The 65,822-nt window shown below is 39.3% G+C and overlaps 1 protein-coding gene and 1 non-coding gene across 2 annotated transcripts; both read right to left on the reverse strand.

The window, feature by feature from the left end:
- Window positions 1-6,122: 6,122 nt before the first annotated feature.
- Window positions 6,123-38,782, reverse strand: DSG3 (desmoglein 3). The gene is made up of 16 exons (XM_005901042.3): window positions 38,633-38,782; window positions 29,318-29,353; window positions 28,685-28,813; window positions 26,896-27,051; window positions 25,905-26,049; window positions 25,114-25,280; window positions 24,002-24,130; window positions 23,513-23,698; window positions 20,909-21,180; window positions 19,984-20,123; window positions 17,964-18,191; window positions 16,449-16,706; window positions 13,212-13,351; window positions 12,843-12,906; window positions 10,347-10,594; window positions 6,123-8,747 (listed from the first exon to the last, which is right to left on the reverse strand). Exons 1-16 carry the CDS (start codon window positions 38,678-38,680, stop codon window positions 8,127-8,129), a joined length of 2,967 nt encoding a protein of 988 aa, XP_005901104.3. The 5' UTR covers window positions 38,681-38,782; the 3' UTR covers window positions 6,123-8,126.
- On the reverse strand, window positions 17,072-17,142 carry TRNAG-GCC (transfer RNA glycine (anticodon GCC)). Its single transcript has one exon. It is a non-coding gene; the product is annotated as a tRNA-Gly (tRNA).
- Window positions 38,783-65,822: the final 27,040 nt, after the last annotated feature.

Raw genomic sequence — 65,822 nt, forward strand, 5'->3', positions numbered from 1 at the left:
GAACATTTTATTTACTTTTATTTCTAGAGAGGATGCATTAGGTCATTTGGTCAGAATATGAAACCTGAGTCTTGGATTTGCCCTGGGTGGTCCTAATGTATGCGTAGACGCCCACATATGTGATTTGGCAGGTAAATGTCCCTGCAGGAAACACTGCATCTCCTGACCTATGACCTAATGATAGTGAAATTTTATTTTGTTTTCTAAGTCAGCAGATGTTTAAGTATGTAAGATACATACTTCAAGGAGGAGAACAAAGCATTTTCTGTGATTTATACTTTGCCGTGAATTAATTTATCAAACAATTAAAAACTATTAACTAGTTATGATCACATTTTAAAGGAAATAGGAAGTAATTATGAAAACCTTTATTGTTGTATCTGACTCTTTGTGACCCCTGAACTGCAGCATGCCAGGGTTCCCTGTCCTTCATTATCTCCCATATTATATTCTGGAAATAAGGTAATAAAGTATGCAAAGGTAAAGACAATTTAACTTCCTTCTATTTTATGTTGAGTCAACTGGCTTTTGTAAATGAAATTCCTTTTCACCTGGCACCATAAATCCTGTTAAACTGTAAAGTGAGGTAATTTTCTTCATATGGTAATTACTATTCTAACATGTCTCCTACTGGAGGTTGGGTCAGTAGCAGCATTCTTTTTATGCTGATTGCTGATTTTCAAGTATAACTACTTTTTTTTCCACCTAAAGCTACCTGGCTGCCCTGTTCTACTTAGTGGAAATGGCATAGAACTCTTAACGGGAAAAAAATGCCCTCCATTCTATCCTTTTCTAAGGAAGCCCAGCTGAAAAATTCCAGTGATCTGGTGATTTTCATCAGTTTGGCTACAAGATCACAATTTGATATGAATGAATTCATCTCTATTTGCTTGTGTATTCAGAGGAATTTCTAGTACCATGTAGGGTAGACAGGACAGGCTCTGTGGTTAAGGCGAAAGATTAGTGAAAAAGAAATAGTGCACTCACAATTTGGAGTCACAAGAAGAGAATTGGCTTAGTTAGTTCCTAACTCTACCTTTGATCAACAGATTATTTTTCAGCCTGTTTGAGCATCTGTAAAACAGAATTTTGGATCAGATAATCAGAAGTTTTGAGTTTGTATGGTTTCAGTGGTTTTGGATGTCACCCTCATAACTTTCTGAGTTTAGTTCATTTTGAAGATTGAAAAAAAATTCTTTTATGTCAGATCTTCATGAGTACCTCTATTAATATGTCCTAAGGGTATCCTGTTTGTGTGTGTGTGTGTGTTTGTGTATGTGTGATACAGGGGATCTGTTTCCCAGACTAGTGATTGAACCCAGGCCCCCTGCATTGGGAATGTGGAGTCTTAGCCACTGGACCTAAGTACATTCTTATTACTTCTTGACAGAAACTTCATGAAGTAGGGACTGTTACTATCTCCATAAGAATAGTCCAGAGGGGAAAAAAAAAAGAAAGAATAGTCCAGAGATGCGTGAAAAGTCGAAGTAACTTGCCAAAGACACACAACTAGTAAGTGATGAAGCTGGGATTTAAACTCAAGTAGTTTGTCTCCAAAACCTGAACTCTTAACCATTAACTTATACACACAATTGAAAAGAAAACAAAAACGTGTTATCTTTTGTTAGTTATAACAAAACTTATAATAAGTTTTAACTTATAACTTCCTAATAAGGTTTGATTTTTCACCACTAGCAGATTTTCTCTGCTTAACAACTCATAGTTTCCTAACCAAAATATTCAACATCTCCCGACTTGTTCTTTCAGTGGAGACATCCTTCCCTAACCAAGGTCGGCAAAGTGGTAATACGTGCATTGGCTTGTTCTGGAAGCCCTGGGAGAGCCTTTGATTCCTAGAATAGAAGGTCTTATGTCATCCTGACAGCATATGCCTTTGTTGTTAGTTTGCAATTTGAAAGAATATTCAAAGACCAACACAAAGAGGGCCCATGAAAGTGTGTACAGAAAGAGTGGCTAGTTAGAAAATCAGCTTAGATTTCAACCACTAGCAGCCATAAATATCTTCTGAGGAAGAATCCATAGCAGTTTATAACAACTGAGAGGAAAGGGAAAATATGGAAAAACATTGTCAAAAGATGTTGGACTAAGGGTTTATTATATATTAAAATTTTTTGACATACAAAAAGTTGTACATAATATATACAACTTGATAAGTTTGAGATAAGTATAAACCCATGAAACCATTATCATAATCTATACCGTAAACTTATGTATCACCTTCAAAAGTCTCCTCCTACACTCTTTATTACTGTTACTTTGTGCATGTGACAAGAACACTTAATGTAAGACTTACCCTCTTAATAAAATTTTAAGTATATAATACAGAGTTGTTAAGTATAAGCTTTATGCTACACATTAGTCTATAGAACTTATTTATCTGGTACAACCGAAACTTTGTACCCATTGACTAATAGCTTCAGTTCCTATTACACCTGTTTTTACTGATCAAAAGTTGTGGGTGTCCGCCCTGGATACGCATAATTAAGATTAGTTAAAAAAAGATAAAAGTTAGGTCAAACAAGGCCTCTTCATTGTGTCTGACTGAAAGAAATTTAGGTGGAAAATCTAGGTGATTCTTTTCTTTTTAATTAGGGATCTAGAGGGCAGATTCCTTGTATGGAGAAACTTTGTGTCTGCAGCACCACTAAACATTAGTATTTGGTCCATGGGTCTAAGAATGAAAAGACACTGCTTCAGCTATACCAGGCTACGTGGCTACTGGTGGCAAATACGTGTGCTTGTGCTGCATGTGTGTATGTGTGTGTGTGTGTGTGTGTGTTTCTCCTGGTAGTTAGGACCATAACAATCAGTACTAGTGAGTAGGACATGGAAGGCGTGACTAAGTTAATCTCACATTTTGTGTTTAAATACCCAATTTTGGTTTAGTAACAATGCCTCCTTGCAGGAGCAGAAACCATATCATTATGCCATTTACATAAATCCAGGATTACCTGATTCTGTACTGCTTTATAATTAAGAAAGTTCTTTGCAACCCTCTTTTGATTATGAAAAACTTTAAGTATTTCCTCTACCTTCTACAGAAATGAGGACATACTTTTTTGGTATCAATATTTTGCTTTTATCATAATTTGATGCTATGTTTTTATATAAAATTTATTGTTTGCTAACTTAATAGTGACAAATTCAGCCCACAGAAAATATTAGGGATGTCCTGAGGCATAAAATTAAAAATAAGGTGGTCCCATATCCTTCATGGGAATAAAGGTATAAATAGAATTGGCTTTAAGTAGTAAATATTTGCTGTAGTTGTTAAAAATGTGTTTTTTCCCACAAATCATGGAAACACTGAGGTATAAGGACTCATTTAAAGTTATTATTTTAAAAAAACAAGACAAAAGCCAAGTTCACAGATACAGAGAACAGACTGGTGATTGCCAGAAGTGAAGTGGTTGGGAGATGGGCAAAATGTGTGGAATCAAAAGGTACAGACTTCTGCTGCTGCTGCTGCTAAGTCGCTTCATTCGTGTCCGACTCAGTGTGACCCCAGAGATGGCAGTCCACCAGTCTTCCCCGTCCCTGGGATTCTCCAGGCAAGAACACTGGAGTGGGTTGCCATTTCCTTCTCCAGTGCATGAAAGTGAAAAGTGAAAGTGAAGTTGCTCAGTCGTGCCCTACTCTTCTCGACCCCATGGACTGCAGCCTACCAGGCTCCTCTGTCCATGGATTTTCCAGGCAAGAGTACTGGAATGGGGTGCCATTGCCTTCTCTGACAGACTTCTAGCTATAAAATAAATAACTTCTGGGGATGTAAGGTACAGCAGAGTCATATAGTTAGCAGTATTGAACTGCGTATTTAAAAGCTGCTAAAAGAGTAAACCTTAAAAGTCCTTATCACAGGAAAAAGATTTTTTTGTATGGTAAAGGATGTTAACTAGACCTATTATAAATTTGCAATATACATAAATATCAAAAAGTTTAACATATAAAGTTATTTTTATATCTAGATGCATGTCACATTGCCTCTTCTATTAAAGTGTGTTATCAAAGTAATTTTTAAGGAGTTTACTGGGAAAGAGGTTCCATGACCTCCAGGTAGCTTGTTTCTGTTATTAAATGTGGAGGAAAGCTGCTTACTGTGACCTGAAAAATAAACTCACATAGTCTTCAAAATAGTGGCAAATCAAGTATGTGCATTCTTTCATCTGTCCCTACCTTTTTATTTCTCTACCTGTATCTTTCAGTCATAATATATATATATGCCAGCATTGTACTGCTTCTTTAATCCTTAGAATTATATTTGGATTTATGATCTTTTTATTTTATAATTTTCATTGTTTTCTTTCCAGTTTTTCATGTTCTACTTAAATTCTTAGATCTGAAAATAAACAGATTATTCTGAGAAACTAATAAGTATTAATATTGCTGAATGATATAGATCAACTTTTACATTTGTGTCACTTATTCTATGATCTTAAGGAAGTTACTTTGATTCTCTGAGTTTCAGTTTTTGTGGCTATAATCTCAAAATTACCATAAGAGATAAACTAGAATGTAACTCTCTTGGCTGTCTGGTAGACCTCAAAAGTATCATTCTTCCTTTTTTGGTAATTGTATCCGTTTACACTTTAGACCATCAACTATGCCTGCATTGTACTTAGATTTTTTTGTTTGTTTGTTTTGCATTTGTTTAAAAAAAAAAAAAGGCAATGTATAAAAGAAAAAAAAGCAAAGACACCAACTTGTGTAATGGCCTGTGTCTTGTCTTGGAGGGGATCATGGTGATCTCTGGATCAGGCAAAGCAGAAGGAATCTCAGTATTCTTTGTGGAAGATGTGTTGTTTCTGGCACCTGGAATTTAAATGATTACCTTCTTTTCTCATCAAATATCCCCCTTATGTAAAAAAAAAAATCTCAAGACTATGTTGTTGAGCGAGCGTTAAATCATGTGATCTCTGATTCACGATTACTCTTATAAACTCAGTAAAGGAGTTGAGAAAATACTGGATTGCCAATAACAGGAAGGAAAGATCCTTAACTTTTACTTAATTGCTAGTTGTTTCTTAATCACCAGTTACATCGAAGCTAGTCAGTTGAATGTATTCATTTACACCTTACTTGACTTTTGAAAATTAGATAAGAGAAACTGATCTTGCTGTTTTTATTCCTTCACCTTCCTGTGAATAAGAGGAACTGGTGATATTTTTGGAATTTACCTGCATGGTTTTCATTTTCCTGGGGTTGATCTAGGACATCTGAGTTAAGCCATCCACCTTTCTTCACACAACATTCACTCGAATCCAGTTTCTGCTCACCTTATCCCAGGTCCAAGTTGAATTTAAGTTGTGTTTAAGAATGAGGAGGGTCAGCGAAACCAAGATGTGAGGCTCTGAAGGGACTTGTTTTGTGGTATCCCTTTAAAGGAAGACATAAAAATAACAGACTTTTATTGTCGTTGTTCAGTTACTAAGTTGTTTGTGACTCTTTTGTGACCCCATGGACTGTAGCCCCCCAGGTTCCTCTGTCCATGGGATTTTCCAGCTGAGAATACTGGAGTGGGTTGCCATTTCCTTTTCCAGGGGATCTTCCTAACTCGGGGATCAAACCCGTGTCTCCTGCTTGGCAGGCAGATTCTTTGCCACTGAGCCACCTCAGACATTTACTGGCAGACAGACTCACTGCAGGGGCTAATGGCTGTCACCAAAGTCATGGTACATTTTTGTCATCATGTTAGGCTATAAACCTTACCTTCTCCTTCTCCACCTTTTCTCTCTTGAGTCTTCATAGGGTGTCAACATTTTTGCCTGAGAGACCACTCCAAATTACCCAATAGATCATAAATGAGTTAAATCATCCAGTTAATAAAAATCTGCCCTGACCTCATCCAACATCTATTTCCACCTGAAGAAGAGATCCCAAGTCCCCATGTACTTCCTGTTGGGGAGGATTCAGAAAAAGTGTCAGCTTTAAAAAAAAAAGAGGAAAAATACTGATAAAAATACACATGCAATCACTTTCTTACATCATATTTCTTAATAGTTATTAACTGCAGAGAATAGTTCAGTTTTTGCTAAATGGTTAAGGAAGTACTCATAAATTTGTTGCCAAACAGTTTTATTATAACAATGTTACCACTCTATAAGTTTTAATATATACTGTTTAAAATTTATAATACATCAAGTAAAAAGATAGTGTTTAAAGAGTTTTTCTGCTTAAAACATTTTTTATTTTTAGTGAAAAAATACAGATACATTTTTGCTTTGAATTTAATTTTACATGGCAGATTAAAATTATAGGTCCTCTTAGATAAGAGTGATCTACTTTTCTTTCAAAACTCCTTTAATTTCACTTTCCCCCTTATTTGACTTTACTACTGTGGCATAGTTTCCTCTGCAGTTTGGCAGTGCAGCAAAATTCCCATTTCATGAGTTGGATTTTAAGAGGAAATATTAGAATACCTTGAGGATCCTGAAAACACTTCTGAACTTGGAACAAGGGTTATTCTGATTATTAGTTTAATTCTCATGCATAAACAGAGTCACAAGTCAGCTCTGTGTGTTCTAGACCCCAGAGCAAGCTTCTGTTGAGAATAGGCCCCGGAGGTAACAGCAAGGCGACTTCCTCAGGACCTGCAAGGCTGCTCCAGAGGGTCTGGTTCCTCTCACCTCAAGGTGGCCTCTGCAGACCTTGTTGCTACAGCAGCCTTGTCTTGGAAGAAGTGATTGCCTGTACTTCTTGGGCTTTCTGTTAGTCATGACACCAGGGAGAGAGAAGAATGCTAGATGTAAGGACATTTTAGGGGGTCTCCTCCCCGCCGAGAATCCTTAGGACTGCACCCTTCTGTGTTAAAACACAAACACTTTATACTTTGCCTTTCATCTGAAAACAAATATTGATTTGAATTTGGCAAAAACCAGAAAAGATTATTTTATATACAATTAGAGACAATAGAGCCAAACAATGACCTCGTAAAGTCTCAGCTAAGACAATAATGTTAATAAGAGGTAGGGTGCTCTCTATGGGCTAAAGGATGAGGACCTTGAATGATTAGAAATGACTTGAAGAACTACATTGTCATCAGGGTAACACATGTGAAATGACATATTCTAAGCTGTCACTAACCTAACATGGTTATACTCAAGGATTAAACTGTGGTAGCAGCTTCATTTAAAAGGAGTGAGGCTTAATAAAATTGTTACTCATAATCTCTTTCTATATCCCTTTTTGACCTGAAACACGGTATATAATACACATTCACAAATTTCACTATGTGTTACTCTAGTCAGAGGCCTCTTTTGCTTGTGAGAAAAGCCATATTTTGTATTCCTAGGAATCTGTAGACATTGTTAACATGATAAATATCACTACACGTCATATGTAAGTTACATCTACCTACTAACATTTAAAAAATAAAGAGTAATTTTCAAAGACTATTAACACAGGATTGCTGTTATTGAGAAGTGTAGGGAGGGAGTTAACGTAAAATATTTTCTTTAGGTAGATCCTTTCAAGGTGATTTAAAAAAACACAAAAATATTTACACCATACTGAACTTTCCTAAATTTCCTATGATACTTCTATTTCAAAACTGTCTTATTGTGAGCGTATGAGGAATATAGATGCAGCAAGTTTAATGTGTAAACCAATACCCTTAGCTTGAGCAAAAGATGTCCCTAGGGTCTCCCAACACCAAGAAGATGGAAGAAGTTCAAATGCAACTATTTTTCTTTTTCCCAAGCAGCTCAAAATGCTTTAGCGAAGACTTTATGATTCTTACATCATTACTAATGATGTAAGCAAAGGTGAAAAATTCAAGAACTGGGGGTCTTGACTCCAAGTCCTTAATCCACAAAACACACTGCATTTGAAGTTTAAAAATTATTAGGAAATTTTCCCACTGAATATGATCTTAAGATATTTGGAAAACATTTAAGATCTACTAGGACTTGAATTTGAGAAGTAAGAGTGACCACACATCCAGTGTGGGGGTATAAACTAGACAATTTAGACTGTAATCATGACCAGTTTATGAAAGAGTAGCAAATAAGTGCCAAATCAGACCAATACTATGAGATTTGCTGTGCTATTTTGAATAATTTGGTTCAAGTATCCGTATTTGGCCAGTATGTAATTCCAGTTCACTCTGCTTATATCAGACGGGAAGAAGGATCTTCTGTAAAGATCTTACTGTCTGATCCTCGTAGCTCTGTAGGACCATGTAGGTTGCCAGTGATACTAGGAGTAGGACAAATCACTCTTTCCGTCACTATCACATTTTGCGTGAGAAGTGGATCAAAAACGGCAGCGGGAGGTTGCACAAGGGAACCAGAAGAAGCCGAGTAAGTCTCCGTTACCAGATAGCTACCATGCTGCAAAGGGTCAGTGATGGAAACGGCGGGCTGCAGGACAGAACTGGAAGCAGACAGCGCAGATGCCCCCTGGCTGCCTGACAAAGTCTGGTACCTAACAGACTCTGACTGCTGGACTTGTACGTGTTGGCCACAGGCGTCAACCCTAGAACTGCTGTCTTTGGTAGGCGGCTGAGAGCTTTTGGTTTCGTCATCCATCCCGAGGCTTATCTCGGCCAGCTTTTTAAATTTGGGGCCGAGGGAGTCCAAGAAACTCTCGTCAAAATCATCGGCAATAAAACTGCAACAACCCAGGGAGCCGACGGGAGAACTGGGGGCCTCGATTCCTTCATTATCATAGATCAGCAAGCAGTCATTTGCTTCCTGGCTGTCGTCTTCATCTGCACAGGCAAATGCTTTCTAAAGGTGGAGAGAAGAGGAGAAAATGAACTGTAAGAGACATTCAGGGGAAGGATGTAATACCTTTCGTAGAACTCAACGTTTGATCGTGACTGTGTGATTGAGGTAATCCACTGAAGTCATGTACAGATGTGAGAGTTGGACCGTAAGGAAGGCTGAGTGCCAAAGAATTGATGGTTTTGAATTGCAGTGCTGGAGAAGAGTCTTGAGAGTCCCTTGCACAGCAAGGAGATCAAACCAGTCAATCCTAAAGGAAATCAACCCTGGATATTCACTGGAAGGGCTGATGCTGAAGCTGAAGCTCTTTGGCCACATGATGCAAAGAACCAACTCACTGGAAAAAACCCTGATGCTGGGAAAGATTGAGGGCAGGAGAAGGGGGGCAACAGAGGATGAGATGGTTGGATGGCATCACTGACTCAATGGACATGAGTTTGAGCAAAATCAGGGAGATAGTGATGGACAGGGAAGCCTGGCGTGCTGCAATTCATGGGGTCCCAAAGAGTTGGATATGACTTATCGACTGAATGGCAACAGCAACAAAAGAAGTAAGGGCATACTCCATATCAGCAGTCTTGTTACAGAAGTTATCTGTGTTTGGAGAATGATGCAATTGACATTCCTTCAAACTTGAGTCTGTTGTAGGCTCATATTTGAACTCTTGAGTTTTAAGACTTGCATTGACACGGACTTAGCCATACAGAGCAAATGTGTGTGGAGCCTGGAGGTTATTTGCTGGGCCATCTGTGAAAGTCCCTGTGTGTGTTTGGGTTACTGCAGGTCATTGTGTGGGGCAGGGTGCAGGCTTCCTCATCATCTGAGGCAGCTCTCACCAGCCAGGGGCCTTGGCCAAGACACTGTAACCCTTGTGAGAGTCTGACCCATAACTGGGAGTCTGATCCTTCCTGTCAGTCTGTCCTCAAACACTGTGTCAGCCTTCATCTGCTTGACCACGAGGACAAATGCCATCACTTACAGCTCTGATAGCAGAGTTGTAGGTGAGATCCATTCTAGTGATGCACCAACCAGGAGGCAAGCTACCTGCCTACCAGCGTCCTCTCTGTCCTTCACCCCTGTCCCTTTGTAGATTCTCTGCTTCCTGACACCTCGCCTCATCTTGGACCACGTCCCTTGTTTCCCCTTTTATGTTTGGGTCATTAAAGTTTCTTCAGCATTTTTGGACATGGACTCCTTGACAATGTGAAGAATACTATAACCTTCTCAGAAAAATGTATGCCGATGTATTCTGACATACTTCATGGTACAGGAAATGAGAAATAACTGCTTTGTATGTCTAAAGAGGATGCCGCTGATCTGAAAAGCAGAGGGTTTTGCTTTCTGTTGTTATCTCAGTGGGAGGAATGAGCTGCCATATTCTCTCATTTTGTGTCTACCCATCCCTTCTTTCTTTTGACCAGTAGCTGGATTTTGGCAGCCACCTTAGGTTATCCTTGTTACTTTAACAAGGAGCCTTTACTTCTCTTTTCTTGTCTTATACCAGCTGCAAAAGAACCAAACTGTAAAACCGAAGTTCAGTCAAGTAGAAAGATCTCTAATGTAAACAGGATAACAAAGCCACAGAGTTTTCCACCAGATTACCTGAGAAAAGTAGGAGTCCAGGAATTTCATGTTTATTGCCCCTTCCCCAAAGTCCTTGTTGGTTCCTCCCGTGGAATGCCTTGTTCTCATCGTCCCGGACTGTCCCACGGAAAAGTTGCTCAGACCAGCGGTTGCTCCGAACCCCGCGGCACCCCCAGATCCTGCAGCTGCTCCAAGATTGGTGGTCAGTTCCATTCCCGAAGCTCCTTCTACCACCGTCCCTCCAGCATATGTATTTGTACAGACTTCTAAAAACAGGGATAAAGTGCTGTAACATTTCATGCTGTGATTTGTTTTGTTTTGGTTTTTACTGATCTTTGATATCCAAGAGCACCTGCCAAGTAAAGCCAGCATGTGGGAGAAAATACAATTTTATGACTCAAGGTGAGAAGAACACCCCACAGTCTGTAATGTGAGAGTAACAGAGGAGGTGAGGGAGTAACAGAGGGCATTGTTTTCAGAGAGGTATTGTTTCTGAAACCATACCAATTAAAAAAATAAAATAGATTTTCAGTGACAACAGCCAGAAATGGAAAAGTATAAATGAAATATTCAGCGCACAGCCATGGAAAGCTTCTAATGTGATGCTTGTTTTCAGGGAAAAAGAAGTTGTAATTTAGCTGTCATATTGGCTCAATATGGAAACCAAAGAGGAAACATACATAATGTAATCATGCAAATTAGCCAATGCTAATTAGGTGTCTTAGTGCCTAATGAAAATTTAATGAGCTGTGACTGTTCTGCCTGTTGCCTTTACACTGCATTTTCATGGAAAGCTCTTTTTCCTAGAGAATTCAAAATATTGTTTTTGTGATGTAATGGGAGAAGCAAATAAGGATTAAGATAGCTGATAAAGACAGATAGTTACATTTTGGGGGCAATCTTATGTAGATTTTTCAGGCTGGACATTTAAAAACAATCTATTGCTAAGCATGGAATTAAGAAAAATTTGAATATTAGGCATTAAATCTTATTGTTCTATAGGCTTCCCAGGTAGCGCTAGTGATAAAGAATGTGCCTGCCAATGCAGGAGACATAGGGGATTTGGGTTTGACTGAAGCAACTTAGCATGCTTCTTGTTCTAGTTTACACCTTAGTGTGGCACTGAGATAAGATGAATGAAATAGTCGTTTGGTAAACTAAAGAAATAAATAATTTCACTTATATGACAACACAAGCGATCCTTGTCCCATTATGATTAAATATTGTTGTTTAGTTGCTCAGTTCGGTTCAGTTCAGTCGCTCAGTCGTGTCCGACTCTTTGCGACCCCATGAATCACAGCACCCCAGGCCTCCCTGTCCATCACCAACTCCCGGAGCTCACCCAGACTCATGTCCATCGAGTCAGTGATGCCATCCAGCCATCTCATCCTCTGTCGTCCCCTTCTCCTCCTGCCCCCAATCCCTCCCAGCATCACAGTCTTTTCCAATGAGTCAACTCTTCGCATGAGGTGGCCAAAGTACTGGAGTTTCAGCTTTAGCATCATTCCTTCCAAAGAAATCCCAGGGCTGATCTCCTTCAGAATGGACTGGTTGGATCTCCTTGCAGTCCCAGGGACTCTGAAGAGTCTTCTCCAACACCACAGTTCAAAGGCATCAATTCTTCAGCGCTCAGCCTTCTTCACAGTCCAACTCTCACATCCATATATGACCACAGGAGAAACCATAGCCTTGACTAGACGAACCTTTGTTGGCAAAGTAATGTCTCTGCTTTTGAACATGCTATCTAGGTTGGTCATAACTTTCCTTCCAAGGAGTAAGCGTCTTTTAATTTCATGGCTGCAGTTTGCTCAGTCGTGTCCAATTCTTTTTCGATCCCATGGACTGTAGCCCACCAGGCTCCTCTGTCCATAGGATTTTCCAGGCAAGAATACTGAGTGGGTTGCCATTTCCTGCTCCAGGGGATCTTCCTGACCCAGGGATTGAACCCCCATCTCCTGCACTGGCAAGCAGATTCTTTACCACTGAGCCACTGGGGAAACCCATGATTAAATACAAGAATTGGTTATTGAATTGAAATCAGGTTCCTGTTCTGGGGAAGAAAGAAGGGCAACAAGATCTAGGATGGGCCCACACGACACTTTAACTGCAAATATTACCAGTGTTAACAGGCAGAGTTGGATGGTGGGTACATAGTGTGTTTTATATTCTCCTTTACATTTTTCTATATATGTAAAATCCTTAACTTATTAAAAAATTAGTAATCAACTATCAGAGAGCTATACTTCAGTTTACCGAAGTTTGGAGAAATATAACAAATCTTCTGCTAGTAAAAATGGTGACATCAGTAGACAAATGAACTTATTGAAGTCAGAACTAGGTCACAAAATTGACTGCTATACTAACAGTAAACCGATTCATTGAAACCCTGTTTCACTGGTAATATCTCAGTGTGTGCACAAATTATTAAGGAGAGAATTTAGAACATTTCTTAGTTTTTAATATTTCTTATTTAACCCATTGTTCCTTTCAAAAATAAATTCAATGTTCACTTACCAGAATTTTCCATGAAATCAACTCCATTGGCAGTTATAGGTGGCACACAGATATTTGTGATTTCCTACAAGCAATATGCAAAAAATATATTTAAAAATTAACCAGATTTCAGCAATATAAGTGAAATACACTCCCTTTTAAATGGAGACATTACAAGAATTCCAAATTCTTGCAGGAGTAACTGCTTTTATGATGTGACATCTGAAGAGCTAAGATCCTAAAAGGCTCCATTCATTTCAGCACTCTCATAGGTCCTTGATGATCAGGAGTCTTATTTTTTATACCCCATTATCCCCTTTTCTATCTAGTATGTAAATTGAAGTTTGCTCTGTATGAGTGAAATACATGTTTTACAAAGTGGATCTTCACCTTGTCTTCAGGTTGGGCTCCTTCAATTCCCCACGGGTGAATTGTTCCTTCTGAACCATCCGGCACCGGGACAAATCCACCGGTCACTCCCCCAATAGGACCTGCCCCACAGTCACAGGTCAGCAGCAGGAGGAGAGCCACTAGTATGAAGGAAAACAAAATATCAGGATATTTGAATCACTTGGAAATGACTTGACAGGGCAATTGTTGGAAACATTACAAAGAAATGCAGTATCTTTAATGCTTATGGAAAATCTAATAGCAAAATTAATTTCTACAAGGTAAAATTGGATAAACTAAGCATACTCAAATTTCACATAATTATGAAACTGAAGGAGACAGATCAGATTATTCTTGTGACCTGTATATTTTCTTAAAAGAGGCACTGTTTGATGAATGATAAAAGTGGTCATTCATTTCCTCAACTATTTTCTATAATATATTTTTTTTATTATTGCTTTTATTTGTACACATTGAAGCTCAGTATATGATGTGGGGTGAATACACACCTGAATAGTCAAGATTTTAGGTGGGCATTATAATGATATGGTAATCTGGTCTCTAAACACCTCTTTATGAAATAGCAATTAACCTACAAACTCCCTCTGCAAGTGATGATCTAATATCATTACACTCTTAATGGTGACTTAGGCATCCTTAGCTTGGAGGGGCCTTCCTGCCTGGGTAATTATCATTCTTTCTGTGCAGATAGGTCACATCTTGGCAATAAAGATTAGCATCATTTAGAGTCGGACACGACTGAAGCAACACAGCAGCAGCAGCAGCAGCAGCAGGCTAATAGGCCAAGAGAGAAATGAAACACTTCCCAGGCTGGGTGGTCGATGACCCCACCTCCACCTCTGCCCTGCGTGCTGGATGTTTGTGTCCGACTGAGTTTGTGTGTGATTCTTGCGATCCCATGGACTGTAGCCTGCTAGGCTCCTCTGTCCATGGGATTCTCCAGGCGAGTATACTGGAGTGGTTTGCCATTTCCTTCTCTAGAGGATCTTCCCGACCCAAGAATCTAACCTGGGTCTCCCGCATTGCAGGCAGATTCTTTACTGACTGAGCTATGAGGGAAGTCCTGCCCTGAAGAAGGAAAGCACTAAATCCTAGTTTGAATTCTTTTACTTACTGGCAGCTTAGTGAGGGGTTTAAGAGTATATAGGCTCTGGAGTCAGTCTTCTAGGGTTTGAATTTTGGCTTCACCATTCACCAGCTGGACAAATTACATCATCTTTTCTTGCCTCCATTAACTATCCGAAGAATGGGGGGATATATATCATTGTAAGGATTATGAGTTAATGGAGATAAAGGATGGTATTGAGTGCCATGAGGACTCCCCGTATTGTTTGAATGAGCTACATCAATTATACAAATTAGGTCAGTTACATATATATAAATGTAAATATATGATGAAAAAATTGGGCCAAGTATATAAAATAAGTTGGACAAAGCACATTTTCTCAGAATTTAACAAACTGTTCATATAAGTGATACCTCCAAAGGCTTTATTGCCATCCTCAATTCTATGACTTAATTAAATGTATGGGAAGGGTTGACTATTTTAAGTGGGCAAATTCATTTTGAAAAGTGATGAATATATATATGTATGGTCAGTATTTTTAGATGAGTATAACAGTCTTTTAGAAGTCTTGTTGATCATTGTATGTACAGTATGTATTCGATTTTTATATACACATCCAGAGAAAGTTTTTCAAAGCATTGACTGTGTTTCCACAGAAACATGTGTATGTTCTGTCCACAAAATTCAAGATATGATCTTTTGCAAATGGTAGGATCACATGAAGCAAATATGACTGTGGGAATATCACAGTATATTTCCTCTGACTGCCATCCTGAGCCACAATCCCAACTGCATAGTAGTCTAGAGGATATATCTGTACCTCAAAATTCAACATTTCAAAATCAGATTTATGATTGCCACCCTACTTACCTGCACTTTGTCTGATATTTTCAATTTCATTTAATGGTTTCAGTAGCAACTGAATTCAGTGGTTCATCTGGACTTCTCATCCATTCATTCTCTCCATTAGTCTCCAGATCTTCTCCATTTACTCCAACTGTGCCTCCCATACCTATTCATTCCTTTCCAGTCTTATGCTGTGGCTCAAAACCTGGCCTTCATCTTCCCATGTGAGCTATAATATTATAATAACCTCCTAACTGTTCTTCCCTTTTTAATTTGCAGTACACACTGCTGTCAGTGTTATCTATCTAAAATACAAGTAAGATCATGTCGGTCTTTTATTCAGATATTCTCAGCAACTCTCCCTCTTGGAATGGAACTTGTCTTATATCCCTGGGTATGGTCCAGTGTCTCCTAGTTTATAGTCTATGGGAACTTGAATAGAATTTGTTGTATCCTACTATTGTGTGAAAATTGTATAAATCTTAATTATGTTGAATTGGTTCATAGTACTTTTCAGGTCTACTCTATCCTTCTACATTTCTGTACATTCTGTTAGTTTTTGAGAGTTTGATATTGCAACTCTAAAAATCTTCATTTACCTACTTAAAAAATAATTGTCATATGTAGTGGAACTATAACTATACAAATAACTTTGTATTCTCTAACTCTCTCCTGTAAATGTGTTATCATACTTTCATAATTTAAAAATATAAAAAAGAAAGAGAAAAAAATACATGTATGTAAAGTCCCTTAATGTATTCAGTAAACTTCATCATATTAAGTTTGAGCCTTAAACGAGTGTATTTTCAGGTGCAAAGCTATTTTGAGGAAATTCTGGATTAAGCAACAACTTCTCAGAGTGCGATATATTTATGTGCATTGTAAAGCTCAAAGCTTATGCTATCTTAGAATTTTTCCTAAATTTTTTTGGTCAGGACTCTATTGTATTTTAGAATTTCATGAGACTTGTAGAGGGAAAAGACATTTTAGAAAGTACTGCAATCCTGGATAAAGTCATTATTTTGACCATGAACATTCCAGGCAGTGTGTAGACTGTCCATGCTTTCTTTTCGCCTTTCTTTGATTCTCTGGTGCTGGTTTCTATATGTCTAACATACACGACCTGCTCTGTTGTATTATAAATATAGATTGTTGGCAAGTCATATGTTAACTTTAAACACTTCTGGGTCTTCCTGAAGATGTCAGCGCACCCCCCCCCCCCCTCACCCTGTGAGCTCTGCCTCTAAAACAGCTGCAGAGATGCTTTGTCCCTGCACATGCTACCGTACCCCTGGCATACTCACACAGTAGCAGCAAAAGGCCGAGGAATAGCAGACCGATGGCGGCAGCCCCCATCCTCCCAGACCTCTCTCCAATTATGGGATTAGTGATGCTGGTTGGATACACATTTAGACAGATGTCCCTGTAGTCACATTGGCAGACTTCCAGGGTCAAGCTCTCTGGTTCCTCGCACCGCCTCCCCTCACTGTCCGTGACCATGACGGAGATTCTGTACACTCCGGGAGAGACTGGCTGTGGGGCTGTGAGGAGTGCGGATGTAGCTGTAGGGGAACCATCAAACACATCAGCAGTAGGACAAGGTGTCTCTGGCTCTTAAAACTACTTGTTGTTTTGGGTGAATAGGGCGACAATTGACACATCACTGTCACAAATAAGTAGGGTGAGACTGGAGCAGTTATGAGGGTTGTTGGGGTTCAGTTGGGTATACATTATTTCAGAAAAGAGCAAGCAATAGATGAGGTCATTTACAAAGGACTTGAAGTGGCCCGATAGTTACTTTTGTTGTTTTTTAGTCACTAAGTCATGTCCCACTCTTTTGCAACAGAGGAGCCTGGCGGCCTACAGTTCATGGGATTTCCCAAGCAAGAATACTGGAGTAGGTTACCATTTACTTCTCCAGGGGATCTTCCCGACCCAGGGATTGAACCTGTGTCTCCTGCTTGGCAGGCAGGTTCTTTACCACTGAGCCACCTGGGAAGCCCTGCTGGTCACTATGAAATCTAAAAAGAGAGAAGATTCTTATTATGTCTAATGGCTTTTTCTATGAGACTCCTGGAAAACATAGGAAATGTGAAATTAGCATTATAAAAGTTAGGAGAAAAGTAAGGATGGATTAACTTGCCCATTGGCTTATGAGTTTGAGAATTTCAGCCTACCATGCTTTCAAGATTCCTAACTAGTGACAGACTAGACAACCTTGAGCAGGTTGACCCCTCCAGTCTGCTGACAGGCTGGCCAGTTAGGAAAAGTTTATGTATTTAGAAATCTAAACAGCTCAGCAGTAAAATAGGTGCCTGACTGTAATCTTTTCATTATTTATTTATTTTGGTATACTGAGGAGATACAGATAAAAAATTGAAAATATAAAAATATCCAATAGAGTCCACATGAGAAAAACAGAAAATTTTAAATAGTGCTAATATAGTGTTCCTTTTCTGAAGACAGAGGAAATTCATAAGGATAGGACATCATCTTCATTGCAAAGAATTTTTAAAATTGGACATGAGTTTGAGTGAACTCCGGGAGTTGGTGTTGGACAGGGAGGCCTGGTGTGCTGCAATTCATGGGGTCGCAAAGAGTTGGACACAACTGAGCGACTGAACTGAACTGAATATCTTATATTGTTCCTTTTCTGAAGACAGAGGAAATTCATGAGGATAGGACATCATCTTCATTGCAAAGAATTTTAAAAATTACTCTTGGAACGGACTTGCTCCCAAATGGACTCCCTCTTAACCTTCTGGAAATATAAAGAAGCAGCAGTTTTCATTTGTAGAAGCAGCTTTACAATTACTCACCATCTCTTCCTGAGATACTCCATACAACTGGAAGTTTTAGGCTTTGGTCTTCCACTGAAAATTCATAGGGGCCAGCATATTTATCCCTTTCCAGTGGTGAAGCTCTGACAACCACGTAAGGTGACGAACTACAGACTGCTTCCTTTTCCAGGGCAATTGTTGGACACTTTTCATTAAAATCAGGTACTAGGACAAATATGGTGCCTGTTGAAGTTTTACCGGTGTTTTCTGTAAGAATAACATTTTAGAGTTAGAGAACTATACAGAGCAAGTTGTGCAAAATAAAGAAACATAAATAAGCCCTTAAAATGTCTCTCACATGCATGGACTTCTCTGGTGGCACAGCGGATAAGAATCCACCTGCCAGCGCAGGGGACATGGGTTTGATCACTGGTCCAGGAAGACACCACATGCCGTGGAGTAAAAGCCCGTGCACCTCAACTGCGAAGCCTGTGCCCTAGTGCCTGTGAGTTGCAACTGCTGAGCCCACACGCTACAACTACTGAAGCTGAGAGCCTGTGCTCCGCAACGAGGGAAGCCGCCACAATGAAAATCCCGTGCACCACGACTGGAGAGTGGCCCCTGCTTGCTGCAACTAGAGAAAGCCTGAACACAGCAAAGAAGCCCCAGTGCAACCAGGGAATAAATAAATAAATATTAGAAAAAAACGATCTCACATGCACCAGATTAGTGTACGTACTCATGAAATTGTGTCTGTTATTCCTACAAATAAAAAGATGTCACCCAATTTCTGTACCTGGTTAAAAGGAAATCTAATTATCAGCTTGCCTGCTGTCTTTAATTAGTTTAATTAGCTTGTTGTTGTTCAGTCACTAAGTCATGTCTGACTCTTTACAGTCCCATGGACTGGAGCCTGCCAGTCTCCTCTGTCTATGGGATTCTCCAGGCAAGAATACTGGAGTGGGTCATTTCCTTCTCCAGGGGATCTTCCTGACCCACAGATGGAATCCTGCATTAGCAGGTGGATTCTTTACCTCTGAGCCACCTTAATTAGTAGCATCAGCTATTCAATGTGATTGGAACCAAGACCTTTAAGGTGATAAATTCACTGATTATGAATGAAATCAACATAAAAATAATAGTTTTCTTAAATATATTCTAGTGCATGAACCCAGACTGTGTGGAAGATTTCTGCTTTAAAAGCTTGAACCAAAGTATTTGGAATAAACTATGATTTATTTTTATTACCCAAGATATAAGATCTCTCAGTGGTGGGATTAAGAATTACTTCTGTTGTTTCCCTTAGTGCTTTTTTCTGTTTTTCCAGATAATATGATTTTTTATTTTATTTTTATGTTTGCTGAAATTGCCTTGAGTATAAATTAATTTTACACTTAGAGAAGCACGTAGTCAAGCACATAGTCAAGGTGCTTCATTTAGAAAATTTTTCAGAAGATTTTTCCTGTTCTATGATATAAGCATATAAGTCTCTGTAAGTAACTCACTCTGTGTGTAAGTAACTCACAAAGGCACCTCACATTTGAGCTGAACTTCCCTGATAGGCCTTCTGTATCAATCTTTGTCCACATTCTCAAATCAAGAAATTCTTGCGCCAACTACAGCAAATAGTAGGACTAAACCCAGAATTCACTGGTCCAATGAACTCCACTGAGAAGCTAAGATGCTCAGTCATCGCCTAGATTTAGCCACCTCAGACTTAAGACCCAAGACCCCTAAGGTAATCAACTTTATCTAGTGATAAAGGTTCTTCCCTGGTGTCTCAGTGGTAAGGAATCTGCCTGCTACGCAGGAGATGCAGGTTCCATCCCTGGGTCAGGAAGATCCCTTGGAGAAGGAAATGGCAACTCACTCCAGGATTCTTGCCTGGGAAATTTCATGGACAGAGGAGCCTGGTGGGCTACAGTTCATGGGGTTGCAAAGAGTTGGACATGACTGAAGTGACTTAGCACATATGCATGCAGTGATAAATGTAATATGTTAGTAATCAAAAGCATCTATTCATAAAAAAATGCTAATTGGAATAATATTTTTTTCTTACCATCTATGGCCAGAACTTCAGCTGTGATTGTCTTGTTAACTATGAAAGTAACATCTCGATCAATGTTTTTGACAAATTTGATTTCAGCAGTTTCTGAATCAATCATTAGCAAACCACCATCATTACGTCCCAAGACATATCTGTTTTATAACAGAAAACAGTAAGTTTTTTTCCAAACATGGAATGTTACCTATTTAATGAAAATGACTTATATTTAATGTATTTTCATAAGACTCTGAAATATACTTTTTAAAAAGCAGCAGAAAATTAACATATTAGCCTAGACAAGGAGTATTTCATAAGCCTTAAGAATATGTTAGCCTGGTTTTTAAATTTTCTGCTCTGCTCAGTAAAATAACTGTGTCCTTGTTCTTTATACTATAGCAGCAACTTTTCATGGTGTTTTATTATTTTAGGCACCGTGCTTTGTACGTACTGTTCTATGTCTGACTACACCATGGTCTTCTGGTGAAATTCTACTTTTTTAAGGCTCAACTGAAAGTTTGCATGAAACTCTTTCTAGATCTCACTAGACAGGCTGTCACTCTTCATTTCCACTTTCACTTATGTTTATGCTACGTAGCTCATAGCACATCTCTTCCTGAGTTATATAGGTCCTTGAGTTGGTTACCATTGTATCTCTTTATATTCTTGGCATAGAGTAGTTTAGATATTATTTTGCAATAGTTTATAAATTAAAGCTAGTCAAGGTAAACAGCAAGGTCCTACTATCCAGCCCAGGGAATTATATTCAATATCCTGTGATAAACTGAAATGGAGAATCTGAAAAAAGATTATATGTTTATAACTTAGTCACTTTACTGTACATAAGAAATGAACACAACATTGTAAACCAACTAAACGTCAATAAAAGTAAAAGAAACTTCATCAAGGAATAACGAGATATTAAAAAAATTATTCTCACCTGACAAATGACGCAACTTCACCAGTGTCTTCATCAATGGCTTGATAGGTTCCCAGGACGTAATTGATCAACTGTCTACTACTTATGCCTTTTCGGACAGTAAATGTCTTGGAAGAAGGACGGAATGCAATTCCTTCCCTCACATTTATTACTTGAACTATGAGTGGGGTTGACTGGACTTGATATTGAGAGATTACGGATTGGTGAAATTCAGCTTTGTTTTTGACGGCGATACCAAGTTGCATGCTCTGTACTTGTTCATAATCTAGAGACTAGAGTAAAAATAAAAATAGAAGGAAAGAAGTGTCACAAAAATATGATCAGGTAAGAGGACCAGAGAACTCTATGTTATGTGCTATGAATGACTCCTTTATTTCTATGAATGAATCCTTTTTTTCTATACAGCGAAACGGTTTCACAGATGATTGTAATGCTCTGATGAGGGTCCTTCAGAATTCTTCGCTTATGAAACCTCAGTTTGGTGACAGATACTTATGAAGCACAGTTATCTCTTTTAAGACTAACAAAACACCTTTACAGTTTCTTTAGGCTGTGTGATGCAGTGGAAAGAATTCCAAATTTGTTGTTGTTGCTTGGTTTGAATCCTGGTTCTGCTACTTAATAGCTGTGTGACTCAGGGCACAATATTTAATATCTCTGATCCTCAACTATTTACTTCTGAAAAAGAAAAAAAAACTCTTACCTCATCAGATTGTTGTAAGGACTGAACAAATTACGACCCACAATACATTCCTGTAAATGGTAGCTACATCCACTCACAGAATAGTGAATTCTCTGCAGTGGAAATAGTGGATTCATGTACAGTAATATCTTTCCTGACTTAAAAAAATTCAGAAACGACAAATTATCTTACTAAACTTGGTTGGCACATAGGCTTCTGTAGAGCAGTGAGAGGGTGGCCCACCAACTCTCCATAGAACCATTTTCATATGGTCTTATGTATTCACTATTTGTTTGACTCTCATATTGAAGTGGCACAAGTCAAGGCCAGAGATATCCCAGGATAGCTGTTTTCATTCACTAGTAAATTTTCTAAGGGTGACGGGATAAGGAAATGTTCATTTTGGACATTGGAGTATAACTGAAAATAAGGTATGAGGTCTAGATTTGAGTTTTCATTTGGCAGTGCCTGGTTTTGTGGACTCAAGGGTTTCCTAGTGGAGAAGAAGAGAAAGATGCTCAAACTGGTCATTAGAATGTAAGGGCTAAGTGACCAAAGAGATGGTAGAGTCTCTGTGTGAAGGCGACTGAAAACTTGGACTTGAGAAAAATCAGGAAAGGCTTCCTAGAGGTTTTCATGTGAGCATTTCAGGGTGAGGAGGAGTCATTCAGGCAGAGTAAATGCCAGATTTAGCAGAAGGTGATAGGGAGCTGGTGATAGTGAGAGGCCTGGGGTACAACTCTGAGGGGGTTGAAGGTCATCTCCAAGGCCAGCAGGTGGTCATCAACCCTGGCTGCATATTAGAGCCCCCTGAGGAGCTGCTCAGCCTTCCCTGAAGACAAACTGGACCAACCACTCCTAGGTTCCCACAGGCTAGGAGAAGCTGCAGCGGATTCAAAGGGACAGTCTTTAACTGAGGGCCATTTTCACAGCCAGTGAGAACAAGGAAGGTTTTTAAGGGACAGTAATTGGTCCAAACTGTTTTTCAGAAAAATGTGGTAGACGGAGAATGAAGGGGGGTAGACACAGGAGGTGGGGGTGGGGAAGTCTACCCAGAAGGGATTTGCCAGCATCTCGAAGAGAGGGCGGCAAGGCCGGCGGCAGCACAGGCCATAGGAAGGAAGGTCAGGGCCAGACTATAACAAAACCTTGCAACTGAGGAGGGCTGTAGCTCACTCTCTGGAAAGCAGAGTAATAGGAAGTCGTATGGGGCTTCCAGCAATCTGGAATTGCAGCAGTCACCCTGTTAAGGGAATATTATGGGTCTGTCATTCTGCTGGACTCAAGGAATTAAGAGAGAAGCTCATATAGTCCAATGTCCTATGCCAAGGAATGTCCTAAAACAGTGGTAATATTTTTCTGGTCTATACAATAGACAGACATAAATAGGTTTATGTTATTTCAGATGAAGGGTCTGTTGTAACCAAGTCTGTTAAATGGAAGTTTTACTGAATTGTTTATTTTGCAAACTTAGTTTATATATTCCCATCTTCTAGAAAAAGTTGCCGTTTTTCCCTTCCGAGGACTGTAGCTAATCCATTTAAAGTAAGTCCACAAATGCACAAGCCACTATTCAATGTATTCTTGTCTGTTCCTGAGTTTAAGTCAGGAAATGTGTTACTTTCTTGTGCTTAAAACAGGCACACTGATACATATATATCTATTAGTGTGTTTGTGTTTCTGTAGAAAGGATGATAGTTTGGAAGGAAATAAATCAACATGTTAAGAAAAGTCTCCTTAGGAAATGGGGCTGTGTTTTCAAAATTCTGTCTACTTTTGTGTGTGTTTTATATTTTATGTAGAGAAGTGATATTATTATTTGTAAGTGAATAAGGTTTATTTATGACAGTTTCGGCTAACATAAAGTAACAGTTTTGGTTAATACAGAATGTTTTTCCCACTGAAAGGAAATCAGACCTTACCTTAACTACTTTCAGGATACCTTCGTTAGTTCTGGGATCAGTTTCTATTTCAAACCAATGCCCTTCATTTCCAGACGTGAAGAAGAAGTCTGCAAGCCAATTATCAGTGAACTCTTCGTCCAAATCTATTACTTGAATTCGAAGCAACTCAGAACTTAAAGTGTTTTCTTCAATCCTTGCTAAATACTGAAAAAAAGCAGAACTTAAGTTTCAATGTCAGGTTTTATCTAAAAGAATTATTTTCATTCTGAATGGCATTAGTCATTAATTCCCAAATTATGTATTGGCTCTTTGCTGGTCCCTGAATTCTTATCTTTTACAATAGTTTATTTTAAAAGAAAAGTGCAGAGAATGTAACTAAAAGCCAGCAAGCCAGCAAATCCCAAATTATGGTGGTAAGGTATAACATAATATATATATAAACATATATATATAATTATTTTATAATTATGTTCTAAGTAATTATTTTTCAAGGAATAAAAGGCACACCTGTGATTCTCTGAATGTGGGGAAATTATCATTGACATCTTTCACTTTAATGCTACATTCACACTGAGATGATAGTCCTTCTCCATCTCTGTCTGCACCACTCACAACCAGGCGATAGCTGCTAACTTGCTAAATTTGGGGAAAAAAAGAAAAATGATTAATCTCTAGTGTCAGGGATATGAATGACAACTACTTGCTTCCTATGGGAAGGAAGTGAAAATATTTAAACTCATGGTTCATTCTCTAGAAGGACCACATGCACTTTCATTGTCCACCATAGACGAAGCATGTGGGGCACAGGAGGAAGTCTTTATGGGGCTGATACAAGTTTTCTCTTTTGTGAGCTTCTTAGGGCAGGAAAGTGCACTAAGAGCAGAAATGGACAATGAGGATGGTACTCTGTTTATCTGAGGGAAGCTCATTTATGGAGCTTCCTTACTGGTCTGTTTGGAAAATCATTTGTGTAAAAGTAATACAGAGTCTGATGGGGTCTTGTGTGTTGTTGGAGATGTGTCGATAGAACAATGGAGAAGAGAGAGTAAGGGGATTCTTTTTTCTGTTTCCCTTGTGGCCGCTCCATGTGGTTTGTGGGACCTTAGTTTCTTAACCAAGGATTGAATCCGGTTGCTCAGCAGAGAGAGCATGAAGCTCTACCATGGGACCATCAGGTAGTTCCTGGGGATTCTCTAGTGTTCTAGAAACAGGAGTAAAATGGAAAGAAGTCAGGAGGAAAAGCACAGCATCAGAGAAGGCTTTATTCCAGATACGAATTTCTCCCTAGGAAGTTTCCTTTTCCTCCATCACATGAGGGATTAGTCCCAGTTCAGTCTCTGTCCGTGGATACAATGCCTTCTCTTATTCCCTCAGTTTAACTTCCATGGATGTGGGATACTCATTTATTGAGGTACAGTCGATTGTGCAGGTCTCAGACACACAACCCACCCCAGCAAAATCACAGTAGGATTCGAGGAGCGTCCCTCAGTTGGGTCAGTTGAATCCAGAGAACCCCTCTTCCTTCCCTCTTTCCTTCTTAGGTAGAAGGGAGTCACCTCTCTTGGGTTGCTTACAACTGAATCCTGAGTTACTGAATGCTCCCAAGAGCCTTGCTTTACCTCTCGATCAAGTGAATTGGTCAAAGTGTGGACTTCCCCTGTGTGTCTGCTTAGGAGGAACATGGATGTGCCTGCAGGTTCCTGAGAGATGATTTTGAAGGCAATTTTAGAGTTCAGGTGGTTCGGTTCATCTGCGTCTGTGGCATTTAGTATCATCACCAGTGAGTCTAGGAGTACAGAAGTTCATTAAAGGCTATGTAAAGATTGACATTATGTTCCCGTTAAATATCCAGCACCATTTCAAATTGATCTTTGTCTTTTAAGATCTTAAAACTATCTGTATGCCAAAAAACTACATGTCACGTGCAGTATCTCTTAGTCAGGTGACGGAGTCAGTTGACCTGTGCTGCCTTCCATAAAAATCCTCCACTTCTCACTAAGCCTTGGTTGGTTGTGTTGAGGTTGAGACCGTTTCCTCTTCATTTTTTTACCCTTGCTGAATGGCTTTATGTTCTCCCTTTCCCCCCAGTTATCCATGTAAGGAGAGTGTCTCTGTCTCTTATAATCTAAGAAGGCCCAGCTGATGCATCTGGGTTGTCTAAAGCCCCCTCTTCAGCTTTGTGACTAGAATAAGCTTTGACTTGATAACACAGCCATAGCCTAGAAGTACAATGGCAGTGGATAAGTAGCTCAATCACAAATATTAGCAAGGAAGACCCAGACTGTCTTCATGGATTTTTCTACAAAGCTACTGATGAAACTAAGAGAATAAAATGATGTATGATAATCATGCTTGTATCTGAAAGTTAAACAAAAATAATTAAAAGTGGTAGTTACTGCCGAAGACTTACTCGAAGCACTATTTTCTTCAATTTCACCCTGGAATATGCTTTGTGAAAATACTGGAGCATTGTCGTTTATATCTAAAATTTTGACTGTTAGTATAAGTGGTTTTTCTACGTCTTGTCCTAGGGCGTTGAGAGCACGACACGTAATCTAGAAAAGGAGAGGACACATTAATGGATGTTCTACAACACCAGTTTGCTTATTATTAAAACTTGTCGAGATAAGGCCTCTCCTAGCATGTACAGCGGAGAAGGCAATGGCACCCCACTCCAGTACTCTTGCCTGGAAAATCCCATGGACGGAGGAGCCTGGTAGGCTGCAGTCCATGGGGTCACTAAGAGTCAGGCACGACTGAACGACTTCACTTTCACTTTTCACTTTCATGCATTGGAGAAGGAAATGGCAACCCACTCCAGTGTTCTTGCCTGGAGAATCCCAGGGACGGGGGAGCCTGGTGGGCTGCCGTCTCTGGGGTTGCACAGAGTCGGACATGACTGAAGCGACTTAGCAGCAGCAGCAGCAGCAGCAGCATATACAGTTCTTTTGTGCAAAGAGGAAAAATATTTTTCACAAAGAGGAGACAAAGTAGGAAAGTGTCTACTCTGGGTAGACTAGTTGGCCAAGTTACCCCTTCTTGTGGGCTGCTACTGTTAGCCTGAAAGTCTTGGCCAGAAGCATGCTGGAGTTCAGTGTTCATACACCCTCCTGGGTTGTTCCTTCAGGGGCACAACCTTCAGAAGCTCTTTGTTTTATTTGTTTTTTTTTACTTTTACGCTGCACATTGCAGCCTGTGGGATTTTAGTTTCCCAATCAGGGATTGAACCTGCAGCCCCTGCAGTGGAAGCCCAGAGTCCTGACCAGTGGATCACCAGGAACATCCAAGAAAGGCTCTTTGTTATTTGATGGTGGATGGATTCATGCACTGATATCCTTCTAGATTAACCTTCTAAAGTCATTGCCACAAGGGAAAGGGTGATATCGAGGACGCACACTTACCTGGAAGCTTGGGGTTACTTCTCTATCAACTATGGCTGTTATGTTAATTTCCCCAGTGTTTCTGTCAACGACAAAGATTCCAAAAGGGGGCTGATCAATTCCTATTCCCGAGATGTGGTAGGTAATTTTCTGGGTTGCTTCGAAGTCTGAAGTAATCTGCAGTCCAAAATACCCAAAATGTTAAGGTGATCATCACTCAGGCCTCTTCCTTACCCTCCTGTGCTCCACACTCTCAAGTCATCTGTTCATTTTATTCATGCTTTCTGACACTGTGTTGTTTATTTTTTTGCCTTGATAGCTACTAGGAATATGAAATAAATTCAAATTGTTTCCTCTGTTGGCCAGTATGGACCAACGTACCTTAACCTTTCCAGCCTTAGAGTATTTGCCCAGACTGTGGTCACCATGGTGATGTTAAAAGGTTGAGAGAAAGTCAAGGACAAGGCTACTACTGAATGCCTCCTTGCCTAGCAGATAACACACACACACAAAAGACATTTAGTTTTAAATAGGAGAAGCTGGAGAAAAAAATGGAAAGTGATAATATACTAAGTGTTAAAAATATTAGAATGAATTGCTTTTATTATTATTAATCTTTCAATGTTTAATAGGGAAAATTTCAAATATATTATAAAGTTAGAATGTATAATGAACTTGATATATCTCATCACCCAGCTTCAACAGTTCTGAATACATGGCCAATCCAATGTTGATTGTCAACCATCTTTAATTGTCTTATTGCTGTATATTGGTTTGCTATGATTTCAAATCTACTTTTTTGTTTTTATCTAGGAATAGAGTTGCTTTAAGAGTGTGGTTGTTTGCATTGAGGAAGCTGTCAGGATGTTGTTGTGGATATCTGTGACTGTCAATATACATTCAGCTCGGCTCTTGCTGAGCAACACTGGGGCTTATTGATACAAGTGCGTGGAGAAGTCACTATGGCTGGGAGACATTTAAGCTTTAAATAAGAACAGTTTGTGAGGACTTCTTGAGAGTGTTCAGTCTGGGCAAGGCAACTCTTAGCTGATCTAAGTGCCTCTCTGAAGAGCTTGGGGCATTAGCTCCTGCCTGGGCAAGGCATCTTTTGCCTGGCAGTGGTGAAAACTGTAATCTTGCTTGCCACTACCTCTGTTCCCTAGCAGCGTGCTCTAGTGATAAGGGACTTTTGCTTTTGCACTGGCAGCCAGACATCAGCTGTGATTGACTAAACTGACTCTCATGAGAACCAACTGGTAGAAAGGTCCACCTCAACTTAATCTGGACTCTATGCCTTTAACCTCTCTTGCCTGGAACAATAGTGTGATTAATCTGCACTTGATTAGGAGTATGGTATTTTTGGGTTTATTGAGAGACATTATCCTGAATGTTTTCAGCTTGTGAAATTGTCATAACTCCTGCAGTGAACCCGTGTTAAATACATTATTGGTAAAGACAGTCACATTCTCTGAGGATAATTTGCTGCCCCAAACAAAGCACTTGGCCATATACATTTTTCTATTCATTTGCTAGAATCTGAATCCCAAAAGGCATATCCATTGAAATATATTGAAATGGCTCTTAATTATTTTTAATTACTCTGGAAGCTGTAACTCCTTCATCTTTCTCTTTTAAATTGATATTATTAATACCATTATTGTTGTATTTTTTGTGTTATTGAAAATACAAGATTATTTGTTCTATGGACTCCTCAATCTGTATCTTACTAATTGGAATTTCCGCATTATTCTAATTTACACCTAGTACATTTATTCTCAAAACTCACATTGCTTCTGCTCGTAAGACTTACTTTGGCAATTGGATTTCTGTTCGAGTTGTCTTCTCCTTCTCTGCAGGGTCTTGCGAATTTCACCCACTCACGTTTGTATCTCCTTTTGCCTTGTATTGCGGTCTCATATTCTTCGTATTGTCCTTTTGTCTTATTCAAAAAGGGATTATATTTTATTATGCACATTGTTGGAAATTTTTGCTTTGAGTATTAATTACAGACACCTAGGTTGGGGAGTCTCCTATGTTTCAAGATATTTAAAATGGTTAAATACCCAATTTTCTCTCCCTTACACTATCATGCAAAGAAGAAACAGTAAATAACTAACACAGCTACAGAGCTATATGATTTTTAATATTAGCATTTAACCGTATTTTATATTTCCTATATATATTGCACAACATCTAACTGTTCTGGGCACAAATACTGGTTTATCAGTTGATATTTTTAAGATGAGACAAAAGAATGCATGAGGTAAATTACAATAATGACATCGATTCATGCTAGTATTAAAGTATTACTAGGTTAGTTGTTAGAATTGTATTTTCACAATTAAATTATTTAGTAATTTTTAATATTAAATAAATATTTATTTTTCCAGTACCATTTTTAAACTAAACTATTTTAATTGCAAAAATCTTTTTCATACTTTACCTGTATTCTCAATTCTCCATGAACCAAAAGAACCACCTGTAGACATTTAAATAAAGTCAAATTAAACATGAATTCTTCAAATAAGTAATTACATAAGATAATAATTCTGATTTTTACATTCTGCTGTTCATATTGTAGTTGTTTCTGTTTCAAGAGGGAGGGAACACAGGTATACCTATGGCTGACTCCTATTGATATATAGCAGAAACCAGCACAACATTGTAAAGCAATTATCCTCCAATTAAAAATAATAAAAATAGGAAAGAGGTAGATTTGGAGAAGCAGTATTCAAAGAGCAAAAAAGAAAATAGTCTTCATGTAAATAGTTCCTTCAGTTGTGTAATCTGATTGTAGAATTTTAATGATGTTCAGGGGAATCTATTGGACTTTTCAAAATTCTAACAGTTGTTGCAACAACCAGACATTTCTTACCTGGCTGCTCTATAAACACTTCCCAGGAGCTATGGAAGCTATTGCTTTGGGAAACAATGGTGAGCATCATTCTAATAAGCTTCAGAAAGTACCACAGGAGATTATTAAAAGCTGTGACCTACTCTACCGACTTGGCAACACTGTTTTCGTTAGTTGCAATTCCAGACCAAGGCATTTTCTTAGTCATATAAGAGTTGAGAGAATGGAAAGGAACTAGTCTAATTTAGGAAGAAGGCAATGGCAACCCACTCCAGTACTGTTGCCTGGAAAATCCCATGGATGGAGGAGCCTGGTAGGCTGCAGTCCATGGGATCGCTAAGAGTCAGACATGACTGAGCGACTTCACTTTCACTTTCCACTTTCATGCATTGGAGAAGGAAATAGCAGCCCACTCCAGTGTTCTTGCCTGGAGAATCCCAGGGATGGGGGAGCCTGGCGGGCTGCCGCCTATGGGGTCGCGCAGAGTTGGACACGACTGAAGTGACTTAGCAGCAGCAGCAGCAGTCTAATTTAGAGAATGAAATGTAAAAGATGGGGATGTGCTATTCCAATCACAAGTACTGTTTGCTATGGAATGGGGATTTGTGCATCTTTGCTCTACTAGTTCAATTTAAATTTGAGCTTAATTTTCCTACTGATCTAAAAGAAATAAAGATAAGATGAAGCCAGGCCAGGCTAGGTCTTCACCTTCTCAGGAGTATACAGGACCTTCATCTGTGTCATTTTCAGTGTTGTTTTCTACCTGGAATGCATTCTTCTTATCTTCACACACTTGAATACTGTATTACTCATCCTTGAAGATCATTTTAAGTTCCAACAGTCTCCATGAAACTGTCCTTACTGATGTCTCCTTTTCTAAGTTTGCACAACATATATTCTGTGCAATTTAGCCCATAATGGTTTACCATGATTTATTATTTCTTATGGTTTTATGTGCATTATATGGTGTCGAGCCAAGAGAATTGCAAACTTTCCAAATCGGTGCTTCTATACTATTATTATTGTTTTTTGCTATCCCTTACTGATCCCTTAGCAGATGTTTAAAAACTGTTTTCTGACTCACTGATTAACTAATTTGAAGACAATCTGGAAGGAAAAAGATTATGAAAAATAAATCAGAACAAAAGAATTATGTTTTATGTGTCAGATGCTATTCATAGAGCTTTATGTTTACTATCTCATTTAACACAGCAGCCATCTGAAGGATACTGTAATCCGTCTTTCAGGGATGAAGAAAAAGAGAATACTCATGAAAAAATGAGTACTTTGCCCCAACTAACAGCCCTCAGATTTGAATCTCTGCAGCCTGACTCTAAAGTGTGCACATCACCACTACACTAGATTCTTAAGTCAGTGTAGATAAATAGAAAATAAAAATGAATCATAGAAAAAAAGTTATGTGATAGTCAATTTAGATTTCTTCCTGGCAAAGGCTGCAGTTAATCCTGAAACAATGTAGATTTATTACGTCGCTTATTTTGGAAGGCTATAATAAAGAGGCAAGTCCCAGTCTGAACCAAAGGAAAAATGATATCAGACGTAGGATGTGAGGACGCTTCCATTCTAAAAATTTCAGTAAAATCTTTATTTCAAAGGATGTTTGTTAAAACTGTCATGGAAAAAGACCATGACTTGTGGTTATAACAGATCTCAAAATTATTTTACAGCATTGCTGTTCTTTTTTAAACAGTACCATGAGTTACTTGGGGGCTTCCCAGGTCACACTAGTGAAAAAGAATCCGCCTGCCAATGCAGCAGACATAAGAGATGCAGGTTCGAACCCTGGGTTGGGAAGATCCTCTGAAGAAGGAAATGGCAACCCACTTCAGTATCCTTGCCTGGAAAGTTCCCTGGACAGAGAGGAGCCCAGTGGGCTGCAGTCCATGGAGTCGCAGAGAGTCAGACACGACTGAGTACATATGCACACGTGCATTATGTGGGAGAAAAGATCAGGGCAGTGAAGTCACTGCACACCTTTCTCAGTTCCCAAGAACAACTCAGCCCCACGTGAGGGGAGGGAGGGACCAGGCATGATCCCTTTTACAGGAAAACTGGAGTCATCCTGAAAATATGAATCATGTTTGTACTAGCCCTGTGGAGAATGATTCTTCTAATAGACATTAAGACAAGATTTCTGTTTTTCTGGGAAGTGAAGGAAGGACAAACCCTAAACTGTGGAAATCGAGCATTGTGGACAGGTGTTTCTTACTTGTTAAGTCATTTCTTTGACTCCGAGCCCTTAAAGAAGCTACTCAGCCAAACCTTTACTCTTTCCCATCCTCTCTTTCAAAGTCAGCTCACCAGGAATGTTTTCCAATTTTTGGGAATATTGTGAAAATATAATCTTTGTTGTGTTTTTAGGAATATGGGGACAGTTACTAAGAACACTTTTGAATAATGCAGTGCTTTTTAAATATGTATTTAGACATTTAGTCATAGCTTTACATTATTCCCAAGTATTAAAAAAAAAAAACTTTACTATTTGAGTTAATTAGTACTTACATGTAGCTACTTAGTTGTTTTAGTTACATTGTTCATATAATTATTTTGAATATCTACTAAATATTTCAATAGCTTCTTGATAATGTAAATCAATTAAGTTGTCTTTTTTGTAGCCTAGAGTCTAGAAGATAGCAGCGTGGAGAAAACACTCTGTATCTTGTGAATTTATTTTTCTTTCTTCCCTGTGTTCTCTGGTTATGGTTTTATAATTTTGACTGTATGATTTATAAAGCAGTGATATGGTCTAAATGCCTTGGTATACATAAGAATTAGAAATGTTTTATTAAAAGCAAATAAGATTTTTAAGTTAATAAAAAGCATGCGACATAAAGTGGTTTGATATTCATGTGTCCTATTTGCTAACTAAAATGTATGTAGTTATATCATTAAGATTCCTATTGAGTATGGTAGGTTTGTAATAAATTTATTTTGAGGATATGGGTGACTGGATTTTTAAAAATCTTATATAATAACAGTTGCTTTTTACTGGTTTGGCTAAGGTTTTGTTTAGAGTACTCTGAAACTTCAGAGTGGGGAAGGAAGGTCAGACTGTTTGAGTATGCATTGGATTCAGGAAGCCAGTCCTAGCCAGCATAAGGCATGGCCATTTTTCTCTGCATGCAATAAGATCACACCCACTCCTCTCTGGGAAATTTGCAAAATGAGCTGGGTAATTGAAAGGAATCATTACAAATTTTAAACTTGATTTTTAAAATTAATAATTATTTTTGAAAAATTCATGAAATATATGTATGTATATATGTTGGTGATACTATTTTTATAATTGGTTAGATGCAAGATTATGTGTCAGATTAGAGAGGTCAATAGATATGTATCAAATTTTTGAAATTAAAATTTAAAAAAATCCAGAAGTATTTTAATAAGCTTCATGTTTATCAAGGAAAATTCCTTAATTGAATGAAAATATTTATGTTTAATTACTTAAGAAGTATTTAATTTAGGAGAGTTCAATACTTTAATAACTGATGTTTAGAGTAAATTCAATTTAGAAAATTAAGCCCTTTTTCAGGAGCTCATTTTAAGTACTCTGTAAGACACAGTTTCTTCCCAGGTGGCTCAGTGCTAAAGAATCCACCAGCCAATGCAGGAGACGTAAGAGATGCGGGTTTGATCCCTGGGGTGGGAAGATCCTCTGGAGAAGGAAATGTCAACCCACTGCAATATTCTTGCCTGAGAAATCCCATGGACAGAGGAGCCTTGCGGGCCATAGTCCATGGGGTCACAAAGAGTCAGACACAACTTAGTCATTAGACAACAAGAACAAAGATGCAGTTAAGTGTAGAAATACAAAACTGGACATTGGATCCTGAATCCCTCAATTAAAATCCTAGTCTCATCATGTACTAGCTGAAAAACTTGGGAACATTATTTAATTTTTCATCTATAAAATAGGTATAATAATTCTACTAACTTTATAGGTTTGTTGTGAGGATTAAATGAATTAACAGGTCTGAAACACATAGATGAACCCTAGCCTACAGTAACTGCTTAATAAGTGTTAATTACCTCTGGACGTAAAAAAGATGTAAAGAGCCACTGTGATATGATCTTTTATTATTATTACTCATGTCAAGGCACATAGAACTCTTTCTTGAGCCTCAGAAAGAGATAAGAACCAGTGTTCCACTGTCCAATGGTATGATTTGCCGCCTGTGCAACTCCAGGGGACATTGTTCACATTGTAGTGTATGTGAACATACCTCCTGGCATTGTGCAGTGTACAGCCTAGTCAACTGTGCAGCGGTCATACAAGGAACATGTGCACATTACACGGATTCAATTATTCAGAGTATAATTATGGATAGTAACCAGTAGCCTGTGTAATTCTTGTAATGAACTTCACAAAGCAAACCCTCTCCTTAGGCTATCAGATTGACTCTTAACTGGAAAGGAAGAGCCAAAGGCTAAGAGGTTTATGAGAAGCATCACGGACACCAAGTCTTCTAGTTCTAAATGAAAACCGGTTTTGAGTATTAAGCAACTGGGAATGGTAATTGATGGAAGTAAATAATCTCATCTTTCCCAAGGTTTGCACGTCAGTCAGGGCTGGCGTGAATCGCTTGGCAAGGTTATTCTGATTTTAGAATTTTAACTGTTGGAGAGGTTCAGGAGGAAATTAATTTTCATATATTCACCAGCATTGGAAATTGGATTGCTTCATCAATGAAGAGAAGGAAGGATATGTCGAAGAGTTTCCTTCTGTTAAAAATCTGGGCCACTTAGCATACAATTCTTTTCCTAACAATTTGCTTTCTGGATGTTCTCTAGAGAAAGTGGTTGAAGGGTGTTCTGCTGTATTTGGGGCTTCCCTCATAGCTCAGTCAGTAAAGAATCTGCCTGCAATATCGGAAACCCTGGTTCGATCCCTGGGTCGGGAAGATCCTCTGGAGAAAGAAATGGCAACCCACTCCAGTCTTCTCGCCTGGAGAATTCCATGTACAGAGGAGCCTGGCAGGGTATAGTCCATGGGATCCTAATAGTTGGACATGACTTAGTGACTAAATCACCACCACTGCTATATTTAGAACACATTCTAACTCAGAGCTTGGTATTTAAACTACTATATTTTTTTCTCAGCATGAACACTATTAACTTGTTTAAAACATTGTGCTTTAAACATCTTTGGATTTCAAACGCTTGTATGAGTTTTGTAATGAGTAAATCTTTACATAATAATATTGTAACATGAAATTAAATGGCTTATTGTTCAGATGCTATAGGAGTGTTATTCGACAGACCGTGTTTCAGATTTAATGGACTTCTGTAATACTGACCAGTAGTCTCCTTTGAAGAAAACATTGTTTTGAAAAGTTTAAATCTTTGAAGACAAGTATTTTTCAATCACAAAACCTTTCCCCAAAATGTTTACTTGGTATTGTGCAAAACGGATCAAGCAAACATGGGAGACAGAGAAGTGTTACATTTTACAACATGTTAGTGTTCCTCACACAGTCCCCTCTCAATGAATCTAGAGGACTAAAGCAGTTACAATTTGGGGTAATGCTCCAAGTTTAAAATTGTGTTATTTCCCTATACCCACTATCATTTAAAATTCAGGTTTAATTTTTTTCTGCCAATTTTCAAAAAATTAATCTCATAACTGTTTTTGATATGCCCTTTCACTCAAGAAAAATTTAGGTTCTGGACATTAAAACTAATGTCAGTAGTTGTTTAAAATAGGAAGGCAGACTATTAAGGCGTTATCAAGTTTCATCTTCATTACTAAAATATTACAAATAATAGGAAGTAGAGTCCTACAAAGCACTTTATATTTTCCGGAACACTTTTTTGCATTCATTGCTGTTTCATTTTTACTATGGTCATTCTCATTAGTCAGGGGGATATGATTATTCTTATTTGACAGCTGAGGAAGCAAAAGCTGGAGTGAGTCAGTGGTACAGGCATAGGCTGAAGTCTGTGATTTAGTTTTTATGTATCACCTCTCTAGGCAACCTTTGTATGGTCATAGGTTGGTGGAATTAACTCAAAACCTCCGAACAGGTCTTCCAACTTTCACACCCCACCCTTCAATAACAAAAGATGTACATTCCCACTCCACAATGCTTTTAAGGACATTGTTCTTTTCCCATCACCACACCATTTCGAAACTCTGGGTGGCTCCCCACTTCTAAAAGGATTTCACTACCCTTCACAGAATGCACTTTTCTGTCTGACCTTCATCTGCTATTCTAACTCACATCCGGATTCTCCAATGCAGCCAAACTAGCCCTTGCCCCTAGGCAAGCGCTGCAGTTGCACCTGCCTTTGCTCATGCTGGGCTGATGACAAAATATATGTCCCTGTGGCCCATCTATATTTATCAGAGAGCAGCCCGAATCTCTTCTGGTCCATGAAACCTGGTTTGCCTACTTTAAAAAGAATTTTTTTTGATGTGTACTGTTTTCTAAGTCTTTATTGAATTTGTTACAATACTGTTTCTGTACTTTTTATGTTTTGGTTTTTTGGCCCCAAGGCATGCAGGATCTTAGCTTCCCAACTAGGGATTGAACCCACACCCTTTGGAAGGCAAAGTCTTAACCACTGGACCACCAGGGAAGTCCCTGCCTGCCTCACTTCTGACTGACACTGCCTTCCACTAATGGGATTAAGAGTAGACCAGCACTGTCCAGTTGAAATAAAGTAACGAATGTGAATCACTTATCGAATTTTAAATTTTTTAACATTCATATTAAAAAAGGTTAAAAAGGTGAAATTAATTTTTTCAACATATTTTTAACAAATGTACCCAAAATACTGTCATTTCAATTTTTGTCGACATAAAAATTATTGATGACATATTTTATGTTCTTTTCTGGGCTTCCCCTGTGGCTCAGTGGTAAAGAATCTGCCTGCAGTTCAGGAGACACAGGTTCAATCCCTGGGTCGAGAAGATCCCCTGGAGGAAGGCATGGCAACCCACTCCAGTATTCTTGCCTGGAGAATCCCATGAACTGAGGAGCCTGGCAGGCTGCAGTCCATAGGGTTGCAAAGAATTGGATGCAACTGAGCACATATGCATGCATGTTCTCTTTTTTTTTTCATACAGAGTCTTCAAAATATAATGTATACTTTATGCTTAACAGCACATCTCAATACAGATCAACCACGTTTCATGTGGTTAATAGCCACATGTGGCTAGTGGCTACTGTATTGGACAGAGCAGTTCTAGACCACTTAAATAATTATATATGACATTATATTGTGTAAATAACTTGTCTGTTTTCGTATGTGAGCCTGCAAAATTTTCCTGAGGGAGCGTCCCCCATGACTAGGATTATAGAGGCACTGTGGTAAGGGTTATAGTTTAGAGAGGCCTCATTCAATCATTCATTTACCCATTCTTTGAACAATTGTGTGTCCACTGTAAGGTAGATTTTATGGTAGGCATTGGGGATGCAAAGAGGAATAAAACAGCCCTCTGTGTAAGGATCTTACAGCCACTCCAGAACCAGAAGGGTAACTGAGAGGGGTACACATCAGAGAAGGGAAAGAAACTCCCCTAAGCATGTGGCAGTCCAATTCTGCAACAACACTTCCAGCACACCCTGCCGCATATCCCCTAACTTCCCAGGCTGGTCATTGATCGGGACAGATGGCTGATCAGGCTACCTGCAGTTCATTTAGTTCAGAAATGACCATCTGGAAAGGCGGGGAAGTCATACAACTGCCAGATTTCTCTTTACAACATTCTTGGGTCAATTAGATTCATTAGATTGCCAAAACAGTTAGTTACACTGTCATAATAGAAATAGACTCGAACAGAAGGGTGTGATACCAATTTTCTGCTTGACCATTGCCATGACAGAGAAGGCTAAGAAATGCTGGCTAACAGGCAGTCTATTCTAATTTTAAGCATATTTAATTTTTAGAAAGTTCTTTCTTGAGATCTATCTCCCTGTAACTTCTTGAAGTCCAATTATCTCAATTTTTTAGATGAGGACATGAGGGAAACTGATGCTTAGGCAAACCCAACTTATTGTTGATAAAGTGAGGAATTAGTATTAGGGATTTAAAAAATATTCATTATGGTGTATTTCACTATTTTGATATCTATGTGGAACTGATAATATTGTGACCAATTTTTTCCTTCACTAAAACAACACAGTTAAGGAGCACACTAGTCTGTAACATCTAGTCTAGTTCTTTGCTCTCCAGATTCCACTACTCTTTTATCTAATACTATATAAAACTTTCCCAGTCAGCAAAAGTTTTACTTTTCTGGAAAACTGGCTTATAAAATATTTTTTTCTCCCTAAAGATTAGATATCTTTTGCACATAATGGCTAAACATAAACATTCTTTTCTTAATAACCCTCCCAACTTCTCCAGAATCAAACATTGCTTTGATTTTAATTCAATGGTCTTAGACTACTTAAAAACATGTCAGGTATCAAGACCAGGCATGTACAATTCTTAGCCATGTGCTTAAGAGGTATATATAACCTTGGGAAATAGACCTCATTCTCTTTTATGTGTTTTGCTTTGTGTAATAGAAAATAAAAGCCTGAACAAAAAGATGAATAAAAGCATGACTTTAAAGAAAGTGAAGATACTTTGGAAAATAGACCTGCAATCAGGATTAATTAGTTCTCCAACTAAATATGCTAAATGGCAACTTTCAAATTCGTTTCTATCTGGCTTGGTTTTCCATGTGAAAATACAGCACTGAAAAAAAACAACAGCAACAAAAGGGGGAAATTGGTAATCTTTGCAGTTTCATTTTAAAATGTTTGTTTCCACTGAACTCTTTTTAGAATTTATAATAGGGATTCAGCAATCAAATTAACATTCTCTAACAAGGAGGGAAACAGGAAAGTTTGCAATTATTAGGGGGGCGGGGGGCGGAAAAAAAGGACTTACCATTAAAATGGCCAGAGCCCCTGTGGTTCTGAAAGGGAGCCAAGCCATGGTTTCTGATTTCCCTGGTGAACGAAGGGAGCTGCCGCTTTGGTCCTTCCAGCCGTCGGCATACGACGTCTCAAGAAAGCCCTTTCTCAGCGTCTCTCCGGTCTTCAGGAGTCTGCAGATGGCCTGTTATGCAGATCCTCCCCACCCTAAACCAAGGATTGGTCTCACCAGAAACGCTTGCATCACTTTTGCTCCCAGGTAAAAACTTAGACACACCTCAATTCCTGAAGCAATGAAATCCTTTGTTGGAAGCTGAAAGAGAAGTTCACAGGCTAAAAACCAGTTCTAATAGGAAGGTACCAGATGAATAATAAACTAATCACAGTGTCGAAGGGCAAAATCTAGCCTTGACTACACTGTAAAAGGATCTAGTTGGCTGGTTCTCATGGTGCCAATTAAAACTGAAAAGTAAAACAAAACATCCAAAATTCCCCCAAATCTAACTTGTGGAAGAGCACTTATTTTTAGCTTGAGTGTGTGTGAGTAGATTTAAAGTTGAGCAAAATATATTTTCGGGGCTTCCCAGGTGGCACAGTGGTAAAGAATCTGTCTGCCAGTGCGGGAGACATTGGTTCGATCCCTGAGTTGGGAAGATCCCCGGGAGAAGGAAATGGCAACCCACTCCAGTATTCTTGCCTGAAAAATCCCATGAACAAAGGAGCTTGGTGGGCTACAGTCCATGAGGATCTCAAAGTGTTAGACATGACTGGGCGATTGAGCACACACACGCAAAATTTTAGGTTTTAAGCAATATATATATTTTTTGAAAGAAACTGCAGATCTGAAGAAGAAAATCATCACATCAAGCAGTTGCTAATAATGGGATTTGAGTGAAAACAATTAGAAATAAAATTAGACTAAATACAAATGGTGCCTTGGATATTTGAAATCTATAAACCATGTGTTGCAAAATCAGGTATCTGATAATACTCAGTTGACATCTTTCTGTTGTATTTCTTTTCATTTATAAATTAAAAAAAAAGTAGTTTGCAGGGACTTCCCTGGTGGCTCGGTGGTTAGGAATCCACCTCCCAGTGCAGGGGACGTGGGTTTGATCCTAGGTTGGAGAACTAAGATCCCACATGCTGTGGTGCAACTAAGCCTGTGTGCCACAACTACTGAAGCCTTTGTGCTTTCAGCATTCCAGGTTTTTTTTAAAGGTTTGGTAGAGGAACAATATTATCTTTATAAGTATTTGTGCATCAGGTTTTGGAAGCTTTTTAGTTTCAGAAAAACCATTTAATGAGAGTATTTCAGACAGAAAGGATTTCATAGTCAAGGAGTTGGGAAAAAACACCTTATAGGCAAAATGTTGTGCATTTGGGGGTTTTGTGTGTGTATTTTAAAACATTTTGGTAAAGTATACATAATAAAATTTACTATTTTAACTATTTTCAAGTTACAGCTGAGTGACATTAAATGTATTCACATTGTTGTACAGCCATCACTACCGCCCATTTCCAGAAAAAAATCTTGATTTTGTGATAAAGTTTTTGTAAATAAAGTTTTATTGGAACACAGCCACTCCCATTTGTTTATGTGGTGTAAATGGCTGACTTTGTGGTGAAAGGGCCAAGTTGAGGGGAGTTGAGAATGGACAGAGACTGTATGGCTGCAAAGCCAAAACTATTCAATACTAACTTATAGGAAATGGGCTTCTCTGGTGGCTCAGATAGTAAAGGATCTGCCTACAAAGCAGGAAACTCAGGTTTGATCCTGGGTTGGGAAGATCCCCTGGAGAAAATAATGGCAATCCACTCCAGTATTCTTGCCTGGAAAATCCCATGGACAGAGAATCCTAGTGGGCTATGGTCATGGGGTCACAAAGAGTCGGACACAACTTAGTGATTGAAGTTCTACCACCACCACCAATTTATAAGAAATGTTGGCTTTATTTATTTACTTTCAGAAAACACTTTATGACTGATGACTAACATTGTATACCTTAAATAGCATTTGTGGCAAATCTGTTGGGTATTGATGCTAATGGAGGAATAATTAGTGAATTGTTAAAAACTTGGAAATTTTCCAAAGCTCAGGTTTAATATCCTTTGTAGAATTCCTTCTAAGTTTCATAATGTGTATTTTATTCACTTTTTGATTAGAATCATAAAGTGAACAAATACTGAATCCTCTTTAACATGGAAAGACTGAAGCACACGGCCAAGTCTTTCTTGAATTAGGAAGTGGTTTCTCCATGACAGGACTAGCTAACAAATTTAGGAGCATAGAAGCTGAGATGAGCTTTATTGAACTTATTACTGATTTGTGTAATGCATAATTCAGCAATTGAAATGTTGGTTACTTGTGAATTTAGCATCTGAATTTGTTTAACATTGGTGAGAGTTTTGGGTTTAGATGTTTGTGTACTGGGGCCATTTTATTATAAGATAATGAAAAGAAATACATATAAACTAGAAACTAGAATGGATTACCATAATATACTAGAACTTATTTTTGAATAAAGTGATTATGAATGTATTTAACTTTTTTCATTATGATTGTATACATTAAAAAAAATTTTTTTAAAAAGAGCGTATTAGCTTTACAATTAGAAAAGAAAGTTCTTTAAAAATAATATGAGTACAGAAAGTCTTTATGTATAACATTCTAAACTTTGGGGCAGGGAAAAAGAGAAGAAATGAACTTCAGTTGCTTCCTTTTCTATAATATCTTGCAGTTTCTTCAAAGCAGAGTTAGTGGAGGATGAAGGAGCCTGTTATACTACAGTTCATGGGGTTGCAGAGTCAGACATTACTTAGAGAACAATTATTGTGCTAAAGACAAAAGAGATTTTAAAAATGATAGCAGTGAATTATGATATTCCTAGGAATACCCATAAATTGCATTGTGGACTAAATTCTAGATATGGCTCATTTTTTTTTCCTCCTGATTTGCCTTTCCTAAAATTCTAGTTCTTTGACAATTTTTATTAATTAGGCTTAAAAATATTAATTATCACTTTGCTTTTTCCTGACCTAAACACAGGTTAAGGATTTAACTGGTACTTCATTTTTGTATTTTGAAATGCCAGTAAGTAAATTCTTGGTTGGGTGGTGAAATAGAGTATGGGCACCCTTGTAGGAGAGTTATATACCATCCGTAGCCTGATGCAGGCTAAGTTAAGGAGGGTTGTAGAAAGGAAGGACATATCCCATTGTCCACTGGTAGGCAGACAGGACTCCCCTAATCTAGGTGCTCTAGACAATACTTCAAGCTAGCACTTCTTTTTCTTTGCAGGATTGGTGAGCTCAGTAAGGTAATAAAACATCCTTGTATTGGGGCCACGTTTACCAGGCGAGAGGAAGGTAGACTGAGGTTACCCCTGATGGGTGGTGTCTTTCCTTTCTGGGCTCAGCGTGTTTTCACTTGCTAATTTGTTTGTTTTTGTTTGTGAAAAGGAAAGAAGGGAGGATTTTCCAGTGGTTTCTGTTGAGAGATTATGTTATTACTCTCCAAAGATAATGGAGAGTAATAACATATTATTTTGGAAACTTTATGTTTCCAAAGATAATGGCTTTGGAAACATAAGCCCCAACTGGAAGCTAGCTTTTACTGAAGAAGCTGAAATGAAAATGAGGATCCTAATGATAATAATCATAATCATTGGAAAGTATGTGTATACTGTGCTTCATTTCATGCATCGTATTAAAAATATAAGAATGGCACAATAGATACGATACATCATAGGTTAAAGAAGACACTGTCCTTCAATCTGCTGAAAGCTGAACAGATGAAATAAGAAATGAAGCAATGAGTGTTTATTTAAGTGGCAGTGGCTTCAGAGGTTCCCATGATGTCCCCAATGTTCCTAATTTCCTACAGGAGTTCTGTTATTCAAGTAGAGAATCTTAATAAGACTGCCTTCACTGGCAAGCCTTCACTGGTTTTTGCTTGTTTTGACTGGAAATGTATATCATGTATCTTACATGTCAGACATCACTACTTTTTGATATTTAATGGTTCTTGAATGTCCACCAATTCATGAATTAAAATATGGGTTCCACAAATTATGCATTAGCAAAATGTTACGCACATCCCCAAATGGCCTGTCACTGTAGTGATCCATCACTTTTTGTTATTCAAGATAATGGGAATCATGCACTTCCATTAAGATCATCACTTGAAGACATCCAGAAATGTCAAAGAACATCATAATTGTGCATTTGGAGAGAACAGCCTACAACTGTAAACATCAGTGAAAATAGAGCTTTGATCTAATTTTCTATTAGATGGTATGCAACATGGTCACCATGGTTCTGTGATTCCTGGAATTCTTTCTTTCAAAAGATTTGTATAATTTTTATCATATACTGATTCAAACCCAAACTTCAGAAGGGTAAATACAGGTGAACGTGCATTTAAAAATTTTCACTTGTGTTGTGGACCAGGGTCCACTTCTTTTGGCTTTGTTTAGTCTGATTAGGCAATTGCTTATTTGTGGAAATATTTTTGTTAGGTAATAAAGAGTGAGAAGGGATGAATTTTCCAAATGAACCTCATGTTCACTTCAACAGTGTGTTTCTTTAGAAAAAGCTTTTCTTTGGTTCTTGTGGTTGAGTGAGTGAAAGTCACTCAGTCATGTCCGACTCTGTGACCCCGTGGACTATCAGATCAGATCGGTCGCTCAGTCATGTCCGACTCTTTGCGACCCCATGAATCACAGCATGCCAGGCCTCCGTGTCCATCACCAACTCCCAGAGTTCACTCAGACTCATGTCCATCGAGTCAGTGATGCCATCCAGCCATCTCATCCTCTGTCGTCCCCTTCTCCTCCTGCCCCCAATCCCTCCCAGCATCAGAGTCTTTTCCAATGAGTCAACTCTTCGCATGAGGTGGCCAAAGTATTGGAGTTTCAGCTTTAGCATCATTCCTTCCAAAGAAATCCCAGGGCTGATCTCCTTCAGAATGGACTGGTTGGATCTCCTTGCAGTCCCAGGGACTCTCAAGAGTCTTCTCCAACACCACAGTTCAAAAGCATCAATTCTTCAGTGCTCAGCCTTCTTCACAGTCCAATCCATATATGACCACAGGAAAAACCATAGCCTTGACTAGACGGACCTTTGTTGGCAAAGTAATGTCTCTGCTTTTGAATATGCTGTCTAGGTTGGTCATAACTTTCCTTCCAAGGACTAAGCGTCTTTTAATTTCATGGCTGCAGTCACCATCTGCAGTGATTTTGGAGCCCAGAAAAATAAAGTCTGACACCGTTTCCACTGTTTCCCCATCTATTTCCCATGAAATGATGGGACCGGATGCCATGATCTTCGTTTTCTGAATGTTGAGCTTTAAGCCAACTTTTTCACTCTCCACTTTCACCTTCATCAAGAGGCTTTTGAGTTCCTCTTCACTTCCTGCCATAAGGGTGGTGTCATCTGCATATCTGAGGTGATTGATATTTCCCCCGGCAATCTTGATTCCAGCTTGTGTTTCTTCCAGTCCAGCATTTCTCATGATGTACTCTGCATAGAAGTTAAATAAACAGGGTGACAATATATAGCCTTGACGTACTCCTTTTCCTATTTGGAACCAGTCTGTTGTTCCATGTCCAGTTCTAACTGTTGCTTCCTGATCTGCATACAAATTTCTCAAGAGGCAGATCAGGTGGTCTGGTATTCCCATCTCTTGAAGAATTTTCCACAGTTGATTGTGATCCACACAGTCAAAGGCTTTGGCATAGTCAATAAAGCAGAAATAGATGTTTTTCTGGAACTCTCTTGCTTTTTCCATGATCCAGCGGATGTTGGCAATTTGATCTCTGGTTCCTCTGCCTTTTTTAAAACCAGCTTGAACATCTATATAGTCCATGAAATTCTCTAGGCCGAAATACTGAAGTGGGTAGCCTTTCCCTTTTCCAGGGGATCTTCCCAACCCAGAAATTGAACCCAGGTCTCCCACATTGCAGGGGAATTCACTACCAGCTGAGCCACAAGGGAAGCCCAAGAATACTGGAGTGGGCAGCCTATCCCATCTCCAGGGGATCTTCCTGATCCAGGACTTGAACCGGTGTCTCCTGCATTGCAGGCAGAGTCTTTACCAACTGAGCTATCACGGAAGCCATAAGGTAGAATCTACTTATAAGACCTATTTTGAATCCATCTAGTTCCCTTCTTCTCTGGGCTCCCACACTTGCCAGATTCCTGGAATCTCTCAAGGTAGCTTAGGCAAGGGGCCTAGGACTCAGTTCCTGTTTCTTTCTCTCCTCTCACCCAATCTGCCTCTCAGTCAGCAATCTGACTGCTATTTTTAGAAGGATCGCAGCTTGCAGTGTACTTGGAACAGAATCAAAACTGTCTGTCGTGGCTTCCAGGGAACTGCCTGGTTCATTCCTTGTGTTCCTCTCCAGTCACATCGCAAACTCCCATGCACCTTCTTTTATTCTTCTAAAATCATCACTCTTTTCCTGTCCTAGGTCATCCACTCAGTTTCTCTCCTGCATGACTGGCTACTTCTCATTCATCAGGTGGTGGCTTCTGAGGCTTTCTCAGAGGGGTCCTTTCTTTGTCTTCCATAGCATGGGCCTGCTCATCCCCATTATTTCATCCATCATCCCAATTTGCTGCCTGTATAGGGCGTAATGGGGCTTTCCAGGTTGGCTCAGTAGTAAAGAATCTGCCTGCCAATATAGAAGACACAAGAGATGCCAGTTTGATCTGTGGGTAGGGAAGATTACCTGGAGTAGGAAATGTCAACTCACTCCAGTATTCTTGCCTTGAAAATTTCTTGGACAGAGGAGCCTGGCAGGCTACAGACCATGGGGTCAAAAGAGTCAAACATGACAAGGGACTGAGTGCACGCATGCCCACACACACGGGGCTTAGTACCGTGTGTCATTGTTATCTCTTAGTTGGAACACTTATATGATCTTCCTCCACTTGTCTGTGTGCTCTATCAGGAGGGAACATGTCTGTTTCATTTAACAGCATATTCCCAGCACTTTGCGGGGTGAATAAATGAATGTATCTTTAAAAATTGTGTGCAAGTATGTCTGCTGGATCAAAAGGCACATATACTTCAGATTTTTAATGGCTCATCATCCCAGAAGGCTCTATCAATTTACGTTCCCGCTGATAGTGTAAGAAATTGTCTCTTCTCTTCCCCATCCCCCTGAGGCATAACATTTATTATAGGTAATCCTTTTCTACTTCTTTTATGAGAACATAGTACTCATATAAAATATATATTTTAGTTCTACTAGGAGATTTTAGCTTTAAATCTCCTAGTAGAGCTAAACTGTCTCTTAGTAGAGCTAAAATATATATTTTTATATGAGTACTGTTTTCTCATAAAAGAAGTAGAAAAGAATTACCTATGGTAAGAGATTTAAAGGGGGCTTCCCTGATGGCTCAGTGGTAAAGAATCTGCCTGCAGTACAGAAGACCCCAGTTGTGCCCCTGGGTGGGGGAGGTCCTCTGGAGAAGGGAATGGCTACCCACTCCAGTATTCTCATCTGGAGGATTCCATGGACAGAGGAGACTGAGGGTCTCCATAGGGTCACAACAGGTCGGACACAACTGAGTGGCTATACTCTCACTTCTACTTTCAAGAGATTTAAATGTGGTTCCTATAAATGCAAATAATAATTTATTGGATTATAATAAATGAAGTTAAGATTCTGAGTATAGCAATCTAAGAAACTGGAGCCAAAACTAAGTAAGTTCTGGATCTTGGTTTGATCCAGAGAATCTGATATCCCTCCTCAATCTAACCTCATCCTGATCTTTTCAGGGGAGGTGACAGAATGATATGATTTTTCACCATCTCAGGGAATAAAATGATATGATTTGAAGAGATAGGACAATGAAATATGCAAAGTCAAGTATTAGTTTCCTGTACTCCCTAGTTATTGTTAGATCCCTGTATTTGTATATTTTTAATAATCCTTTTGATGATAAAAAGCACATTTCACAGAAGTTCTCAAATATTTTTAAGTATTGTGAGAGCCATGACTTATGTTTTTCTAGGAGTCAAATTGTACCAGTATCATTACTGGTAATTTCTAAGGAAGGAAAAATAATTTTTGGAATTTAAAGCTCAACCCAGGGACTTCCCTGGTGGTCCAGTGGCTGAGGCTCCATGCTCCCAATGCAGTGGGCCCGGGGTTCGATCCCTGGTCAGGGAACTAGATCCCACATGCTGCAACTAAGACCTGGCACAGTCAAATAAATAAATAAATAAAGCTTAACCCCCCACCCAACCCGTGGGAAGCAATATCATGTGGAATGTTCCACCAGCTTCTCAAACCACACGTCACGAGGCGTGGCTGCTCGTGGAATGGGTACACTGCGTCATTTGCTGCAGCAGCTGCCTGCTCCCTGCTCTGCCTCAGATGGGCTCTGAAAACAGCATGGAACATTTGAAAAAATGATCTCCAAGGATTTTAGCAACGACTGTAGTTAAGAACTACTAGCTCTAATGAAGTAAGGAAGGATATTTCCGAAAAATGAGCAGTCTATCACACTTCATTCTTCTGGGTCAAAGACAGATGTGTTTAATCTCTACAAAGACTCATGGGTTGCTGACATTTTACCTAGTGAGGCATCATACACTGATACTTTTATGATTAGTAAGTTGCAAGGAAGTTTGGCAAACCTGTAAAACTTGCACAACTGATCATCCCATGCATTTTAAGCATTGGGGTCCTGACTAGGAGTGACAAAACCTCCTGAAAAGATTAATGAGAGGAAAAAAATTGCAAGTGTATTTTGTTGCTTGTGTTTTTCAGGGGCCTGATAATTCTCGTATTGTGCAGATCAGTTTTACAGTCACATAAGACTTAGGAAGGCACTGAACTTCCTGTTCAAACATATAAGCATGTTTCTTCTGCAGTTTGGGACATGTCTAATTGGCCTTCCTTTGAATAAACACCATTATTCTATTCGCTGACATTAAGAAGAGGATCAGAATCCATTATGTACCTGAATAGGTAGTAAATCTATGTCTACAGGAAAATGTTGCTTAGCTTATGGAATTTTTTTCTCTATTGTTTCATGTTAACTTTTTTGAACATCATTTCAGTTTACTTTCCTTTACTGAAACTTCTGAAGATTCCTGTGGACTCATTTAAGCTGAGCTTTTCTCAAAGCACAATATTTATAGTATAATTTTATGGTTTTTGACCCAGTGTTGGCACAGGTGGAGCCTATTTGGTTTTCTGGAAGGCTACACCTCAAGAGAGACTAAAGTCGAGAAAACTCCACCTCTAGTCTCCCTTGTTCTTACAGCACGCTCATGAGTCAGTTTGGGCTTCATTTTTGAAGCCTTAGACACACGGCCAATTTTATGGATGTTTGTACACGTTGATTAACTTGTGCAACATGGTGACAATATTAATCTTTAGTTCTCTGCATGAAGTCGTGTTTGACAAATTTTCGGAACACCTTTTTATTCCTTTCGACTTTGAAGTGATGTAGTGTATACTAATTTGGATTGGTCAGCCTGCATCTTAAGCAAGTATTTTGAGCTTAGGAAATTTATCTCCAGCTACTCCAAGTTTCACTATGGTCAGTTGGTCTGTAGAAGTTTTCTATTTTGGGGGCCACCTTTCAATGGTTTATATTTTTTAAGGAAATTATCCATATCTTCTAGCATTTCATCCGTATCTTCTAGCATCTTCAAATTTATTATCACACATTTGCATGTAACGCTTATCTTAGAAATTTTAACATGGATTTTTATATAATAAGTTAGTAACTTTTTTTTTACCCTAGTAGTAAAAAAGGACCTAGAAAGTGAAATAAGAATCCATTCAGACTCTGAAAAACTGTAAAATATTTGCAAGTAACTTTCTTAAGAATGATTAGAAGACTATTAATGAAGGGCATAAAATAAGACCTAAGAAAATAGAAAAATACTAATGTGTTCCAGGATGAAATGAATTACTATGTCAATTCCTCAGAGATAAATTCTCAATGCAGTTCTCAGACTTGATCCATAGTCTATGTGGAAGATGGAGGTGGAGAAAGATTAAAAAAAAACGTAAAGTCTGTATGGAAGAAAAATATATGTCCCCACCAGCCAATTAAGAGTGATTAACAAGAATATTGTGGGAAAACTGGACAGTGATAATGTAAAAGAATGAAATTAGAACATTTTCTCACCCCATATAAAAAACTAAATTCAGGGGAAGGCGCCAAGATGGCGGAGGAGTAGGACGGGGAAAACACTTTCTCCCCCACAAATTCATCAAAAGAGCATTTAAACGTCGAGTAAATTCCACAAAACAACTTCTGAATGCCGGCAGAGGACATCAGGCACCCAGAAAAGCAACCCAACTCCTCGAAAGGAGGTAGGAAAAAATATTAAAGACAATACAAGAGACAAAAGAGGGAGGGATGGAGTTCCGTCCCAGGAAGGGAGTCTTAAAAAGAGAGAGGTTTCCAAACACCAGGAAACCTTCTCACTGCCGAATCCGTGCCGAGCTTTGGAAGCACAGAGGACAACATAACAGGGAGAAAAAATAAATAAACAATTAAAACTCGCAGATTGCAGAGCCCCTACGGTAACTCCCCCAGCGGAGAAGCAGCGCAGACGCCTGCATCCGCCATTAGCAAGCGGGGGCTGGGCAGGGAGGCGCGGCGCGGGCTGCATCACTGAGAGTAAGAATCTGGCCTGAATACCCTGAGCACTATCTGAGCGAAATAATTTGGGCTAGCAAACCAGACTGTGGGATATCTACCATGCGAAAAGCCAGCCCTAACCTAAGACACCGCCAGCCCGCACACGGAACAAAGGACTAAACAGAGGTAGCCGGCTGCAAACCTTCTCCCTCCGGTGACAGGCAGCCAGAGCCGGAAGGGGGCAATCGCAGCCCCAGAGAGACATTATCTATAAAACTGGCTTCTTTCCTAACTAAAACTTATTGGGGTCTGGACGGTCAACATCTGCCTGAGAAGGTGCGCGGTTTACACCCAGATAACCAAGTGGCGGGAGGCGATAAGTCGCAGCATTGGCGCCGCCAAACACCTCATCACCTGAGCTGCTCGGACCTGGGAAGAGCACAAAACGCAGCCCCAACTGAGTCTGCGCCTCTGAGGACTACCTGAGTGCCTGAACCTGAGCGGCTTGGACCTGGGAGGTGCATGCAACCCAGGGCCAGCCTCGGATTGTTCCCGGCGGAACAACCTAGAGCCTGAGCAGTGTGGGCAGGGAGGCTACACGCGCCGTGAGCGGGGGCAGACCCAGTGTGGCTGAGGCACTGCGAGCGCACGCCAGTGTCATTTGTTTGCAGCATCCTCCCTCCCTCCCCCACAGCGACTGAACAAAGAGAAGAAATACAGCTCCACCCACCAGAACACCGACACAAGCTTCCCTAACCAGGAAACCTTGACAAGCCACCTCTACATACCTACACACAGCGAGGAAACGCCACAATAAAGAGAACTCCACAAACTGCCAGAATACAGAAAGGACTCCCAAACTCAGCAATTTAAACAAGATGAAGAGACAGAGGAATACCCAGCAGATAAAGGAACAGGATAAATGCCCACCAAACCAAACAAAAGAGGAAGAGATAGGGAATCTACCTGATAAAGAATTCCAAATAATGATAGTGAAATTGATCCAAAATCTTGAAATTAAAATGGAATCACAGATAAATAGCCTGGAGACAAGGATTGAGAAGATGCAAGAAAGGTTTAACAAGGACCTAGAAGAAATAAAAAAAGAGTCAATATATAATGAATAATGCAATAAATGAAATTAAAAACACTCTGGAGGCAACAAATAGTAGAATAACAGAGGCAGAAGATAGGATTAGTGAATTAGAAGATAGAATGGTAGAAATAAATGAATCAGAGAGGATAAAAGAAAAACGAATTAAAAGAAATGAGGACAATCTCAGAGACCTCCAGGACAATATTAAACGCTACAACATTGAATCATAGGGGTTCCAGAAGAAGAAGACAAAAAGAAAGACCATGAGAAAATACTTGAGGAGATAATAGTTGAAAAACTTCCCTAAAATGGGGAAGGAAATAATCACCCAAGTCCAAGAAACCCAGAGAGTCCCAAACAGGATAAACCCAAGAGAGAAACACCTAAGACACATATTAATCAAATTAACAAAGATCAAACACAAAGAACAAATATTAAAAGCAGCAAGGGAAAAACAACAAATAACACACAAGGGAATTCCCATAAGGATAACAGCTGATCTTTCAATAGAAACTCTTCAAGCCAGGAGGGAATGGCAAGACATACTTAAAATGATGAAAGAAAATAACCTACAGCCCAGATTATTGTACCCAGCAAGGATCTCATTCAAGTATGAAGGAGAAATCAAAAGCTTTTCAGACAAGCAAAAGCTGAGAGAATTCTGCACCACCAAACCAGCTCTCCAACAAATACTAAAGGATATTCTCTAGACAGGAAACACAAAAATGGTGTATAAACTCGAACCCAAAACAATAAAGTAAATGGCAATGGGATCATACTTATTAGTAATTACCTTAAACGTAAATGGGTTGAATGCCCCAACCAAAAGACAAAGACTGGCTGAATGGATACAAAAACAAGACCCCTACATATGTTGTCTACAAGAGACCCACCTCAAAACAGGGGACACATACAGACTGAAAGTGAAGGGCTGGAAAAAGATTTTCCATGCAAATTGGGACCAAAAGAAAGCAGGAGTCACAGTACTCGTATCAGATAAATTAGACTTTAAAACAAAGGCTGTGAAAAGAGACAAAGAAGGTCACTACATAATGATCAAAGGATCAATCCAAGAAGAAGATATAACAATTATATAATATATATCCACCCAACATGGGAGCACCATAGTATATGTAAGACAAATTCTAACAAGTATGAAAGGAGAAATTAACAATAACACAATAATAGTGGGAGACTTTAATACCCCACTCACACTTATGGATAGATCAACTAAACAGAAAATTAACAAGGAAAAAAAAAAAAAAAACATGTATCTATAAAGTTCACTAAAGCAAAGCACAGTAAAATGAGGTATGGCAATAAAAGGCGTTAAATTTATCAAATAAAAAAAATAATAAAGTGCTGAAAAATTAAAAAAAAAAAAAAACTAAGATTATGACATCCCATCTCATCACTCATGGCGAGTAGAAGGGGAAAAAGTGGAGGCAGTAACAGATTTTATTTTCTTGGGTTCCAGAATCACTGTGGATGGTGACTGCAGCCATGAAAGTAAAAGATGCTTCCTCTTTGGAAGGAAAGCTATGACAAACCCAGACAGCATATTAAAAAGTACAGACATCACTTTGCCGACAAGGGTGCATATAGTCAAAGCTGTGATTTTTTCCAGTAGTCATGTATGGATGTGAAGGTTGGACCATAAACAAGGCTGACCACAGAGGAATTGATGCTTTTGAATTGTGGTATTGTAGAAGACTCTTGAGAGTCTTTTGGATTGCAAGGAGGTCAAACTAGTCAATCCTAAAGGAAATCAACCCTGAATATTAATTGGAAGGACTGTTGCTGAACCTTAAGCTCCAATACTTTGGCTACCTTATGTGAAGAATTGTCTCGCTGGAAAAGACCCTGATTCTGGAAAAGATTGAGGGCAAAAAAGATGGGGCTGGTAGTGTATGAGATGGTTAGATAGCGTCACTAACTCAATAGACATGAATTTGAACAAACTCTGTGTCGTAGTGGAGTTTAGGGAAGACTGGCATGCTACAGTCCATGGGATCACAAAGAGCTGCACATGACTTAGTGACTGAACAACAATGATAGGTTCCCACCTTCCACATGGAATCATTATTATAGTAGGGCAGAGAAATGGAGAGGTATCACTTGCTATCATTCTAAAGCTTGTAAAAGGAAAATGAATCTCATTAAAAACCCCATGAACAAAAATATGAGATCTATATTATTGTTTGTAAGAAGGGTAAAATGTCATATCTCTAGAGGAAATAATTAAGTTCAGAAGTTGAAAATTTAAAGCAAACGAAAAGAAGGCATGAAATGTTCCTGGATGGCCATAAACTATTAAATTTGTTTACAGCACTGTATAGAAAATGAGGAAAATTTGATTTGAAAGTTGGTGTAACTGGAGAAACCAGTGGGGACTTTGTTATTAAAGTGTGTTTTTATTTCAGGAACAAAGTTGTATTGCCAACTACATACTGCTATATTTTATTTGTGTGCTCTTTTACTTATAAGTGACATTATTAATGTGTCTGTGTGTAAAATTTGAAATAAATATGTTAGGAAAACCAAAAAAAAAAAAACAACAAAAAAAAACTAAATTCAAAATGGATTAAAGACCTAAGTGAAAGACCAGAAACTATAAAGATCCTGGAAGAAAACATAGACAGAAAACCCTGGGACACAAATCATAGCAATATTTTTGGGGGTCTATCTCCTAGTGCAAAGGAAATGAAATAAAAATAAACAAATGAGACCTCATTAGACTTAAAAAGTTCTGCATAGCAAAGGAAACCCTCAACAAAACAAAAAGACAACCCACTGAATGGGAGAAAATACTTGCTAAGGGGTTAATATCCAAAATATATAACAGTTCATACAACTGAACATCACAGGAAACAATTGAAAAATGGACAGAAGACGTAAATAGACATTTTTCCAAAGAGGACATGCCGGTGGCCAACAGGTACGTGAAAAGATATTCATTTTCACTAGTCATCAGGGAAATGCTAATCAAAACTACAATGAACTATCACCTCGCACCTGTCAGAATGGCTGGTTCATAAAGAACACAACAAATGTTGCAGAGGATGTGGAGAAAAGGGAACCCTCATACACTGTTTGTAGGAACATAATTCGGTACAGTCACTGTGAAAAACAGTATGGGAGTTTCTCAAAAAACTAAAAATAGGGAGGAGGGTTCAGGATGGGGAACACATGTATACCTGTGGCAGATTCATTTTGATATTTGGCAAAACTAATAAAATTTGTAAAGTTTAAAAAAAAAAAATAGAGCTACTATATGACCCAGCAATTCCACTGCTGGGTATTTATCTGAAAACAAAAACACTGATTCAAAAAGCTACATAGCAGCGTTATTTACACTTGCCAACATAGGGAAGCAAACTAAGTGTCCATTAAAGATGAATGACTAGGGACCTACCTGGTGGTTCAGTGGCTGAGACTCTGCTCCCAGTGCAGGGGCCTAGGCTCGATCTGTGGTCAGGGAACTAGATCCCACATGCTGCAACTAAGACCAGGCATGGCTAAATAAATAAAATAAATATTAAAAGGTGAATGGTTGAGGATTCATCTTCTCCAGATGCCATCTTCTATCTCCCAAACTAGCCTGTGCTCTGGGTCTGCATTCCCACACATGGGTTGTTGTTTAGTTGCTCGGTTGTATCTGACTCTTTTGAGACCCCATGGACTGTAGCCTGACAGGCTCTTCTTTCCATGGGATTCTCCAGGCAGGAATACTGGATTGGGTTGCCATTTCCTTCTTCAGGGGATCTCTCCTCTCTGCCTGACCTAGGGATCAAACCCATGTCTCCTGCATTGGTGAGTGGGTTCTTTACCCCTGAGCCAATGGGAAAGCACATGGGTAGGAATTTCTTAAAGATTATCCTGAAATGTTTGCTTACATGTTGATCCCTCTTACTAGTCTGTAGCATTCCCAAGGGTGGAGCTATGTCTGGTACCTCTTTGTAGCCCCCATGCCTCACCTGTCCATGCCAGATAATAAGTGCTTGTTGAATTGAAAGTGTGAGCAAAATGTGCATTAGGAATCATGCCTCTGAGTGTTACACTGAAAGAACAGATCCGGGAATCCTGGGGAGAAAGTCTGAGATCAGGGTCAGAGATTCCAGGTCAGACTGTGGGCACCTTTCAGTGTCTGAAAAAGTTCTTGTTATGCTCACAGTCAGGTCTAAGGGAGACAAAGTCATAATAAAAAGTCAAAGAGGTTGGCATTTTTTACTACTATGAGAAAAACAACAAAAATGGAAATGGAGTACAAATTAGGAACAAGAACAGGCAACTAGTCAGTTTAACAAGCTCCAAACCAGGAAATGACTGTCTATCCTAGAACAAGGATTATCTCTTCTCCGTCTTGTGTTGGCTTCCTGGTGAGGAGGTCAGAGATCTCACCGTGACTGGACCGGGGATGAGGGGGTGGAGAAGTCGGGGTGGAGGAGTGGGAGGTGTGTGTGTGTGTGTGTGTGTGAGAGAGAGAGAGGTTCCAGAGTGTGGCAGGCTCTTTGGGGCTAGGGAACCCAGCATCCGCTCCTGACTGCCTTTCAAGGCACATCCCCCTTCCAGTTTGCCTGTCTGGATGTAGCTTGCTCTTTCCATTCCTAGTTACTATTCCCTCTCCCTCCCTCTCATCCTTCTACTTCCTGCTCCTTCAGCAGTGCCCCATCCCAACCCATTCTTTCTTTTCCTTTTATTAATTTTCCCTTTCCATACTACCTCTGGGCAAAGTGTAGATCTGAAATTTGTGTTCCTCTGTTTATCAGAGGAAATTTTATGTTCTGTATTTTCACTCTAAAAGTTAAATGCCCCCTCTTCCAATTTTTTTTTTCACTCTTAAAAGAGGATCCAATTCATAAAATTGCTCAGTATTTATTTGGACTTAATTAAAACCCATTCTGCTAGAACTTGAGGAAAAGCAAGCTTCTGTGTGTGTGGAGTGGGGAGTGATCGTGTGGGAGTGGATGCACTGAGTCTGACCACCCCGCTTCAGTCCACTAAGAAGGGGAGCACGCAGAAAGGGGAGGGGTAACACAAAATCTCAAGGAATTCTGAAGTTTCTTTCAGGACACTTATCCCTCGGGGAACAACAGTTCATTGCTCTCCAAGAGCCTTCATTCCTAATTTTCTCAGTTGACCATAAAACACCCTGGAAATTACATACCTGGGGCTTTACTCACAAAGGGGATTCTCTGAAACTGGTTTCTTCTTGAACAAACTGCCTAGAGTGCCTCAGGTCACTCTCCTTTTAGGGAAGGACTTAGTATCTACAGGGATTGTCTTGTTATATTAGAGCAGATGCGATCTGGGCAATTTCATACCCAGAAACATGTGTTGTCCAGGAAACTCACATTTTGGAGGTGAAGACTGTGAAGCCCGGGGAGGTAAGGGACTCGCCTGTCACTGCATGGTTCCTCAGTGGTGAAGACCGGGCACCAATCCCATATCCAGGTTAGGTTGACAAGACCTCACTGGGCAGGAGTTATGAGCACATGTTTCATCATCTACAAATGGCAAGCTATATCATACTCCAAAAGCAGAAGATAGAGTAGGGTTTGCTAGGTTCAATTTAAATAAATGAAGATAGGATACACCTAAAACCTACATGGAGCCTTTCTTTCTTCCATGTTAGATGAACTGTCTTTCCCTTGTTGTATCTGATTTTGTTTACCCATGGACTGCAACACACCAGTTCCTCTGTCATCTACTATCTCCTGAACTTTGCTCAAACTCATGTCCATTGAGTTGGTGATGCTATCTAACCGTCTCATCCTCTACTGCCCCCTTCTCTTGCCTTAGATTTTTCCCAGCATCAGGGTCTTTTCCAGTGAGTCAGCTCTTCACATCAGGTGGACAAAGTATTGGAACTTCAGCTTCAGCAACAGTCCTTCTAATGAATATTCAGGACTGATTTTCTTTGGGATTTACTGGTTTGACCGCCTTGCAGTTCAAGGGACTCTCAAGAGTCTTCTCCAGCGCCATAATTCAAAAGCATCAATTCTTCTGTGCTCAACCTTCTTTATGGACCAACTCTTACATTTGTACATGACTACTGGAAAAACAATAGCTTTGAATATCCATGATCTTTCCTCCGGCTTCCCAGGTGGCTCAATGGTAAAGAATCCGCCTGCCAATGCAGGAGATGCAGGAGACTCATGGGCTACAGTCCACGGGGTCACAGAGTCAGAGATGACTAAGTGACAGCACGCACACGCCTTTCCTTAGCTTTTGGTCACTGAGGATCGCTGAGTCATTTTACGAACTCTAGTCCTCCAGGGATTTGATGCCTTTACTTTCCCAGTACTCTCCAGGAAGAGGTATTCTGTAAAAAGATTTACCTACTGCTTATCTTCAGATGATGTGAATAATATTGAAGGGACTGAAGCCTCTCTCACCGGCACAACTTTTGCTCTGCTCTGAGAGGCGCTGTCCTGTGTCACTCCATTTCCTACCACTAAAGCCCTTCCTGTTTCTCCTTAAATCTGTTCCTCAAATTCAAACATTTGAAACTAAAGAAGCTTAAGATGATCTAGTCTAGTGGTATTCAAACTTGTTTTAACTATGGTCAAAAATAGAGTTATGTCAACAACCGATACATAGATATATAAGTGTGTACTCTGACTTTGTGTGAGATACTCTCCTATTTCTTTTTCTTTTATGTTCTATCTAATTCTTTAAAAATATTTGTCTAGACAGGCATGCTAAATTGACGTCGTGACTCCTTATTGGGGGAGTGTGACCCACAGTTGTAAAAACACCGTGTGTGTCAGTGCTCAGTCATGTCTGACTCTTTGAGACCCCATGGACTGTAGCCCACCAGGCTCTTTTGTCCATGGAATTTTCCAGGCAGGAATACTGGAGTGGGTGCCATTTCATCCTCCAGGGGATCTTCTCCATCCAGGGATTGAACTTGAGTCTCTTGTGTCTCCTGCGCTGGCAGGCGGATCCTTTACCATTAGTGCCACCTGGGAAGCTGTATAAAAAAACACTGGTTTAATCCAATTCTCTAACTTTACAAATAAGCAAAGTATGTTGAAAAATTTAAATGACTTGTCCAAGAACTGAATCCAAATATGAATAGAATTCTCAGACCTGTTGTGAGAGCTGCAAATCTTGGAACGTAGAAGTTTAATAATATCTCTTCATGATTTTCCTTTTAGAAACATAGATCCTCCCATAACCTACAGCTACTAGAAGGGACAATTTTGATGACAATGTTAAGAATTGACTGAATAAGGATAATTCAGTCAATGAGTATACATTCCACATATATGGAATATATTTATATTTATTAAGGGTCTAATGTACCAGACACAATTTAAACTAAGCCTTGAGATACCAAGATTAATGAGATAATGGTGGAGTCTTGGATCAAAGTGTATCCATAGGCATGGAAAGCATTGAGCTAATTCAATTCATGCTGTGAAAGTTTTTACATGACTAATTGGTCATGTGAAATTGACAGATATTTAATCAATGCTTACAAGAGTGACTGTATTTTCTAAAACTCAGTTTAGTCTAACAAGAATGAGTCCATAAGGGGTCAAGAGATATATGATTTTAAGTTAAGACTAAAATAACTGGTGATAAATATGAACCCATCTTGGAAATCCAGGAGGTTATGGTCACTGTTAATTATTGTACTCAATCCTAAGAATCACCAGTTATTCCAGATTTCAAAACTCAATATAAAGCAATGTTCATTTTGCCCAGATTTTCCAGCTGACAACGTGATGGATATTTTCTAAGTTATCCCTGCTAATCAGTCTGTCATGGAGCTTAGTGGCTCCAATTTCAGGTACCATTTCTCAGCCCTTCTTTTCCTGTTAAGCTACATACTTTTCTGTCTTGTCAAGTACTTTGCCAAAACATGCAGTGAGCTGAACACACCCTTATCTTCAGAGAAAGGACATCCCTTTTGATTCCCGAGAAACCATAATTGCTAAGGCAGTGGGATTTTCTGTGGTCTTTGCTTGCCTCCCTTCTTCTCTCTCTAGAGGAGGGAGAAGCATGGAGGGAGGAATTCAGGGGGAGTCTGATGCCCTCCTGACCTGGATCCTCCTGTCTGAGGAAGCCTGTGGTGCAGGCAGAAAGGAACTGTTGACTTGGAGAGAGAGACTGGGAGAGGCCGGAGTCAGTGGAGGGTATGTGCCCTGTTCCCTCTAGTTCTTGCTCTCTCTCTGATTCTCGTGCTTGCTTCTTCTTAGCAGTAAACATGACTCCTCAGAGCCTCCGGTTAGAAAATCTGAAGACTGAGAGAGGAAGGCATTAACTCCCTAAACTAGTTGATTACCAGAATATGGTCAAGGATTTAACCTTCTTTTTTTTTTTTTTCCCTTTTCTATAGATAATCAGTTGTTTTTCACTGATAAATTTTATGAAACTTCAAGGGGTGGGAAAGTGTTAAGATTCCAGTTAACTGTTTTAGTGCTTGCTGTGTGGTTTAATCCAAAAGTACTGCTGGATTTTAGTAGTTGATTGGAAGCATCTTGATTCTGCTCTGTATGAATATGAAGATTATGCTCTGTGTGAATAGGTAACAGCCATCAGAAACAGCTAATGAATCTTGTTAGCTTGTGACACTTGTCTGGGGTTTGCACTTCAGCCTGTAACTGTTGGGAAAGCAATGACTGTGGAGGCCAGGTTTGCTCATGGATCCAGGTCTTCCATTCTCTCTCTTCAAAAGTTGAACGTTTTGTCTTAAGTTTTCAATGTTACTGATCACAGTATCTTCTCTCAGTATCTCAGTGCAGGTGAGGCAGAGGATGCAAATGCTCTAAGTTGAGGGAGGCAGGGTGAGAGGGAAAACATTGGTTTGAAACAGTGGAAATGGAAAGTAACAGGGAATAGGCTAGAATGTGATTGAAATCTACCAATTGTGAAAGATTAGTCAGGGTTTAATGCATTCTGAGTAGTGTAAAAATCTCAGATTTCTTGAAATTAAGAACAAAGGTAAATAAAAAGGGCCATCCTGGGATGGGATTTATTATCATCATGTCAGGTCATGTCTGTACTGTTTTTATTGGGGATATTTTTTTTCTCTCAAAAGCACATACTTAAATCTGAGGATCCTTTCTGATGGATGGCTAACCTAGTTCTGTCAGTCCGCCCACAGGTGATACCTGGGCGTGCCAGTGTGCATTGCGGTTCAGATTTTCTTATGACTTTGGGGAAGAGACTTTTTCAGGGTTTAAATTGTTAGACGATAATTTGGTACTTTCTTAGAAAATTGTAACCCATTATTTTGGTTGTAGGGTTATACGTACATAGACCAGGGCTAACACATTATTTATAGACAGCAGGAGAAGGGGGCAACAGAGGATGAGATGGTTGGATGGCATCAACGACTCAAAGGACATGAGTTTGAGCAAACTCCAGGAGACAGTGAAGGACAGGGAAGCCTGGGGTGCTGCAGTCCATGGGATTGCAAAGAGATAGACATGACTTACTGAACAACAAGAGTAAGGAAAGTAATCAATGGTGCACTAATAGCAAAAAAAAAAAAAAAAAAAGGCTTAAACTCCTAACGCTGACTTTGCTTTGATTTCATTTCTATTCCTTGTAAATATAGAAAACATGTTAGTCTCAAGGTGAAAGGTTTAGTCTTGTGTCCATGTTCTGCTCTTCTTTGATGGTCCTCCAGGGAGAGCTGCCCCATTTCCAGGGCCTTGACGGGCTCGATGTCTTTAGCTTATAGTGCCATCTTTGGGAGAGAGCTGGCATAACTGGTTGCCACCACTGGCTGATGATGTGAAATGCACAAATTCAAGTAGAATTTCGAATTACTCAGTTAGCCCCAGGACCAGGATGTGTAGAGGAACCTCAAAGCAGGCCCTCACTGCCTTGTTTCATTGAAAGAACTTCCTCTATCCCCTCGCCAACAGCCTCATCCTCCTCCTGTCTACTCCAGTGCAAACTTCACAAGTGATTCCACCGTCACTGTTCTTTAAATATTTTAGTGGTTCTTTTTAACTTTCTTTAGAAAAAGTTTCTCTTTAACTTTCTTTAGAGAATGGTTTTCTTTGACTTGAAAAAGCCCTGGGTGGCTCAGATGTTAGAGTCTGCCTGCAATGCAGGAGACATAGGTTCAATTTCTGGGAGGGGAAGGTTCCCTGGATAAGGCAATGGCAACCCACTCCAGTATTCTTGCCTGGAGAATCCCATGGAGAGAGGAGCCTGGCAGGCTACAGTCAATGGGTCGCAAAGAGTCAGACTCAACTGAACAACTTTTCACTTCACTCTGACTTTTGGATTAAAATTAAAATTCCTTAGGCTGTCATACGTATTTAGGCCTCTGACTTCTCATTTATATAAGCATCTTCCCCAGCCTTAATAAGCTACTTTCAGTTTTCAGAAAGAGCACATCTCTTTCTTCATGTTCCCCACCCCCACCCCACCCCGTGTCTCTCCCCTAGTCTGTTCCGTTGACCTGGAATGCCATTCCTATTTCTTTACTTGGCTATTTCCTGTGGTCTTGCTACACTCAGCTCAAAGGTCATTTCTTAGGAGAAGCCCTTCTCGACTATTCAGCTGGGCGACCCTTCTCTTTCTCCTTAATCCTCACACTCATACCCCTTATGAAACACTTGTCATACTGTTTTATTTTTTTTTCTTAAAAAAAATTTTTTTTTGGATGTGGATCATTTTTAAAGTCTTTATTGAATTTTTTACTATATTGCTTCTGTTTTACGTTGTGGTCTTTTGCCTGGGAGGCATGTGGGATCTTCAGCTCCTCAACAAAGAATTGAAACTGCACCCCTTGCATTGGAAGTCAGTCTTAATCACTGGATGGCCAAGGAAGTCCTATGTCATACTGTATTTTAACTCTTACTACTTCCTGCATCTGACTGTGAGGGCCTTAATGGCAAAGACCCTAATTCAACCTCTTTATTCCTAGCACTGAGCCCATAGGCCCTGGTGGCTCAGCTGGTAAAGAATCTGCCTGCAATGTAGAAGACCCGGGTTATAGTTAGAACTAAAGGGATAAATATAAAAGTAACACAGCATTTATTTCCTCTAAAGGATTGAGTAGGGCTTCCCTGGTGGCTCAGATGGTAAAGAATCTGCCTGCAATGCAGGAGACCTGGGTTCAGTCCCTGGATCGGGAAGATCCTCTGGAGAAAGAAATGGCAACCCACTTCACTATTCTTGCCTGGGAAATCCCGTGGATAGAGGAGCCTGGCGGACTACAGTCCATGGGGGTCGCAAAGAGTCGAACATGACTGAGCAACTAACAAAAAGACATTTTTAATAAATGGATGAATGAGCATTGGAAATAGATCACAGTGACTCCCATATCATTTTTCTTTTTCTCACTTTTCCTCGTCTTGAAAAGGAAGATCATAGAGTAGATTAAATGAGAAGATTTTTGAAAAGTAACTACCATGATGCTTGGTGCATAATAATAATAAATACTTGTTCTTTCACTCTTCTTTCTTTACAGCTCTTATCTACGAGTTGTAAAGGTTTCGATTTCCCACACCTGGTGGTTATGCCTCACTGGTACCAAAGTTTCCACCCTGTCAGTACCTCCTTGTTAAATACTTAAGGAAGACTTCCCAGTCAACCAATGTTTATGCTGATCACATGTAAACACTGTGACTTTTGTACTAACACCTCATCATCACTCACCACACACACTCACTGCCTCTATTAAACACACATTCAGCATGTCTCTTACCTTTAACTCAGTCATCTTATTAATCACAGGGAAACTCAGCTCGAGCATTTCCAGCCAGAGTGTGGTCTTCTTTTTAAGAAAAACATTTTCAGTACGTAAGGTTGATCCTTTATATCAACACCAGTAAATACAGGTAGTCCTCAGCTTTCATTTTTTCCCACTTAATTCAACTCACTTTTTCCACGCTGTGTGCTGGTACCCTTGCTGTACCTGTGCACGATTCAGCCTGCCCGTGAGCTAGTGGACACGCACGCTGTGTTAGCAGCACCTGGCACCCCCCATGCCTACAGTCAGTACCAACCACCACCTTTATCTGGAAAGAAGAATTTATTTGTATCATTATTGGACTGGTTTTTATTGCCTTTTCCTTGATTATTTCTGCATTTAATTTTATTATTTTTTTGAAAATGTTAAGATGAAATCTCTTGCTTATTCACTTTCTCAACAATCCATAAAAGTACTGGCAGATCTCCACCAATAATTCTTTCTTCATATAAATTCTGTGTTTTTGCTCTTACTTTTATTTCAAATAAGCAGAAATAGAATTTAAAGAGCAAATTAATTTTCATTGTCTGTATTTAATATTTAGTCCATGTTTAAAATATTGCAACAATCATTTATACATGGACACATGGTGACATTCAAGAAAATTTACCATATTTAGTGATAATAAGTGTTAGCTTTCTGGGAATTTCCATGTAATATGTTTAGTAGTGTATTGTTTAGAGTCTGTTTGGTTTTCATAGTTGTTTTCTGAAATATATTATGATGACAAGTAAAGAACTTTAATCTTACTATTGGGAACTTTATTTTATCCTGTACTGTATGATTTTCTTTTCTTTTCTTTTTTTGGTTACTGAACTTACACATAAGAAGTAGAAGAAATGGTTTTGAAAGAAAATAAAACTATAAATCAATCAATGGCTATAATGAAAAGTAATCTTATTAACAGTCTCAAATTTCCAGAAGGTTTACATTTTTTCTGAAATAGTCATCCTATGTAAAATATCACACCGGAAAAGGCAAAGCATTAGATTAATGCTAATTTTGAAAGCCTCAAAGTTATTCATCTATAAATTCAATTTAATTTTATTTTCAATCAAAATTCCATTAAGTTTATGGTTTTTTTCAAAACTGAGTGCGTCAGAAGTGTCAAGATAATTAAAAAAAAAGTAATGGATGCAGACTACACCTACCAGATATCATAAGCATATTAAAAACAATGTCATACACCTGTAACGATAGGATTATCAGCATACTTGACTAATCAGATCAGATCAGATCAGTCGCTCAGTCGTGTCCCACTCTTTGTGACCCCATGAATCACAGCACGCCAGGCTTCCCTGTCCATCACCAACTCCCGGAGTTCACTCAGACTCACATCCATCGAGTCAGTGATGCCATCCAGCCATCTCATCCTCTGTTGTCCCCTTCTCCTCTTGCCCCCAATCCCTCCCAGCATCAGAATCTTTTCCAATGAGTCAACTCTTCGCATGAGGTGGGCAAAGTACTGGAGTTTCAGCTTTAGCATCATTCCTTCCAAAGAAATGCCAGGGCTGATCTCCTTCAGAATGGACTGGTTGGATCTCCTTGTAGTCCAAGGGACTCTCAAGAGTCTTCTCCAACACCACAGTTCAAAAGCATCAATTCTTCGGCACTTACCCTTCTTCACAGTCCAACTCTCACATCCATATATGACCACAGGAAAAACCATAACCTTGACTAGACAAAACTTTGTTGGCAAAATAATGTCTCTGCTTTTGAATATGCTATCTAGGTTGGTCATAACTTTCCTTCCAAGGACTAAGCATCTTTTAATTTCATGGCTGCAGTCACCATCTGCAGTGATTTTGGAGCCCAGAAAAATAAAGTCTGACACTGTTTCCAGTGTTTCCCCATCTATTTACCATGAAGTGATGGGACTGGATGCCATGATCTTCGTTTTCTGAATGTTGAGCTTTAAGCCAACTTTTTCACTCTCCACTTTCACTTTCACCAAGAGGCTTTTGAGTTCCTCTTCACTTTCTGCCATAAGCGTGGTGTCATCTGCATATCTGAGGTGATTGATTTTTCTCCCGGCAATCTTGATTCCAGCTTGTGTTTCTTCCAGTCCAGCGTTTCTCATGATGTACTCTGCATAGAAGTTAAATAAGCAGGGTGACAATATACAGCCTTGACGTATTCCTTTTGCTATTTGGAACCAGTCTGTTGTTCCATGTCCAGTTCTAACTGTTGCTTCCTGACCTGCATACAGTTTTCTCAAGAGGTAGATCAGGTGGTCTGGTATTCCCATCTCTTTCAGAATTTTCCACAGTTGATTGTGATCCACACAGTCAAAGGCTTTGGCATAGTCAATAAAGCAGAAATAGATGTTTTTCTGGAACTCTCTTGCTTTTTCCATGATCCAGCGGATGTTGGCAATTTGATCTCTGGTTCCTCTGCCTTATCTAAAACCAGCTTGAACATCAGGAAGTTCACGGTTCACATATTGCTGAAGCCTGGCTTGGAGAATTTTGAGCATTACTTTACTAGCGTGTGAGATGAGTGCAATTGTGCGGTAGTTTGAGCATTCTTTGGCATTGCCTTTCTTTGGGACTGGAATGAAAACTGACCTTTTCCAGTCCTGTGGCCACTGCTGAGTTTTCCAAATTTGCTGGCATATTGAGTGCAGCACTTTCACAGCATCATCTTTCAGGATTTGGAATAGCTCAACTGGAATTCCATCACCTCCACTAGCTTTGTTCGTAGTGATGCTTTCTAAGGCCCACTTGACTTCACATTCCAGGATGTCTGGCTCTAGGTCAGTGATCACACCAATGTGATTATCTGGGTCGTGAAGATCTTTTTTGTACAGTTCTGTGTACTCTTGCCATCTCTTCTTAATATCTTCTGCTTCTGTTAGGTTCATACCATTTCTGTCCTTTATCGAGCCCATCTTTGCATGAAATGTTCCTTTGGTATCTCTGATTTTCTTGAAGAGATCCCTAGTCTTTCCCATTCTGTTGTTTTCCTCTATTTCTTTGCATTGATCACTGAAGGCTTTCTTATCTCTTCTTGCTATTCTTTGGAACTCTGCATTCAGATGTTTGTATCTTTCCTTTTCTCCTTTGCTTTTGGCTTCTCTTCTTTTCACAGCTATTTGTAAGGCTCCCCAGACAGCCATTTTGCTTTTTTGCATTTCTTTTCCATGGGGATGGTCTTGATCCCTGTCTCCTGTACAATGTCACGAACCTCATTCCATAGCATATCAGGCACTCTATCTATCAGATCTAGGCCCTTAAATCTATTTCTCACTTCCACTGTATAATCATAAGGGATTTGATTTAGGTCATACCTGAATGGTCTAGTGGTTTTCCCTACTTTCTTCAATTTCAGTCTGAATTTGGCAATAAGGAGTTCATGGTCTGAGCCACAGTCAGCTCCTGGTCTTGTTTTTGCTGACTGTATAGAGCTTCTCCATCTTTGGCTGCAAAGAATATAATCAATCTGATTTCGGTGTTGACCATCTGGTGATGTCCATGTATAGAGTCTTCTCTTGTGTTGTTGGAAGAGGGTGTTTGTTATGACCAGTGCATTTTCTTGGCAAAACTCTATTAGTCTTTGCCCTGCTTCATTCCGTATTCCAAGGCCAAATTTGTCTGTTACTCCAGGTGTTTCTTGACTTCCTACTTTTGCATTCCAGTCCCCTATAATGAAAAGGACATCTTTTTTGAGTGTTAGTTCTAAAAGGTCTTGTAGGTCTTCATAGAACCGTTCAACTTCAGCTTCTTCAGCGTTACTGGTTGGGGCATAGACTTGGATAAC

This window comes from Bos mutus, chromosome 24, assembly GCF_027580195.1.
Source record: "Bos mutus isolate GX-2022 chromosome 24, NWIPB_WYAK_1.1, whole genome shotgun sequence".
In the NCBI taxonomy this organism is placed as follows: Eukaryota; Metazoa; Chordata; class Mammalia; order Artiodactyla; family Bovidae; genus Bos; species Bos mutus.

Bases quoted from the DNA above. Each gene is read 5' to 3' on its own strand.
- DSG3 (XM_005901042.3), bottom strand. From the start codon at position 38,680: ATGGCTTGGCTCCCTTTCAGAACCACAGGGGCTCTGGCCATTTTAATG. The intron at 24,131-25,113 runs GTAAAGCAAGGC...CCCCAAATTTAG, and splicing joins CCAATTCACTTGATCGAGAG to CAAGTTAGCAGCTATCGCCT. The intron at 16,707-17,963 runs GTGAGTAATTGT...GTTCCCCTACAG, and splicing joins GAGTATCTCAGGAAGAGATG to CTACATCCGCACTCCTCACA.